The sequence below is a fragment of the Euprymna scolopes genome, chromosome 46 (genome assembly GCF_053919585.1).
Source record: "Euprymna scolopes isolate OS-2025 chromosome 46, ASM5391958v1, whole genome shotgun sequence".
Taxonomy (NCBI): Eukaryota; Metazoa; Mollusca; class Cephalopoda; order Sepiida; family Sepiolidae; genus Euprymna; species Euprymna scolopes.
The window spans coordinates 117559079-117631167 of NC_136527.1; the positions used below are offsets into that span (position 1 = coordinate 117559079).

The window sequence follows — 72089 nt, forward strand, 5'->3', positions numbered from 1 at the left end:
CTCTCTCTATATATATATATATATATATATATATATATATATATATAGAGAGAGAGAGAGAGAGAGAGAGAGAGAGAGAGAGAAATAAAACGGAACAAACCAAGTTATGACTAAAATATATTTTATAAAGCCCCCCCTCTTTGGGTTGAGCACTATCGTAAGTAATCTCACTCGCTACTTAATTTGGCTGAAAAAATGCGAAGCTCGCGGTTTGTTTACAAACAAACGCTTGAGCACTTTACGAGTGGCGGACGGATGTTTATTTAAATAGACATTCGGACAGATTAGTTGCGGGCACCGCTTCCATGGTCAGGGGGTAGAACTGCCGACTGGCATCACGACGGTTCTAGGTTCGATCCTCGGCTTGGGATAGGTGTTAGTTTAGCGGCACTGATGAGTTGTGATACAACGAAACAGGACTGTATGTCGATGACTAAAATATTTTATATATATATATATATATATATATATTTGTATATATATTCATATGTATAGAGTCTTTTTAGCTTAGTTTATTTTCGTATATACAAATATGATATTATTTTCATAAATATGTATGCTCAACTTAGAATTAATAAATTTACTAATTATTAAATAGAATATTTTGGTAGAAGATTCATGAATTAATTAAAATTGTTGGTGCGAATAGTTAGGTTTAATGACTTTGTTTGATAAAATTAAATATGGCGTAATTGAAACTATAAAGGTATCTGCAGCTTCTCTTCACATTTTCCAATTGTTACCATGTCAAATCACATTTCAATTCCTTTTGACGAATTTATTTTTGCTATTTCTTCTGATGAGTTAAGGGCATAATAGATTCACTGATTGATTTAGTGATTGATTTTGCGCTACAAAACAGATACTGTCAATAATTGTATAAGTCAACTGAATTAAAGGAATAAATTATAAGATGGTGAACATCATGAATTTTGGAATATAATTTTGTGTCATATATTTTCTATATTGCGTTGTAATTACATTGAGCTTTCTAAAAAAGAATTGATATATAATAAGAAAATATGTTTCTACAGAAATATTTATATAAATAAACCAAGTGGTAAAATGAAACAAGTGGTAAAATGAAACAAACGGTAAAATGAACCAAGTGGTAAAATGAACCAAGTGGTAAAATGAAACAAGTGGTAAAATGAACCAAGTGGTAAAATGAACCAAGTGGTAAGATGAAACAAGTGGACAGATGAAACAAGTGGTAAAATGAACCAAGTGGTAAAATGAACCAAGTGGTAAAATGAACCAAGTGGTAAGATGAACAAAGCGGTAAAATGAACCAAGCGGTAAAATGAACCAAGCGGTAAAATGAACCAAGTGGTAAGATGAACCAAGTGGTAAGATGAACCAAGTGGTAAAATGAACCAAGTGGTAAAATGAACCAAGTGGTAAAATGAACCGAGTGGTAAAATGAACCAAGCGGTAAAATGAACCCAGTGGTAAAAAGAACCCAGTGGTAAAATGAACCGAGTGTTAAAATGAAACAAATGGTAAAATGAAACAAGTGGTAAAATGAACCGAGTGGTAAAATGAACCAAGTGGTAAAATGAACCCAGTGGTAAAATGAACTAAGTGGTAAAATGACACAAGCCGTAAAATGTACCAAGTGGTAAAATGAACCAAGTGGTAAAATGAACCCAGTGGTAAAAAGAACCAAGTGGTAAAATGAACCAAGTGGTAAAATGAACCAAGTGGTAAAATGAACAAAGTGGAAAAATGAAACAAATGGTAAAACTAAACAAGCGGTAAAATAAACCAGGTGGTAAAATGAAACAAATGGTAAAATGAAACAAGTGGCAAAATGAACCAGGTGGTAAAATAAACCAAATGGTAAAATGAAACAAATGGAAAATTAAACAAATGGAAAATGTAACAAATGGTAAAATGAACCAAGTGGTAAAATGATCCAAGTGATAAAATGAACCAAGTGGTAAAATGAACCAAGCGGTAAAATGAACCAAGTTGTAAAATGAACCAAGTGGTAAAATGAACGAAGTGGAAAAATGAAACAAATGGTAAAATGAATCAAGTGGTAAAATGAACCAAGTGGTAAAATGAACCAAGTGGTAAAATGAACCCAGTGGTAAAATGAACTAAGTGGTAAAATGACACAAGCCGTAAAATGAACCAAGTGGTAAAATGAACCAAGTGGTAAAATGAACCCAGTGGTAAAAAGAACCAAGTGGTAACATGAACCAAGTGGTCAAATGAACCAAGTGGTAAAATGAAACAAGCGGTAAAATGAACCAAGTGGTAAAATGAACCAAGTGGTTAAATGAACCAAGTGGTAAAATAAACCCAGTCGTGAAATGAAACAAGTTGTAAAATAAAACAAGTGGAAAAATAAACCAAGTGGTAAGATGAAACAAATGGTAAAATGAAACAAGCGGTAAAATGAAACAAGTGGTAAAATGAACCGAGTGGTAAAATGAAACAAGTGGTAAAATGAAACAAGCGGTAAAATGAAACAAGCGGTAAAATGAAACAAGTGGAAAAATAAACCAAGTGGTAAGATGAAACAAGTGGTAAAATGAAACAAGCGGTAAAATGAAACAAGCGGTAAAATGAAACAAACGGTAAAATGAAACAAGCGGTAAAATGAAACAAGTGGTAAAATAAACCAAGTGGTAAAATAAACCAAGTGGTAAAATGAAACAAGTGGTAAAATGAAACAAGTGGTAAAATGAAACAAGTGGCAAAATGAACCAGGTGGTACAATAAACCAAATGGTAAAATGAAACAAATGGAAAATTAAACAAATGGAAAATGTAACAAACGGTAAAATGAACCAAGTGGTAAAATGATCCAAGTGATAAAATGAACCAAGTGGTAAAATGAACCAAGCGGTAAAATGAACCCAGTGGTAAAAAGAACCCAGTGGTAAAATGAACCGAGTGTTAAAATGAAACAAATGGTAAAATGAAACAAGTGGTAAAATGAACCGAGTGGTAAAATGAACCAAGTGGTAAAATGAACCCAGTGGTAAAATGAACTAAGTGGTAAAATGACACAAGCCGTAAAATGTACCAAGTGGTAAAATGAACCAAGTGGTAAAATGAACCCAGTGGTAAAAAGAACCAAGTGGTAAAATGAACCAAGTGGTAAAATGAACCAAGTGGTAAAATGAACAAAGTGGAAAAATGAAACAAATGGTAAAACTAAACAAGCGGTAAAATAAACCAGGTGGTAAAATGAAACAAATGGTAAAATGAAACAAGTGGCAAAATGAACCAGGTGGTAAAATAAACCAAATGGTAAAATGAAACAAATGGAAAATTAAACAAATGGAAAATGTAACAAATGGTAAAATGAACCAAGTGGTAAAATGATCCAAGTGATAAAATGAACCAAGTGGTAAAATGAACCAAGCGGTAAAATGAACCAAGTTGTAAAATGAACCAAGTGGTAAAATGAACGAAGTGGAAAAATGAAACAAATGGTAAAATGAATCAAGTGGTAAAATGAACCAAGTGGTAAAATGAACCAAGTGGTAAAATGAACCCAGTGGTAAAATGAACTAAGTGGTAAAATGACACAAGCCGTAAAATGAACCAAGTGGTAAAATGAACCAAGTGGTAAAATGAACCCAGTGGTAAAAAGAACCAAGTGGTAACATGAACCAATTGGTCAAATGAACCAAGTGGTAAAATGAAACAAGCGGTAAAATGAACCAAGTGGTAAAATGAACCAAGTGGTTAAATGAACCAAGTGGTAAAATAAACCCAGTGGTGAAATGAAACAAGTTGTAAAATAAAACAAGTGGAAAAATAAACCAAGTGGTAAGATGAAACAAATGATAAAATGAAACAAGCGGTAAAATGAAACAAGTGGTAAAATGAACCGAGTGGTAAAATGAAACAAGTGGTAAAATGAAACAAGCGGTAAAATGAAACAAGCGGTAAAATGAAACAAGTGGAAAAATAAACCAAGTGGTAAGATGAAACAAGTGGTAAAATGAAACAAGCGGTAAAATGAAACAAGTGGTAAAATGAAACAAACGGTAAAATGAAACAAGCGGTAAAATGAAACAAGTGGTAAAATAAACCAAGTGGTAAAATAAACCAAGTGGTAAAATAAACCAAGTGGTAAAATTAAACAAGTGGTAAAATGAAACAAGTGGTAAAATGAAACAAGTGGCAAAATGAACCAGGTGGTACAATAAACCAAATGGTAAAATGAAACAAATGGAAAATTAAACAAATGGAAAATGTAACAAACGGTAAAATGAACCAAGTGGTAAAATGATCCAAGTGATAAAATGAACCAAGTGGTAAAATGAACCAAGCGGTAAAATGAAACAAGTTGTAAAAGGAACCAAGTGGTAAAATGAACAAAGTGGAAAAATGAAACAAATGGTAAAATGAATCAAGTGGTAAAATGAACCAAGTGGTAAAATGAACCAAGTGGTAAAATGAACCCAGTGGTAAAATGAACTAAGTGGTAAAATGACACAAGCCGTAAAATGTACCAAGTGGTAAAATGAACCAAGTGGTAAAATGAACCCAGTGGTAAAAAGAACCAAGTGGTAACATGAACCAAGTGGTAAAATGAACCAAGTGGTAAAATGAACCAAGTGGTAAAATGAACCAAGTGGTCAAATGAACCAAGTGGTAAAATGAAACAAGCGGTAAAATGAACCAAGTGGTAAAATGAACCAAGTGGTTAAATGAACCAAGTGGTAAAATAAACCAAGTGGTGAAATGAAACAAGTGGTAAAATGAAACAAGTGGTAAAATGAAACAAGCGGTAAAATGAAACAAGCGGTAAAATGAAACAAGTGGTAAAATGAAACAAGTGGTAAAATGAAACAAGCGGTAAAATGAACCAAGTGGTAAGATGAAACAAGTGGACAGATGAAACAAGTGGTAAAATGAACCAAGTGGTAAAATGAACCAAGTGGTAAAATGAACCAAGTGGTAAGATGAACAAAGCGGTAAAATGAACCAAGCGGTAAAATGAACCAAGCGGTAAAATGAACCAAGTGGTAAGATGAACCAAGTGGTAAGATGAACCAAGTGGTAAGATGAACCAAGTGGTAAAATGAACCAAGTGGTAAAATGAACCAAGTGGTAAAATGAACCGAGTGGTAAAATGAACCAAGCGGTAAAATGAACCCAGTGGTAAAAAGAACCCAGTGGTAAAATGAACCGAGTGTTAAAATGAAACAAATGGTAAAATGAAACAAGTGGTAAAATGAACCGAGTGGTAAAATGAACCAAGTGGTAAAATGAACCCAGTGGTAAAATGAACTAAGTGGTAAAATGACACAAGCCGTAAAATGTACCAAGTGGTAAAATGAACCAAGTGGTAAAATGAACCCAGTGGTAAAAAGAACCAAGTGGTAAAATGAACCAAGTGGTAAAATGAACCAAGTGGTAAAATGAACAAAGTGGAAAAATGAAACAAATGGTAAAACTAAACAAGCGGTAAAATAAACCAGGTGGTAAAATGAAACAAGTGGCAAAATGAACCAGGTGGTAAAATAAACCAAATGGTAAAATGAAACAAATGGAAAATTAAACAAATGGAAAATGTAACAAATGGTAAAATGAACCAAGTGGTAAAATGATCCAAGTGATAAAATGAACCAAGTGGTAAAATGAACCAAGCGGTAAAATGAACCAAGTTGTAAAATGAACCAAGTGGTAAAATGAACGAAGTGGAAAAATGAAACAAATGGTAAAATGAATCAAGTGGTAAAATTAACCAAGTGGTAAAATGAACCAAGTGGTAAAATGAACCCAGTGGTAAAATGAACTAAGTGGTAAAATGACACAAGCCGTAAAATGAACCAAGTGGTAAAATGAACCAAGTGGTAAAATGAACCCAGTGGTAAAAAGAACCAAGTGGTAACATGAACCAAGTGGTCAAATGAACCAAGTGGTAAAATGAAACAAGCGGTAAAATGAACCAAGTGGTAAAATGAACCAAGTGGTTAAATGAACCAAGTGGTAAAATAAACCCAGTGGTGAAATGAAACAAGTTGTAAAATAAAACAAGTGGAAAAATAAACCAAGTGGTAAGATGAAACAAATGATAAAATGAAACAAGCGGTAAAATGAAACAAGTGGTAAAATGAACCGAGTGGTAAAATGAAACAAGTGGTAAAATGAAACAAGCGGTAAAATGAAACAAGCGGTAAAATGAAACAAGTGGAAAAATAAACCAAGTGGTAAGATGAAACAAGTGGTAAAATGAAACAAGCGGTAAAATGAAACAAGTGGTAAAATGAAACAAACGGTAAAATGAAACAAGCGGTAAAATGAAACAAGTGGTAAAATAAACCAAGTGGTAAAATAAGCCAAGTGGTAAAATAAACCAAGTGGTAAAATGAAACAAGTGGTAAAATGAAACAAGTGGTAAAATGAAACAAGTGGCAAAATGAACCAGGTGGTACAATAAACCAAATGGTAAAATGAAACAAATGGAAAATTAAACAAATGGAAAATGTAACAAACGGTAAAATGAACCAAGTGGTAAAATGATCCAAGTGATAAAATGAACCAAGTGGTAAAATGAACCAAGCGGTAAAATGAAACAAGTTGTAAAATGAACCAAGTGGTAAAATGAACAAAGTGGAAAAATGAAACAAATGGTAAAATGAATCAAGTGGTAAAATGAACCAAGTGGTAAAATGAACCAAGTGGTAAAATGAACCCAGTGGTAAAATGAACTAAGTGGTAAAATGACACAAGCCGTAAAATGAACCAAGTGGTAAAATGAACCAAGTGGTAAAATGAACCCAGTGGTAAAAAGAACCAAGTGGTAACATGAACCAAGTGGTAAAATGAACCAAGTGGTAAAATGAAACAAGCGGTAAAATGAACCAAGTGGTAAAATGAACCAAGTGGTTAAATGAACCAAGTGGTAAAATAAACCCAGTGGTGAAATGAAACAAGTTGTAAAATAAAACAAGTGGAAAAATAAACCAAGTGGTAAGATGAAACAAATGATAAAATGAAACAAGCGGTAAAATGAAACAAGTGGTAAAATGAACCGAGTGGTAAAATGAAACAAGTGGTAAAATGAAACAAGCGGTAAAATGAAACAAGCGGTAAAATGAAACAAGCGGTAAAATGAAAAAGTGGAAAAATAAACCAAGTGGTAAGATGAAACAAGTGGTAAAATGAAACAAGCGGTAAAATGAAACAAGTGGTAAAATGAAACAAACGGTAAAATGAAACAAGCGGTAAAATGAAACAAGTGGTAAAATAAACCAAGTGGTAAAATAAACCAAGTGGTAAAATAAACCAAGTGGTAAAATGAAACAAGTGGTAAAATGAAACAAGTGGTAAAATGAAACAAGTGGCAAAATGAACCAGGTGGTACAATAAACCAAATGGTAAAATGAAACAAATGGAAAATTAAACAAATGGAAAATGTAACAAACGGTAAAATGAACCAAGTGGTAAAATGATCCAAGTGATAAAATGAACCAAGTGGTAAAATGAACCAAGCGGTAAAATGAAACAAGTTGTAAAATGAACCAAGTGGTAAAATGAACAAAGTGGAAAAATGAAACAAATGGTAAAATGAATCAAGTGGTAAAATGAACCAAGTGGTAAAATGAACCAAGTGGTAAAATGAACCCAGTGGTAAAATGAACTAAGTGGTAAAATGACACAAGCCGTAAAATGTACCAAGTGGTAAAATGAACCAAGTGGTAAAATGAACCCAGTGGTAAAAAGAACCAAGTGGTAACATGAACCAAGTGGTAAAATGAACCAAGTGGTAAAATGAACCAAGTGGTAAAATGAACCAAGTGGTCAAATGAACCAAGTGGTAAAATGAAACAAGCGGTAAAATGAACCAAGTGGTAAAATGAACCAAGTGGTTAAATGAACCAAGTGGTAAAATAAACCAAGTGGTGAAATGAAACAAGTGGTAAAATAAAACAAGTGGAAAAATAAACCAAGTGGTAAGATGAAACAAGTGGTAAAATGAAACAAGCGGTAAAATGAAACAAGTGGTAAAATGAACCGAGTGGTAAAATGAAACAAGTGGTAAAATGAAACAAGCGGTAAAATGAAACAAGCGGTAAAATGAAACAAGTGGAAAAATAAACCAAGTGGTAAGATGAAACATGTGGTAAAATGAAACAAGCGGTAAAATGAAACAAGTGGTAAAATGAACCGAGTGGTAAAATGAAACAAGTGGTAAAATGAAACAAGTGGTAAAATGAAACAAGCGGTAAAATGAAACAAGTGGTAAAATGAAACAAGTGGTAAAATGAAACAAGCGGTAAAATGAAACAAGTGGTAAAATGAAACAAGTGGTAAAATGAAACCAGTGGTAAAATGAAACAAGTGGTAAAATGAAACAAGCGGTAAAATGAACAAAGCGGTAAAATGAAACAAGCGGTAAAATGAAACAAGTGGTAAAATGAAACAAGCAGTAAAATGAAACAACCGGTAAAATGAAACAAGTTGTAAAATGAAACAAGTGGTAAAATGAAACAAGCGGTAAAATTAAACAAGCGGTAAAATGAAACAAGCAGTAAAATGAAACAAGCGGTAAAATAAACCAAGCGGTAAAATGAAACAAGCGGTAAAATGAAACAAGCGGTAAAATGAAACAAGCGGTAAAATGAAACAAGTGGTAAAATGAAACAAGCGGTAAAATAAACCAAGTGGAAAAATGAAACAAGTGGTAAGATGAAACAAGTCGTAAAATGAATGATATATAGCATACTTGTAACTCTGTCATGGTGACACAACATTGGTTTTGCCAGGATATGGTTAATAAACTTCCATAGCCAAATCAGTCCCCGGATATAAACGAAATTGAAAGCTTTGGGTCACATTACAATGGACTTTCGCATAAAAGGAAGACATATTCTAAGTCTGGACTTTCAGAATAATTGTTTGAGGCAAGAAACTCCTTAATAAAATGGTCCTTGCATTAACAGTGAATCTAAACTAAGTTTTATTTTTATTTTTTTGTTCTATAAATTTTGTTTATTGAAATAAAACATTTCTATGGGTGTCGACCATGCCTGTGCATACACACGCACACACACACACACACATATATATTACTTTTAATTAGGCACCGCCAAAAATGGCCGAAAAAGAAGTTGTTGTTTTTTAAAACGAAATTACATTTATTAAAATCCATGATTTCTGAGTAATTTTTTTTTCCAGAAAGATAAAACCCTGAATTTTATCATATAACGCTGAATAATGTAAAACTTTTTCTACTATTTTTAATTAAATTTTAAATGTTAAAATTTCCCCAAAAGTTAACAATTGACATTTTTTGTCTTGCACAAAAAGCGTATATAAATATTTAAAAAAAAGGTTTTTGAAAGAATTAAGTTGTTTATTTTTAGTCTAACTAAGATTTAGGGTGATTTTCTATGAATATATGCAAAAATATTATAATATAAGTACCTGGATTTCAAATAATTCCACTTATTCATATAGGCAACCAGTTACTTCGCGTCCATATAAAGTCCATATCGAGAATATTTACGTTTGTGTTTAATAAAAAGTAAACTATGGAAGACCAAACAGGCCAAATAAAACTTATTTTTCAGTGACGAAAATTTCAATGTATTATTAACGCTGAGGCTGGCCAGTATCAGATGGGTGACCATTTGTATGAGTTTGGTTTTTAATGTGTATGTGTGGAGGTTAAGCTCACAAAAATGGGGGGTGGGGGGTAAAGCAGAATAAAAATTAAAATTGACCCAGTCTAGAAAGATTTCTCCTTCATTGAACGAGGAAGAACTGTAGGGTTTTTTGATTACATAAGCAACCCCAAGGCTGGCCAGTACCAGATGGGTGACCATTTTGATGAGTTTGGTTTTTATGTGTATGTATGTGGGGGGTCAGGCTCCCCCAAATGGGGGGGGGAATTCAAAGCATAATAAAAATTAAACTAAACTACATAATTTTGTCTCGCAATGAAAAGAGAAACGTCTCGTTTCTATGTGAGTGTTGACCAACATAAATTGTACTGATTCACGCTTGCACCGGTTTTGGCAGTCATGGAAATCCAACAAAATTATTTCAGCGAGTATGGTCCACCGTATTCGAAAGGCGGCAAACGTTAGCAAATGGGATCGAAAAACTGATGATATTTTTTAAAACAAAAGGCACAATATTTATCGATTTTTTTTGTATCGATTCTCCAAAGAATTCCCTGTTTAATAATGGTCATGCATTATTCGGCTCGCTAAAAAAAAATTATTAATTTATTTCTCAAAGATTTTAAAAAGGCTTTTTTCGTATAAATATTTTTAAAAAAAAATTTTTTTTTTTTGCTTAGCTTAAATTAATTATTTTACTTAACATATTCACCGAATTTCACACTCCAAAAGTCAAAAGCGGAATAATTAAACACAATCAAAGTTCTGATATTCAGAAGTCAAAATAAGGTATGTAAACAAGTTTTTTTTTTTGTTGTTTTTTTTTAATCTATAATCCTGTCCCTTACAACAACGGAATATGTTTTGTTTAGTTTCAGATGATTATTTTAAGCATATTTGTTCCCACTTCAAAACAAGGGGGGGTTGTAAGCAATATATATATATATATATATATATATATATCGTTTATGAAAAATAACTACACTGTTATAAAGTTCATTCTTCTCTTAATAATCGCTGAAAATTTCGTATTGATTAGATAATTACCTGATTTTTGGTAGATTTTTAAAAAGACGGTCCGTGAAAAAGTACTTACCTGCCCCCTCCCCCAGTTTTGGCGGTGCTTAATTTTGTCAAAGAAGGGCTGAACATTTTATTAAAAGGACTGAATTCAAAACAAGGACTGTTTTCCGTTTTTTATACGTTCTTTCTTTCAAGTAAGGATTGACGCCTTTTTTTTTGTATTTTTTTATATGTATTTTAAATGTTTCTTAAGGGTTTTTTTTAACCCCAGTCTTGGGAAATAAAGGCAATCGATATTTTTTTTGTTTTAATAAACTTGAATCATTTTAAACTTATTCGGGTCTGTATTTCTTTTGCTCATTTCAACTAGTTATTCTTTTCCGAGAAATTTGCCATAAATGTTTTTTCCCCTTTTTTTCTTTCCTTTTTGTTGCCATGAAAAACGGATTTTGGTGACGAACCCAAAATTTCCTCAGTTCATTGCCTCATCCACAAACGTTAGCAAAATTGCCTTTTGTCTTTTATTACATTCTATGTTATGGCCGATGAAATAGTTCCTTAATGTATTTTGTTCATCTTGCTGATTTGGCTTCTGACTCGCAGTCGAATTCCGGGTAGAATTTGTGGTAGAGCAGCCATAGTTGTGTCAGAAATTTCGTGAAAATGGTGAATAATTCCACCCCATCTTTCCAAGCTTATAACTCCTCGAAAAATGCAATTCAAGCCCTAATTTTTTTTTCAATTAAAGGAGCAAGAACCAAGGTTTCATTAAAAAAAAAAACGTGTTTTTTTTTTTAAATGTTTTAAACTTCGGACTTTACAGGTAAATTTCGAAAAAATAGTACATTTTTTTTGTTTTAAATTTGAATATATTATGTATTGACCTTTTCTCTTCATTTTGTGAGTAAATAATTATTTACTTTTCGGTGTCTAAATTAATTATTATTAGACATTTCAAAATGGGAGGCGTGAATTATTCGACCCTCTGTCTTTCCAAGCTTATAACTCCTCGAAAAATGTAATTCAAGCCCTAATTTTCTTTTGCAATTAAAGGAGCAAGGACCAAGGTTCCATTAAAAAAAGAAAAAGAAAAAACAAATAACGTGGTTTAAAAAAAAAGGTTTTAAACTTCAAACTTTACAGGTAAAATTCTAAAACAACACTATATTTTTTTTTTAAATTTGAATATATTATTTATTGACCTTTTCTCTTCAATTTGTGAGTAAATTAATTATTTACTTTTCGGTGACTAAATTAATTAGTTACTTTTTAATAGACACTTAAAAATGGGGGGAGGGTGTGAATTTTAAAAAAAAACGTTTGTCTAAAATATTATATTCGATTTATTGGAAAGAACATAAAATTTCACATTGACCCTGAAAATATCGTAAAAAAAGAATCAATAGAAAAATTTTGATATATTTTTAAATTTAAAAAATTGAAAAATATTGAGTTCGGAAAATTCATTACTGTTTTAAAAAAAAAATATTTCTATTACTTTTAAAACAACTGTAATAGTTTATTTTGGAAGTATAATCTATAAAGAAAATAAATAACCCACTTTTAACAGAGAAATTACGAGATTTTTATATTGTATTCGCACTTCGTGTTAGGGGTGTCAAAAATTCCTACAAAAATTCTGATACTGGGGTCTTGCAACACGTGTGACATCGTTTTTTTTGTGTGTGTTTTTTTTATTTATTTATTTTTTTTTTTTTAGTAGGTAACTCTGTCCTCATCGCCAATCTGATGATCGGTGTAGTAAGTAATCGATACTTGCTAAATATCGATTATTACTGTCGTGAGGTCGGGAGATGGATAGCGATTAAGGAGAGAGAGAAAAACGAACATCCGAAATCATGTTTGGTAAATATACAGTCTGATCATCCCCGGGTGTAACCAGGGGCCGTAACTCCTGTGACACCAGAGGTTATCTCCCTTTATCGTTTAAGACATTACAAAATTTGTTACGGAAATCACCCAAATAAAAGAATATCAAGAGCTTCCATCGAAAAAAAAAATTAGAAGATAACTATAGTAACTTTAGCCATGTGAGCATTTGTAAAATAGATTTTTTTCTATTTTAAAACTAAAAATATGGTCCTCGATATGACCTTATACTATATCCAATGGTGAGGCATTAGCTTGCGGGGTTTGGAGAGTGTGGAGCCACTGGAGCCACCCTTTAATTGCTATTGCTCCCAGGTCCACTCTGATCCGGAGTGGTAGTACCTGTTAGGGTTCCAACTATGGGTGGAATAGAAACTGACTTCCAAAAAAACAAGCATACTCTATTAAAAAAATTGTTCTCAAAATCACTGGATTCGGCATTAAATAACCTGAAAAGGGTTGATATGCCGTAAAACAAAAACAAACAAACAAAAAACTAAAAAATATAATAAAGCTAAATTATTTATTATAAAGCCAAGTTTTTACAGTCAAGCGACAAACACCTTTTCATTTAATAATTAACTGTCAAATAAATATTTAAAATAAGAAGAAAAAGACAAAATTTTAGCCAACTGAATAAAGTCAAATCCAATTTTTAACGACAAACTGCTTTTTAAAAAAAAAGCCAAATGCGCAACATTTGGCCACAAAAACGCCAATCTGACATTCCGATTAAAATCAACTTCAAAAATAAGAATTTTGTTATTTTTTGTTTGTTTTCCTTTAAAATAATAAAAATATTATGAATAAAAATAATAATGTTACCCGTAATATTCGCATAAAATATCGCATCAATCTAAAAATGTCTTATTGAAATTTTCTCTTTTTTAATTTTCTGCGAACTAGTTCACTCAGAGCCATTTTGAAAACATCGTCACATCAATGACTGATTTTCGACAAACGAACAACTTATAAGTTTCTTTCTTCTCAGTAAGTATTTTATTGTTATTTGTTTTTTCTTTAAAATATATTCGATGATTTGTTAAATTATATTTTCATATCAAACTTGTTTTCTTAAGATTAATTTATGTTATTGAAGTTTTTTTGGGTTTTTTTTTGGCACTTATGGAGGACAGGAGCCAAAGTCGTTATTTTCGTTTACACCAAAGCCGATAACTCCGATTTCATAAAAAAATGTTTAATAAAACATTTTTTGAATGACACTGTAAAGAAATAGTGGGTTCGTATTACTGTACACACAGATTCGAAAAAGTTGTCAAAAAACAAATATATAACAAATAAATGTTATCAAAGGCAAGATAAGTTACTTTTCTACCAAACTGGATATAATTTTCGTGTTTTTATTCAATTTAACATGTTTATTCAACTCGAAAAGCATACAGTGTTTACCGATATATTGGAGAATTCAAAATGGCGGCCGACTGTCTCTTTAACACGGTAAGTTCGGAAAAAGGTGTAATAAATAATAAACTAGACAAAATACTATTTAAAAACTATCGAATATATGTCAAGTTATGTCACGGTAACATATATTGAGCAAATTTCTGACAGTATTTTGTCTAGTTTATTATTTATTACACCTTTTTTCCGAACTTACCGTGTTAAAGAGAGAGTCGGGCGCCATTTTGAATTTTCCAATATATCGGTAAACACTATATGCTTTTCGAGCTGAATAAACATGTTAAATTGAATAAAAACACGAAAATTATATCCAGTTTGGTAGAAAAGTAACTTATCTTGCCTTTGATAACATTTATTTGTTATATATTTGTTTTTTGACAACTTTTTCGAATCTATGTGTACAGTAATACAAACCCGAAATAGTTTTTTTCTTAGGGTGAATTTTCGTTAAAATGTTCGAAAAAAAAAAATCCAATTTTACTTTAATTCAAAAATGTTTTAAAAATCAATCATTGAAATAAAATAATTATTAAAAATTTTCGTTAATTAAATGTTTTTTCAAATTATATTTGGATACATTTTTATACAGTAAATGTTTCGGTTTTATGCAATTATTTTTTTTTATTTCACTGAGAAGTGTGCGTATGTAAATGAGGTTCAAATTGAGGGAAAAACGCACCTTTGGTTTGAAACAAAAAAAAAATAATTTACAATTAATACAATCATTATGTATTTTTAATAGTTGATGAAATTATTCAAAATAAAATGTAAACGTATTGCATAATAATTAAGGAAATTATTCAAAATGTAAAATTATTGCATAATAGGTGAGAAAATTATTCAAAATAAAATGTAAAAGTATTGCATAATAATTAGGGAAATTATTCAGAATAAAATGTAAAAGTATTGCATAATAATTAAGGAAATTATTCAAAATAAAATGTAAACGTATTGCATAATAATTAAGGAAATTATTCAAAATAAAATGTAAACGTATTGCATAATAATTAAGGAAATTATTCAAAATAAAATGTAAAAGTATTGCATGATAATTAAGGAAATTATTCAAAATAAAATGTAAAAGTATTACATAATAATTAAGGAAATTATTCAAAATAAAATGTAAAAGTATTGCATAATAATTAAGGAAATTATTCAAAATAAAATGTAAAATTATTGCATAATAGTTGAGAAAATTTTTCCAAATAAAATGTAAAGGTATTGCATAATAATTAAGGAAATTATTCAAAATAAAATGTAAAGGTATTGCATAATAATTAAGGAAATTATTCAAAATAAAATGTAAAGGTATTGCATAATAATTAAGGAAATTATTCAAAATAAAATGTAAAGGTATCGCATAATAATTAAGGAAATTATTCAAAATAAAATGTAAAGGTATTGCATAATAATTAAGGAAATTATTCAAAATAAAATGTAAATTTATTGCATAATAGTTGAGAAAATTATTCAAAATAAAATTTAAAAGTATTGCATGATAATTAAGGAAATTATTCAAAATAAAATGTAAAAGTATTGATTAATAGTTGAGAAAATTATTCAAAATAAAATGTAAAAGTATTGCATAATAATTAAGGAAATTATTCAAAATAAAATGTAAAAGTATTGCATAATAGTTGAGGAAATTATTCAAAATAAAATGTAAAAGTATTGCATAATAGTTGAGGAAATTTTGCAAAATAAGCAGTTTTTTCAACCACACTTTTTTGTCACCGTTCATGCATATTTTATGATTTCCATTTGTGTTTTGTGCCAGCTATCATAAAGCTCATTCTGATATTTTCCCATGCGCTCACATGCTGTTCCAGAACTATCTGTCTCTCTATGACATTAGCTTCAGGAAATCTGGACCAAACACCAAAGGACACCACTCCAAAACTCACCACAGTTTTTATACCATAGATGAACGGCTTGTCAGAAAAAACTTTAAAGAATATCAAATTTATATGACATCATAAAAGCATTCAGAAGCGATTCAACTCTCCAGAAACAGCTTGTAAGTATCAAGCCCTTCTATAATAAAACTAAGAACTGTGCACATGAAATTCCATGTAAATATGGAAAATTGTACAAAGATGAATGAATGTCGCCCAACAAAAATTGAAAGAACATTAGAAAGCCATAATACATGGAGAGATACATCGGGTGTAGCTGGAGGGAAAAGGGAAACGACTTACAATTATGAGATGAAGTAAAAATTATAGACAGACAAGATAAATGGAGAGTGAGACAACTCGAAGAAGCAGTACATATGCTTGGAGGCAATCCATTATAAAGTAGACCTGGTATGGAATTTAACACGATATGAAACCGTTAATTACAAAAAGATAATATATACAGTAACAAATTTAAAATATATATAGTAATAATAATTAGTAAAAAATAGTGATATTCACAACTAAAAATAAAAATAGGTTTAAGGCTATCAAAATCCATATTAGAATTGTCTGCTAGAACCTAACCCTAACCCATGGCCCAGTGGTGAGAGTACTTGAAACAAACAATTGTAAAAGGTGGAATGCTTAATTCTCAGTGTGGGCGACCAAAGGATACAACCACAAATTACTTAGGACTTCGATCCAGTCATAGCTGACAGGGCAAGAGCATACTACCCCTGTAAAGTAAATAAATGGGTTCCATTCGAAATTCTATCAATAATCCTGAGTTCAACAGAATCCATATAAAAAATGTTACCAAAAAAACAGAAACGCTATATTTTACGGTTTTAAATGACACAAATTGACTATATATATATAGTTATATATATATATATATATATATATATATATATATATATATATATATATATATATATAACTACTTCATTTACTCACATAAATTTTATATACGAAAGTCGCCATATATATTTTATAAATAACTATATATATAAGATAATTGATTTTGTTGTTGTTCCTTCTTATGAAACAGATTTTTAATTTAATTATAATTTGATTTTTAAATTTTAAATTATCAATCACATTACTTAATATATATATATATATATATATATATATATATATATATATAGTTATTTATAAAATATATATGGCGACTTTCGTATATAAAATTTATGTGAGTAAATGAAGTAGTTATATATATATATATACATATACATATATATATATATAGTCAAATTGACTATATATATATATATATATATATATATATATATATATATATATATATACATATATAACTACTTCATTTACTCACATAAATTTAATATACGAAAGTCGACATATATATTTTATAAATTACTATATATATATACATATATATATTAAGTAATGTGATTGATAATTTAAAATTTAAAAATCAAATTATAATTGAATTAAAAATCCGTTTCATAAGAAGGAACAACAACAAAATCAAGATAATTGATTTTGTTGTTGTTCCTTCTTATGAAACGGATTTTTAATTTAATTATAATTTGATTTTTAAATTTTAAATTATCAATCACATTACTTAATATTGAATTAGCTCTAGGATATTTACCTATCGAGCTTATTATATATCTAAATTACAACGAGCACTTTCTCTTTCCTATATTTTAATTAAACTAGTAATTTCACTGTTACATTGAAATACACTCAGCTCTTTAGACTATTGTTCTAATCTCCTTTAAATATATATGTATATATATATATATATATATATATATATATATATATATATAGAGAGAGAGAGAGAGAGAGAGGGAATTAGACCTAGAGTCTAAAGAGCAACGTTTATTTAAATGCATTAATACTTTAAAATAACATAGTAATGTAGATATATAATAAACTCAATAAATATATTTATCCTATTAAGTGTAAAGATTGATAATTGTAAATTAAGAATCAGTTTCAAAAGGAAAAACAAACAAAATCGAATTGAGTGTACGATTGTTTCAGAAACCATATTCATTTTATTAAATTAAGTCTCATATATAATAATATACAAATCTCATAACTTAATATAAATTATAAAACAACAAAATGTACGATTGTTTCAGAAACCATATTCATTTTATTAAATTAAGTCTCATATATAATAATATACAAATCTCATAACTTAATATAAATTATAAAACAACAAAATGTACGATTGTTTCAGAAACCATATTCATTTTATTAAATTAAGTCTCATATATAATAATATACAAATCTCATAACTTAATATAAATTATAAAACAACAAAATGTACGATTGTTTCAGAAACCATATTCATTTTATTAAATTAAGTCTCATATCTAATAATATACAAATCTCATATATAACTTAATATAAATTATAAAACAACAAAATGTACGATTGTTTCAGAAACCATATTCATTTTATTAAATTAAGTCTCATATCTAATAATATACAAATCTCATAACTTAATATAAATTACAAAACAACAAAATGTACGATTGTTTCAGAAACCATATTCATTTTATTAAATTAAGTCTCATATCTAATAATATACAAATCTCATAACTTAATATAAATTATAAAACAACAAAATGTACGATTGTTTCAGAAACCATATTCATTTTATTAAATTAAGTCTCATATATAATAATATACAAATCTCATAACTTAATATAAATTATAAAACAACAAAATGTACGATTGTTTCAGAAACCATATTCATTTTATTAAATTAAGTCTCATATATAATAATATACAAATCTCATATATAACTTAATATAAATTATAAAACAACAAAATGTACGATTGTTTCAGAAACCATATTCATTTTATTAAATTAAGTCTCATATATAATAATATACAAATCTCATATATAACTTAATATAAATTATAAAACAACAAAATGTACGATTGTTTCAGAAACCATATTCATTTTATTAAATTAAGTCTCATATATAATAATATACAAATCTCATATATAACTTAATATAAATTATAAAACAACAAAATGTACGATTGTTTCAGAAACAATATTCATTTTATTAAATTAAGTCTCATATATAATAATATACAAATCTCATAACTTAATATAAATTATAAAACAACAAAATGTACGATTGTTTTAGAAACCATATTCATTTTATTAAATTAAGTCTCATATCTAATAATATACAAATCTCATAACTTAATATAAATTATAAAACAACAAAATGTACGATTGTTTCAGAAACCATATTCATTTTATTAAATTAAGTCTCATATATAATAATATACAAATCTCATATATAACTTAATATAAATTATAAAACAACAAAATGTACGATTGTTTCAGAAACCATATTCATTTTATTAAATTAAGTCTCATATCTAATAATATACAAATCTCATAACTTAATATAAATTATAAAACAACAAAATGTACGATTGTTTCAGAAACCATATTCATTTTATTAAATTAAGTCTCATATATAATAATATACAAATCTCATAACTTAATATAAATTATAAAACAACAAAATGTACGATTGTTTTAGAAACCATATTCATTTTATTAAATTAAGTCTCATATCTAATAATATACAAATCTCATATATAATGTAATATAAATTATAAAACAACAAAATAAAAAAGAAGCAGAAATATCTAAACTTTACAAAAAAAACAGTACCAGGTACCCCAAGATTGTCTTTAAAAGGTCACAAAGACGACTTATATATAAATCTTTTAATAAGACTCATTTGCCCCCTCAAAATCAGATATAGACTTAGTAATTAAAAATATTCTCGATAGAACTATCCCTAAAATTAAATCTATAACAAAATACACACTATGGCAATCTTCTAGCCAGGCCATTGAATGGTTTTCTAACATTCACAACAAAAGGAATGTTAAATTTCTTTCTTTCGACATAGAATCATATTAACAATCTATATCACCAATCCTTTTAAGTAAGTCCCTTTTAATGGCAGAGAAAATAACAGCTATAACTCCAGACGAAACCAAACTAATACTATTGGCTAGAAAGTTTATAATAACCTTTGACAACAAATTTTGGACGAGAAATTCATCTCAACATTTTAATGGTTCGACTGACTCAGATTAGTTCACTAATCTACTGGACCTTTCCTCTTGGGTGAAGTTCATAAAATATTCCATAAACAATTCCGATTAAAAGGGAGGGGCTTTACAGAGACTATACACTACTAACTCAACAAATAAAAATTACGAAAAAGCAATTAAATCCCTACATAAACTTTTTTAAAATGATGGACTTACTATAAAAATCGCCCCTAATAGAAAATAGTTAATTTCTTTGATTAAACCTTACAAACTCTACTTTTGAACCTTATCACAAACTCAACCAATATGTCCATAATGAATCAAACCACCTTAAGTCAGTATTAAAATAAATAGTCCATAATATCTCTTTAAGAATATCCAAATTATCTTCTAACAAATCTATATTTAATAAAAACACAAAATACTACAATTATGCCCTTAAAAACTCCAGATATAAAACACAAATAAAATACCAAAATAAAATGGAGTGGCAAAAATTCAGAAGTTGTCTTGAAAAATATTACATACAAAACTACAATAATTATAATAACCTATAATATGGTCATGTCAATCCACAAAAAATTACAAAATATCCGCCCACAATACGAAACCAAACTGAACCACATACATAAACCATTAATTCCAATAAACCCGAACACTATGTCAGATAACGTAAAAAAGGACATTGCGAAGGCCCACAGCCCACTCGGGAACGCTGATCATGCAGTGATAATGGTTGAAATCGCCCTAAACTCTAGTCCCAAAACTGAAGAGCCAGTGCTCAAAACAACGAGATATTATAATAAGGCTGACTGGGAAGCCATCAGGGAACTAATTAGAGATGCTCCATGGAAAAATATTTTCTCTCTCCCTGCTGAACAGTGTGCAAACGAGACCACTGACTGGTTCAAAACTGCAATCGAAGCGCATGTTCCCATGCGGAAATTTTATAGTAAGCCCCACTCTCCCCAATGGTTTACGTCGACTTGTGCAACTGCCATTACTCAAAAGCAGCATGCATACCGTAGGTTTAACCGACATAAGTCCAGTTCAAACAGACTGAAGTATATAGAAGCTAGAAATAACGTTAAGAAAGAAATAGCGACAGCTAAGAGAGAATTTACGGAAACCACTAAAAAGCGCATCGAAGCACAAAAACTAGGAACTCGAGACTTCTGGAAAATCTACAACAGTGTAGTAAATAATGGGCAATCAACAATTCCCCCACTAACCAACAATCACGAGGTTGTCTCCTCAGCAACCGACAAGGCTAACATGCTTGCCAGTCGGTTTGCCTCAAACTCCACACTGGACCCTTCCAACCACCCCCTACCTGACTTTCCTATGCGGACAGACGCCACACTAGACGATCTGAAAACCACCCCTGCTCAGGTGCATGCTATCATAAAAAACCTTGACACCTCAAAAGCATGTGGACCCGATCTTATCCCAGCTGTGCTATTAAAAAAGTGCTCAGCCGAAGTAGCTCCAGTTCTCTCCAAACTCTACAACAAATGTCTTAATGAAGCTTGCTTTCCGGGCTGTTGGAAAACTGCTTCTGTTGTACCAGTATTCAAGAATTCTGGCGAAAGGACAGACCCATCAAATTATCGCCCCATTAGCCTCCTCCCACTTTTTGCCAAAATATTTGAGACCATAATTAACCATGCTCTAGTCCATCATCTTACAGATGCTAAACTACTGACTGACAAACAATATGGATTTAGACAAGCCCGTTCCACAGCAGACATCCTCACCGTGATCTCTGAACGTATATACCAATCACTGGACAAAGCGGGGGAAGGCAGAGCGGTAGCTCTAGATATATCTAAGGCTTTTGACAGGGTATGACATGAGGGTCTCCTCAGGAAGATTAGATCTTACGGTATCACTGGTAGAATACTTAACATAATTAAATCCTTCTTAGATAAGAGAAAAATCCAGGTAGTCCTCGACGGTCGCACATCTAAACAATATGATATAAATGCGGGAGTGCCCCAGGGTTCTATCCTTGGACCTCTATTGTTCCTGATATTCATAAATGACCTCCCCGACAACATTGCCTCTGAGATGGGTATATATGCTGATGACACTACACTCTATGGCAGACACGACAGGAAGACGAATGAACACATTTCTAAAGAAATGGCAGAAACACTAGAGGAAGACCTCCAATCTGTAGTGGAATGGGGACAAAAGTGGTTGGTCGCATTCAATGCTGCCAAGACTAAACTGGTTTCATTCAATAATTACAAGAAACCCTCTCTACCACCAATAGCAATGGCCAACGACTCTTTATCTGAGAGTCCATCTTTCAAACTCCTTGGCCTAACGTTCACAGGAAACATGAGTTGGAACAATTACATTGAAGGCATTGCCAGGGCCGCTGCAAGAAAGGTAGGCTCTCTCTACCGTGCTAGAAAACTACTAACACCCGAAAGTATCCTGTACCTCTATAAGGCCACCATTCGCCCATGTATGGAGTATTGCTGCCACATCTGGGCTGGTGCATCTGCTACTAGTCTCTCGCTCCTTGACAAGGTTCAAAAGAGAGTCGCAAATCTGATAGGCCCTGAACTGGCATCTAAGCTTAAGCCTCTGTCCCATCGACGAAATGTTGCATCCCTCTGCCTGTTCTACAAGTATTTTAGTGGTGAATGCTCTGATGAACTGCAATCACTTGTGCCCCCACGACGCGAGCACCCTCGACAAACCCGACAGGCTACTAGATCCCACCCCCACACTGTAGAGGTCCCTAGATGTAAAAGATCTTTTTACTCCAATAGTTTCTTCCCCAGAACCGCAAGACTCTGGAATTCCATTCCAGGTCCCTGCTTCCCCAACAGTACTGACGTGCAGAAGTTCAAGTGTAACGTGAACCGACACCTTGCTTCCCAAATCCCTACATAGTACCCCAGTAGTTGTTGCCCCTGATAGTAGCCCCCTACACCAAAGTGGCAATTTGCCTTGTTTGGGGTGAAAATGTAATAAAAAAAAAAAAAAAAAAAGAGATATGCTATGGTTTAACCCTCCATACTCTAAGAATATTAAACATACACAGAGAATTTTTCAAAATATTAGAAAATAACTTCACAGCCCCATAAATACAGTAAAATATATGACAAAAACACTATCAAAATATCTTATTCAATAATGCCAAATTTAAACAGACAAATAATAAAAAATTAAGAAAATACAAAATACAAATATACAAACTATGACAAGTTGTAACTGCAGAAACAAAAACAAATGTCCTTTACAGATCAATTGTAAAAGTAAAAGTGTAATTTAGAGCAGCACAGTAACAAAAATCCCAAATGTAAATTTTAATAGCAACCATATTAATCCTTTGACACAGACGAACACCAACACATAATTAATGAATAACACCCATTAACCCATCAAACAATTTAGTACAACTAAACATCTTGCATAATAATACCACTCTAAATGAAACTGAAAGCAACTATTACAACTCTATTAAACAAAATGCTATATACTTTGGATCTACTTCAGACAACATTAACAAAATATGTTTGGCATCTCAAGGATATGAATATTGCTTTTAACATAAAATGGAAAATACGAGGCTCTTTATAAAACATATAAACCCGGTGACAAATTCTGCACGCTTTGTAGATTTGAATCTCTGGCAATATTAAAAGTCAATGACAATGTCAACATGTTTAGGCCGAAAAGATGAAATATTATCAGGATATATGCATAGACGATAGATGAAATATTACAGACTCATACCCACATAAGGAAATATTATTATATTGTCGATATAATTATTCAGAATATTATTATTAAAAATATTAAAAGTATTATTATTTTGTTTGTTTTGCTAGTATTTTTACTATTATTATTACTATTCTTATGTTCTTAGTTTTATTTCCATCACCACTATTATCATTATTTTTATATATATTATAAATATTAATGCATTTTATATTATCAGAACTATTACCATCACAAAAAATAAATATTTTATCACTAAAATAATTACAATTTTAAAGTTATCACCTTTAGATCATTAAAAGCTTTTCATTGATTTTTATTTTTCAAGTTATCTCTCTTAGATTTTAGAATTATCATCCATTAATAAGAGAGTGAAATATCTCATCGACCCAGCGTTTTTAAATTTAAAATAAATTCTAAATAATCACTAATAATAATAGTTAATAGTTGTGTTTTTAATAATAATTAATAATCACTTCAGCCATACATGGCGAAAATACAGCACCATGCCTGCATATCTACTGACAAACTTTAAAACAAATTTCGTAATTGTTAAATTTGCAGGTTGAAACAAGTAACGTAGAAAGCAATACAAATGACAACTCAACAAACGAAGGTAGATCAAATAAGAAGTGTATTAGGAAAAGGTATATTTACAGGATATTTACATAATGGTGTCAAATAAGAGAGTCTTTGCTGGAGAAACATATCTGCTCTCGGCGGCCTTCGGTGGCTTCTGGTGAACACACTCAGACTAACCGAGTCTTCCTACTTATGTGTAATTACTATCAACATATGCAAATGAATGTATGCCACCACAACACTCTCCTCCCAAGATTTGAAGTCGCACAGATTTCAATATCTTTTTCTCTTGGGATTTAACATTAATGGTTCATTAACCTTTCTTTTTCTACCTGATCTTCGGGGTTCAGGTGTATATTGAGGCGGTTCCAAATTAAAGGATTCGTATATGATGTCCATGGTTTCCTCCTCTTCGACTGCTGTTATATAATCACCATCTTGAATGTGGCGTTTTTTTATTTGGTTCAGGTGCCTTTTATGTATATTTTGTGGACCTTTAATCATGTATATACAATCACCAATGCGTTTATCCACTACTCCACATTCCCAGTAAGAAGTGTTATTCCTGTAGCACTTGAAATATACTCGATCTCCCGAGTTATATTTCTTTCTTATCATGTGTGTAGTGTTTCGGACAATTGCCTGTCTTGGCAATAGTTTATCAAACGCTGATTTCACCTTTCTGGCAAACATTAAATCAGCTGGTGATATGTTTGACGGGGTATTAGGGTGCGGTGTTATCCTATATACTTGCAAAAATTGTTGCAAAGCTTTTTCCGTTGGTATCCCAATGGATTTTTTCAATGCTCGTTTTAATGTGTCCACGAACCTCTCCGTGAGACCGTTCGATCTTGGATGATACGGCGGAGTAGTGATATGCTTTACTTGGAACGTGTCACAAAATTCCTTAAAGTCTGTGGATGTGGATTGAGTTCCATTGTCAGTGACCAGTGTGTCTGGTACACCAAATCGTGCAAATAACTCGTGTAGGAATCCTATTGAGTTGTTCGTTGTTGGATTCCTGCAACGCATTACCTCAGGCCATTTTCTATAACTATCTACTACAATTAAGTAATTTTCTCCTACTGGATCAGCGAAGTCCATGTGGATTCTCGACCATGGGTGGTCGGTTTTTGGCCAAGGTTTGTGTACTATAGGTAGGGATTTTGCCGCTAACTGGCATCCTTCACATCTATTTATTGTTGTAGCTATGTCGATGTCCATGTTACACCAGTATACGTAGCTTCTTATTAGAGACTTCATCCGATTTATCCCCGGATGTCCTGTGTGGAAGTCTCTCAAAATCCTCTTCTGCAATGTTTTAGGTATTACTACTCTCTCGCTATATAATAACACATCGTTACATATGGAAAATATTTCCTGAACCTTTTTGTTATTTATAATTTTTTCTTTTAGATCATTTATATATTCATCTTTATCGGCTTCTCTTTTAATATCCGACAATGTTACCGGTAGTTCTTTAATGATGTTTGCTACCATATTTTTCACTTCGACGTTTGTTCGAATTGCTGCAATCACTGATTCTTCCAAATTATGTTTCTGTGGTATCAGTCTTGAAAGTCCATCCGCATGGCAAATCTTTTTCGATGCTAGAGGTTGTAGCTGGAAATCGTAATTCAGTAGGATCGTACTCCAGCGCAGCAATCTATTTGCAGTGTATACAGGCAATCCTTTTTTTGCATCCGTAGATTGTGACTAATGGTTTATGGTCGGTTTCAAGAATAAAATGTTTACCATATGAATATCGGTCGAATTTAGTCACTGCAAAGATTATACTCAACACTTCTTTTTCAATCTGTGAATACGCCTTCCCTGCTGGAAGCAGTGTTTTCGAAGCCCAAGCTATTGGCTTTCTAGATTCATTAGCCATGATATGTTGAATGCATGCTCCTATGCCATAGGAACTAGCGTCACTAGTGACGACTATATTTAATTTTGTGTCATAGTGAGTTGGAAATAATTCAGATGTTAGTGCGCTCTTTATTTTGTCAAAAGCGGTTTGACATTCTTGCGTCCAGTCCCAAGGTGTGCCCTTTTTTAGCAGCTCATTTAAGGGAGCTCGCAAATTATGCATCCCTTCATTAAAAGATTGGTAATAATTTGCGAGTCCTAAGAAACTCTGCAAGGTTGTTACGTTATTAGGTGCTGGCATGTTTTTTATTGCCGCAGATCTTTCTGGGTCTGGACGTCGCCCATGTTTATTTATAATATGTCCAAGATACTAAATTTCGCTCATACAAAAGTCGCATTTATTTTCTTTTACTTTAAACTCGAATTCTTGTATTCGAGTGAATACCTGTTTTAAATGCTCTTTATGTTCTTCTAGGGATTTGCTCCTGATAACAATGTCGTCCAGGTATGCACATGCGCACTCAATACCACTTAGCATGGTGTCCATCGCTTGTTGAAAAATGGCAGGCGCTACTTTGAGGCTTGCATTCACTAACATCCGTGGGCTTAGAACTAATTTAGCTGATGTTGAAGCATTTCTCCTAACAAATACCCTGAATAACTTAGTACTAAGCGAGACTAACCTACACTCCTCCATCCCCTCTAACTACTTTAACATGCCTGGCTATCTCCCACTCTGCCATAAGGACTCTGACAGACATATGCACGGACTTGGAGTCTACATTCGTGATACCCTCCCCCTGACTAGAGAAACAAACCTAGAAACGGACGATCAAGCCTTTATGTTCTTTAGACTAAACATACAACACAACATAAGCTACCTTTATTTTCTCTAGCGCTCTCCCTCGACCCAGGACTGCACCATAATAAACAAAGTCTCTGACAGTATAGACACAGCACTCTCCCTCGACACTAGCGCCCAAGTCCATGTATTTGGTGACTTTAATGTAATACTTACCAACACAACAAACGCCCTCGTGTTTGTGCCTTGTATAGGCATGCGCGACAACAAAACTTGGGTTTTTATAAGCGGAAGTCTCGAGGTTGTCAGGAATCTACAGGCATATGCGCAAGAGAAGGGATTGAGATAGTGGTATTAAGGCAGGTCGAGTGAGAAGGTTGGGGTTGTTGTTGTCATTGGACGTTACAGTGACGCATGCGTTAGCAGGTGATTAAGAGGCGGTTTATTTTTGTGTGTCAAGTTGCGCACCTCGGTGAAGGTCATAAAAATCGTTCACCTCGGTGAAGGTGAAGGTCATAAGCTATTTCGGCTATTTCATTTTGTCTCTTTTCCTGGACAACTATGGCTGGGGCAAAGTTTGATTTAAAACTGATACCCGAATTCGACGGATCCACTTCTGTTGTCGACTGGGTCGAAAGGGTTGAGCTGACCTGCAACCTCTGTGAAGTAAAGGGGGTGCATACCGTGATTCCCCTAAGATTGGCTGGAGGCGCCCTAAGTGTATATCAGCAACTGAGTGCTGTGGAGAAGGCTGATATTACCTGTATAAAAAATGCTTTATACAAGGCATTTGCCATGGATCCCTGTACGGCCTACGAAACATTTGCCACTAGGAAGCACATGCCAGGAGAAACCGTGGACGTCTTCTTCACGGAGCTGAAGAAACTTGCAGTTCTATTTGGCAATGGAGTGTCAGAGCAAACACTGGCGTATGCGTTTGTGGCCGGCCTTCCCACCCATGTTAAGCAACTGTTGAGAGCTTCCACCAGCATATCTGTAACGCCCATGGAACATTTGTTAGAACGCGCTCGAGCCATTATCAGAGATGAGGAGGACCTGAGGGAACCGGTTGTAATGATGGCGCAGGCAGCCAAGACTAATGCTGAAAAGAGTCCCAGTTTGAGACCCACGACCAATGGGAGATGTTTCTGCTGTGGCCAGCAAGGCCACATCGCAAGAAATTGTACTAACAAGGGGCGGGGGCGCCCGCACTGTTTCCAATGTGGTAGCTATGGACATTTATCCCAAAATTGTGCGGGAAATGCATCAGGGGGCAGGACGTCAGCGCCGCCCTGTTTCCCGGACAAGATTTAATTGAGGCGCAACCGACAATAAATGTGTACGTGGACCAAGTGCTTTGTTCAGCTCTTCTCGACTCCGGGTGCTCACACACCATCATGAGTGCCAATTTGTGTCGAAACTGGACAAAGCAGAACATCAAAGTAACCACAATAGGTGGCAATACGCAAGCTTGCTGTGGAGCCAGAACTGTCAAAGTCCACACAGACTCTGGTGTGGCCGCAAACATTTATGTGCTGGTGATGTGAGGGGATTTGCTGGGATTCGATGTACTATTGGGATATGATGCTATTAAGGCACTGGGGGGAGTGGTTATCAGAAGAGATTGGACTGTGCGATTTTTGGAAACCCCAGTGTGTGCTGCAGTTCACATTGATCGGCCTGATTTTAAGGTGGACTACGACCCTCACCAAAAAGCATGGACTGCATCGTGGAAGTGGACAGAAGGAAGGGCGCCAACCGAACTCAAGAATAGCATTGCAGAGTACTCGATACCGACGAGGCCCGTAATGATTACGAGAAGGAACTTGAGGCATGGATCCAGGATGGATGGCTGATCCCCTACCCCAACAAGCTGGGACCACCCAAGGGTCTGATTCCCTTAATGGCTGTAGTCCAGCAGAACAAATCGAAAGTTCGTCCGGTGCTTGACTATCGTGAACTCAATAGATACATTGAGACGTACACTGCCGATGCTGACGTGTGCGCCAGCAAGCTGAGAGAATGGCACCAGAAGGGCTCCAATGTGTCTATAGTAGACTTGCGGAAGGCTTATTTGCAGGTGCGAGTGGATGAGACATTGTGGCCATTCCAGACAGTGTGGTTCCGGGGTCAGAGATACTGCCTTACTCGGCTTGGCTTTGGGCTGAATGTGGCACTGCAAATCATGAAGACCATCGTAAATGCAGTGTTGTCCCAGGAAAAGACTACTGAGGACGCAACATCGGCCTATATTGATGATGTGTATGTCAATGAAGACGTACAATCTGCGTCGCACGTCAGAGAAAAGTTAGCTCAATTCGGGTTGGAGTGCAAGGATCCCAAACGTCTGAGGGATGGAGCACGGGTATTAGGATTGGACGTTTGCGGGAAAGACGGTACCTTACGATGGAGACGTGGCAGTGAGATTCCAACCGTCCCTGATGTTATTACGCAGCGGACATCAAACGCAGGGCAAGTTTAGTAACTACAGGTTGGGATGATGTATCTGATGATGCTCTTCTAACTCTGATGACGACAGAAACCCTAGAGAGAGTTAACAAGGAGGATCCTGCCCGTGGAGAATGGTGTGTCGATGGGGACACTGTGAATGTGTGGGTTGACGCTAGTTCTTTGGCATTGGGAGTGTTATTGGAGCAACGTGGAAATGTAATTGAAGACGCATGCTGGCTGCGACCCATGAATGATACTCAACACATCAACCTGGCGGAACTGGATGCTGTTGTGAAGGGTTTAAATCTGGCACTGCAATGGCAGTCGAAGAAGTTACACTTGTACACGGATTCTCTCTGCGTCTACCACTGGGTGTCCGACACTCTCTCGGGATGAACAAGAGTCCGTACTAAGGCAGCCAGTGAGATGTTAATCCGGCGGAGGCTAAACACCCTGAAGAGTCTGGTATCAGAGTATGACCTGTCGGTGAGTGTAACGCTCGTGGCATCACACTGTAATCGTGAAGACCAACTAACCCGTGTGCCTCACAAAGGGTATGAAGCTGTGAAGACAGCCGTGGAGTTCATTGCTCGATCTTGCGCAGTTGGCGCGATTAGCTCATGCCAAATACAAAGAATTCATGTGCAGAGTGGACATCCAAGTATCAAAAGAACGTTGTATTTTGCGAGGCGTGTAGACCCGGCAGTGACAAGGGCGGATGTCAGGCAGATCATCAGGCACTGTGAGGCATGCCAGTCTATCGATCCTGCACCTGAGCAATAGCAGAAGGGGCGATTGGAAGTTGAGCATGTGTGGCAACGATTAGCGATGGATATTACCCATTACAGTGGTAAGCCCTTTCTAACCCTTATCGACTGTGGACCCACTCGTTTTGCGGTGTGGCGGCAAATGACCAGGCAGGACTCAGCGAATGTTGTCCGCCAACTGTCATCTATCTTTTCTGAGCGAGGTGCGCCGGAAGAGATATTGATGGACAATGATGCTGCTTTTTGTAGCCACCAAGTTCGGCAGTTGTTGAATGAGTGGGGTGTCCGACTACGACTGCAATGTGCCCATGTGCCATCAGGGAATGGCATTGCTGAGAGGAGCCATCGCAGCATCAAGAGAATTGCTGCCAGAAAACAATGCACCATTACGGAGGCCACGTATTGGTATAACGTCACACCAAAGGATGGGAAGACACTAACAACAGCACCGGGCAATGCCATACACAAATACCATGTTAGGATAAAGGGCATTGACACTGTCCAACCAATCGACGAGGAGAGTCATAACAAATACAAGGTAGGGGATCCAGTTTGGGTTAGACCCCCTGGAAACCGGTGCACCACCAAGTTCAAGCGAGGACGAATATCTGGAGTGGTCAGCCAGCAGTCGGTCCTTGTTGATGGAACCCCACGCCATGTGCGCGATCTTCGCCTGGCTAGTGAAGTACATCCCACAACTACAGAGAGTGACGAATCATCAGATGATGAGCTGCTGATGAGTGAGGTCACCGAGCAAGAGAGTGGTAGTTTTAGTTCGTTTGATCAGGCAGGATCAGAACCAGAACCAGAACCTCACACAGAACCAGAACCAGAACCTGAATCCGAGAGTGTAAATACCACCCTTCGCAGAAGCCAACGAACTAAGAGGCCACTCCCGGAGTACACTCTGTGTGATCATCAGATCAGGGGGGAGTGTAGTACTTACCAACACAACAAACACCCTCGTGTTTGTGCCTTGTATAGGCATGCGCGACAACAAAACTTGGGTTTTTATAAGCGGAAGTCTTGAGGTTGTCAGGAATCTACAGGCATATGCGCAAGAGAAGGGATTGAGATAGTGGTATAAAGGCAGGTCGAGTGAGAAGGTTGGGGTTGTTGTTGTCATTGGACGTTACAGTGACGCATGCGTTAGCAGGTGATAAAGAGGCGGTTTATTTTTGTGTGTCAAGTCGCGCACCTCGGTGAAGGTCATAAAAATCGTTCACCTCGGTGAAGGTGAAGGTCATATTGAATGTTCACCACAAAAACTGGCCAGGATTCTCTACTCACACAGATGCAACGGGCAGCACAACACATAGTTTTGCTATATCTCACTCCCTATCACAAATGGTTACGTTTCCAACCCGTTTCCCTGACCAGCAAGAACAACAAGCATCACTTCTAGATTTGTTTCTGACTACAGTTCCCGAGGATTGTACAACAAATGCTGACGGCGCACTCGGGAACGCTGAACATAAAGTGATAATGGTAGAAATCGCACTAAATTCTAGACCCAAAACTGAAGAGCCAGTGCTCAAAACGAGATATTATAAAAAGGCTGACTGGGAAGCAATCAGAGATCTTATCAGAGATGCCCCATGGGGAAATATTTTTTCTCTTCCTGCTGAACAGTGCGCAAATGAGACCACTGAATGGTTCAAAACAGCAATGGAAGCACATGTTCCCATGCGGAAATTTTATAGCAAGCCCCAGTCTCCCCAATGGTTTACTTCTACTTGTGCAACTGCCATTGCTCAAAGGCAGCATGCATACCACAGATTTAACCGACATAAGTCCAGTTCAAACAAACAGAAGTACATAGAAGCTAGAAATAACGTTAAGAAAGAAATAGCGACAGCCAAGAGAGAATTTACTGAAACCACTAAAAAATGCATCAAAGCAAAAAAATTAGGAACTCGTGACTTCTGGAAAATCTACAACAGTGTAGTAAATAATGGGCAATCAACAATTCCCCCACTAACCAACAATCACGAGGTTGTTTGCTCAGCAACCGACAAAGCTAATATGCTCGCCAGCCAGTTTGCCTCGAACTCCACACTGGACCCTTCCAACCACCTCCTGCCTGACTTTCCTTTGCGGACAGACGCCACGCTAGACGATCTAAAAATCACCCCTGCTCAGGTACATGCTATCATAAAAATTCTTGACTCTTCAAAAGCATGTGGACCTGATCTCATCCCAGCTGTGCTATTAAAAAGTGCTCAGCCGAAGTAGCTCCAGTTCTCTCCAAACTCTACAACAAATGTCTTAATGAATCATGCTTTCCGGGCTGTTGGAAAACCGCTTCTGTGGTACCAATATTCAAGAATTCTGGTAAAAGAACTGACCCATCAAATTATCGCCCCATTAGCCTCCTCCCACTTTTTGCCAAAATATTTGAGACTATAATTAACCATGCTCTAGTCCGGCACCTTACAGATGCTAAACTTCTGACTGACAAACAATATGGATTTAGACAAGCCCGTTCCACGGCTGACATCCTCACTGTAATCTCTGAATGTATATACCATTCACTGGACAAAGCAGGGGAGGGCAGAGCGGTAGCTCTAGATATATCTAAGGCTTTTGACAGGGTATGGCACAAGGGTCTCCTCAGGAAAATTAAATCATACGGTATCACTGGTAGAATACTTAGCATAATTAAATCCTTAGATAAGAGAAAAATCCAGGTTGTCCTCGACGGTTGAACATCTAAACAGTATGATATAAATGCGGGAGTGCCCCAGGGGTCTATCCTTGGACCTCTATTGTTCCTGATATTTATTAATGACCTCCCCGGCAAAACTGCCTCTGAGATGGGTATATATGCTGATGACACTACACTCTATAACAGGCATGATAGGAAAACAAATGAACACATATCTAAAGAAATCGCAAAAACATTCCAATCTGTAGTGGAATGGGGGCATAAATGGATGGTCACATTCAATGCTGCCAAGACTAAACTGGTTTCCTTCAATAATTACAAGAAACCTTCTCTGTCACCAATAGCAATGGCCAGTGACTCCCTGTCTGAGAGTACATCTTTCAAACTGCTTGGCCTAACGTTCACAGGAAACATGAGCTGAAACAATTATATTGAAAACATTGCCAGGGCCGCTGCAAAAAAGGTAGGCTCTCTCTACCGTGCTAGAAATCTATTGACACGTGAAAGTGTCCAATATCTCTATAAGGCCACCATTCGCCCATGTATGGAGTATTGTTGTCACATCTGGGCTGGTGCGTCTACTACTAGTCTCTCGCACCTAGACAAGGTTAAAAAAAGAGTCGCCAATCTGATAGGCCCTGAACTGGCATCTAAGCTTAAGCCTCTGTCCCATCGATGAAATGTTGCATTCCTCTGCTTGTTCTACAAGTATTTTAATGGTGAATGCTCTGACGAACTGCAGACACTTGTGCCCCCAAGACATAGACACCCTCGACAAACCCGACAGGCAGCTAAATCCCACCGCCACACAGTAGAGATCCCTAGATGTAAAAGATCTTTCTACTCCAGTAGTTTCTTCTCCAGAACCGCTAGACTCTGGAATTCCATTCCAGGATCCTGCTTCCCTAACTGTACTGACATGCAGAAGTTCAAGTGCAATGTGAACCGACATCTTGCTGCCCAAATCCCTACATAGTGCCCCAGTAGTTGCTGACCCTGATAGCAGCCCCCTACACCAAAGTGGCAATTTGCCTTGTTTGGGGTGAAAATGAAATAAAAAAAAAATTTAAAAAAAAAACGGTTGAATTTGTGCATAGTATTTTTGAGCAATTCTCCTCGAGCGGTATTTTATTCTTGGAGAAGATATTACCACCATTAAACTTTGTGAATATTTCCTCTGGGCTTGGTAGAGGGTAATGGTAATCTTGTAATATGGAGTTTAGACCTGTTGAAAAGACTGCGCATACTCTGATTTCATCATTCTTTTTCTTTACATATACGGTGGGGGCTACCCAGTCACTATGTTCTATTTTTAATTGTATTACTGTCTGTTCGATTCTGTCTAATTCTTTATTAATCTTTTCCAACCCAGCGAATGGAACGTTTCACTTTGTTCTAAAAAGTGGGCTGGTGTTTTCTTTAAGTTCGAACGAGGCCTTAAATTTATTGCAACATCAGGGAATAATTTTGTTAAGTCCTCTTTCATATTTTCTGTTATTGAATGTATTAATTGGCTTATCCCAGAGTCCAAATTTCTCAATTAAACCTATTCCAAACAGGTTTTCGCTATTTTTCAGTATGAACATTTTTAATTTATTCCCCTTTAACTTGTTTTCTCATTAAAACTGTTTTACTATTTTTTAACATTTTTTTTTCAACCGACATTTCCAGAAAAACGGGATTTAAACTGCATTTAAACTTTAATAAATCCAAAACAATTCATGAATCGGACACCTAATCGCCTTAAAAAGGTAAAATCTCTATTTTAAACAAACGTTTTAAATTGGAAAAAAAAATTCAGACAAACATTAAAAAGGGGGGGGTAAAATATTTATACTTTTTTTCATCTAAAAATTAATAGAATTAATAACTTCTCCATCAAATTTTACCACCAGACACCGTCCAAGCTGATTTACTTGTTTTCATCATGGTTGGTTTACCCAACTTTTTCCATGTATTAAAGTTTATTATAGAAATATCGGATCCTGAATCCAGTTGTTGGCGGTTTAAATATTTCCGCTTTTATGTATTTTCGCCGATTTTTGTCTAATTTTTCATTTGATTTTGTTTGCTGTACTCTCTTTCTAATGAAATCTTTATATCGCTTTTGTGTCCGACTTTCTTGCAAATGTAGCATTTTTTCTTCTTATAAGGGAAATCCGATTCCCACTGTCTTTCTGCGCATCTCTTACAGTTATATCTAGGAAGAGACTTGTTATATTCTTTACTATACTTATAATCGTTCCGTTTTGACTGCTTTTATTTGTATAGTTCTTGGTTGGTGTGTATGGTTTTCTAACCTTCCTTACATATGCCACTCCGGATTCTTCTATCTTTTTTGAATCCATTTTTAGTGTAATGGCCCTTTCACAATCCTCTGCTAATTTCTGAAGTGTTAAATCTTGCTCAGATTCCAGCTTAGACAACACTCGTCTGCATATTTCTGCATTTTTCGTGGAGACTAACCCTTGTGCGAAGATTAGGCATTTGAAATCTTCTACTGTTAGTTCCGCTAGCTTAAAATTATCACAGTTTTTATTGACAACTGATGCGTATGTCAAATAATCTAGGTTGTTCATCTTCCTTAGATTTATACTCAATCATCTCTTATGAAAAAGAGATATATTCGGATTAAATAATACTTTTAGTAATTTTACAGCTTCCATGAAATCTAATTCCGTAGTTTTTTAAGGTAGTATATAATCTACGAACTTTCTGTGTTCTCTTACACCTAACTTCCTGAGTAAAAAGCTCACTTTCTGGCTATTTGGCCAACTTTTGCAGTCCAGTTGAAAGACATCCGCGTATCTCGTATAGTATGCTTCAAAAGTCTTTTCTTCCTCCGGCACATAATTAAATGTGTCCATGCTATTAAATATAGTTGTATGCGAGAAATTAGTACTGTCGACATTTTCTCGATTAGACTTTAATAGTTCTAGTGTTTTAGCAAAACGTTCATTTTGCCTTTCTCCATATTTAAATTGTAATTTCTTCTGCCTTTCTTCTTGTTCAAGTTGTAATTTCTTCTGCCTTTCTTCTTGTTCCATTTGCCATTTCAATAATTTCTCCTCTCTACGTGCATCTAGCTTGGATTGCGCCTTTTGTTGCGTCTGCAAAAATTGCATTAACATTCTAGATAAATCTTTAATTTTTTTTGTATCCTTCAGTAGCAGTAATAAAAAATTGTCACATGCAACACAATATCCGTTCATAGTTGATTGTTCATAGTTCCTGTTTTCAATAGTAATATCGCTGCTCGAATAATATTTTCTCACTTCGCTAGCGAGTCAAGCTCATCCAACCACAACATAAGAACTGAGGCTTTTGCTGAAACCACAAAATACGATTTACTTCTCCGTTTTAGGCATTTCCTAATAAATAACAGTCGAACTTAAGTACAACTCTTTCCATAGAAAAAAAAAGTTTTTCAACTCGAGTCACAATTGAAAAAAATAAAATGTATGGACTACATTAAAAAAATTTTTTGCGTGACGTTTTACTCTCCTATATCCGTTATCCAGTGACAACTTTAGTTTAAAAAGATCTTTCCTTGATTTTAGTTTTACTGTGGTATTTTTTTTTGAATACCGAAGAGAAAAATTTGGTTTACCAAAAAGTCTTTAGTTAGTATTTACAACAATTTAGGAAATCCACTGGGGAACTTTTTTTTCTTCGTATGTTACTTCCTTGTAATTTAGTAATACTAATCTGTTCTTTGTAATTTAGTAATACGAATCTGTTTGTCGTTTTACAAAAATTCACTTTTACAGTTTGTTATTTTTTTTACGATGGATTCCACGCGAAACGGCATAAATCGTCGCTTTTTTTGCCACGTTCAAGTTTTTTTTCTTTGAGACTGCAATTAAAGGTTTTGGTTTGTCTCTTTTTCCCGACTAGTATTATAGTAAATAAAATACTATTAATCGAGGTTACTTTTTTTTACCCTGAATGTAGTTTTTGTTCTTGGAATTTGGAAAACAACCGTTTCTTTCTTTTAGTGTTGTACTTTGCGAGGAAAATATTTTACACTTTTCCAATGTGTTAATGTAGACATTGGTTACCTCCCTTGCTTCAGTTACATGGTTACCTCCCTTGCTTGTGGTGATATAAATAGGAGTCGGCCATCTTGGTTTAGACAGTTCGTTCGTACAGTTTAGACAGACTACAAGTGTCTCAACAAATGGTAGCAGAGATATCCCTCTGTGTGCGACAAAACGAAAAAAAAAAAAAAAAAAATTTTTTTTTTGTACAGCTTGTCTGTAGCACTAGACAGATCGGATATCGGATATGGCAACTTCGAACAAACAACCTCCATTGTTGGAGGGGAAGGATGTTTACGAGAACTGGAAACAAGACGTTGAAATGTGGTCGTTGTTCACGGATCTTTCTGAGGAAAAAAAAGGGCCAGCAGTGTTTTTGACGCTGCCACCGAATATTAGAGAATGTGTCCGTGAATTGCCAACAAGTGACATCGGCGGACGAGATGGCTTGAAGATCTTAATAAAGAAACTGGATGACATATATTTAAAGGATGAACACACGCGCGCTTACATGACTTTTAAGGAATTTTACACTTATAAAAGATCGTCAGGTACCAGTATAAATGACTTTCTTGTTCGTTATGAGTTTTTGTACCAAAGATTAAAAAAATTCAACATTATTCTACCGGAAGGAGTGCAAGCTTTTCTTGTTTTGAACGCGGTTAACATATCGGAAGAGAACGAAAAATTAGCGCGGATAACGTGTTCTGTTTTGACGTATCAAAACATGAAGGAATCGATAAAGAAAGTATTTGGTGACATTTATCGTGATGAAAATGTATCGGCAGTGAAATCAGAGCCCGAAATCGTCAACTATAATTATTCTAAACCGGGTAACAACAAAAGGCGTTTTCGTCGAGGACAATCCACAATGAGGTGTGGATACTACATCTCATTGATGCCGCTACCAGGTATTCAGCGGCAACATTGATCAAAACAAAGAAGAAGGAGGAGATCATCAAAAACATCTTTATGATGTGGATTACCTATTTCGGATCTCCTGTTCGTTTTCTGAGTGATAATGGGGGTGAATTCAACAACGAACACTATAGACAGATGAATGAAAAACTCAACATAGAGACCTGTACTACTGCCGCAGAAAGTCCATTCAGCAACGGTACTGTAGAACGTCATAATTTGATAGTTGTTGAGGCAATGAAAAAAACAATTGACGATGAGAAGTGTGAACCTGAAATTGCCTTGGCATGGGCTATTTGTGCAAAAAATGCCCTCCTCAATTACTCTGGACACAGTCCAAATGAACTTGTATTCGGTTTCAATGTAAATACACCCTCAATTCTGACAGACCAGTTACCTGCTATGGAGTCCTCTACTACAAGTGACATGGTGAGAAAAAATTTAAATGCTCTCCATAGTGCAAGGAGAAACTTTTTGGAAGCTGAGTCCAGTGAGAGAATTAGGAGAGCTCTCAGGTCTAATGTCAGAACTTATGCTGATGAAGATTATGCTACCGGAGACCAAATCTATTATCGGAGGCAGGGTTTTAAAGGATGGCATGGTCCAGCAAAAGTGTTAGGCAGAGAAGGCCAGTTTGTCTTAATCAGACATGGCGGAGCATTTTATAGGATGCATCCGTGCCAATTGATGAAAGTGAATAAAAACAACGAAAAAAGAACAAAAAAAGCTGAAATGCTGGGAAACACTACAGAAGGGAAGAATGAATACCTTTCAGTTGAGGAGGAGGAGTTGCAGAATCAAGTGGTAGAAAGTGAAGATATAGACAGAGAAGAAGTTGTTGATAGTTCTACCAGTTTAAGAGATAAGACTGAAAAACCTGGCCGAAATAAGACCATAACTTATAAAATAAATGGAAGTGGGGAGTGGAAGAAAGGAAAGGTTATGTCAGTACAGCCTAAATCAACTGGCAAATATAGTCATTGGATCAATATAGAACCTGAGGATGAAAACGAGGATCAAGTTTGTATCAACTGGAATCATATTGATCATTGGAGAGAAGTGCCCCAATATACTGAACAGGAAAATGTAGTCCTGCTCACCGCTGAACAAGAGCAGTGGAAAGCTGTAATGGATGCCAAGCATAAAGAAATAAAAAAACATGAACACCTATGAAGTATTTGAATGTGTGCCATACACAGGTCAAAAAACAATATCCACAAGATGGGTGATTACTGAAAAATTCAAGGATAATCAGAAAACAATGAAAGCTCGCCTTGTAGCACGAGGCTATGAAGAAAATAGTAATCTGAAAACGGACTCCCCAACATGTAGCCATGAAGCTATGCGAATGGTCATGCTAACCGCATCAATAAAGAATTGGATGCTGCAGACCATAGATTTTACCTCAGCCTTTTTGCAAGGTGGTATTTTAGAGAGAGATGTGTACCTGAGGCCACCATCTGATGTTTGTCCTAAATCTCAAGTGTGGAAATTAAAAAGATGCATCTATGGATTGAATAATGCTCCACGGGCATGGTACAAGAGAGTTACTCAGGCTTTGATTGAATTAAAAGGAGTAGCAAGTGCTTATGATAATGCATTGTTTTTGTGGCATGATATTAAAGGAAATTTGACTGAAATTCTTGCTATGCACGTGGATGATTTTGTTTTCTGTGGAAACACAGAGTTTGAAAGGGATGTGATTGCAACATTGAAAGAAAAATTTAAGGTGGGATCTCATGAAAGTGGAACATTCAAATATGTTGGACTGAATGTTAATCAACAGGAAAATGGGATCACTGTAGAACAAGATCTATATGTATCTTCCATATCTCCAATAGAAATAAGCAAAGGGAGGATACTGAGGAAAAATGATGAACTGAATGAAGAAGAAAAGCATGAGTTGAAGAGACTTGCAGGTCAGATGATGTGGGTTTCAACTCAAACACGCCCTGATATAGCTTTTGATGTGTGTAAAATGAGCAACACTGGAAAGCATCCCAAAGTAAAAGCCTTATTTGAGGCGAATAAAGCCTTATCAAAATTGAAATCCAAGAAGGGTTCTATAACATTTCCAAAATTGGGAAAGCCCTCAGATTTACACATTTTGTGTTATACTGATGCCTCTTATGCCAGTCTGGAAGATGGATCTTCACAGGGTGGTTTTGTTGTCTTTATTGGAGGAAGTACTGACAAAATGGCCCCCATGTGTTGGGCGTCAAAGAAATTGGACAGAGTGACAAAAAGCCCATTGGCCTCAGAGACTCTTGCTCTGAATGAGGGAGCTGATGCTGGTGTTTTGACTGCGGTTATGATACAAGAGGTATTTCAGTTATCTAAATTGCCAGACGTTCTCTGCAAGACAGATAATGCATCACTTGTGGAGACATTGAATTCCAACAATCTGGTAAGCGATCGACGATTGAGAATAGATGTAGCAAGGCTGAAGGAAATGAAGAGTAGAAGAGAGATACAGATAGAATGGATCAAGGGTTGTGATCAGGTCTCTGATTGTTTGACCAAGGCAGGAGCTTCGTCTGAGCTTCTAAGGGACTTGTTAAATCAGAAATAAATTATTCACTTGAGGACAGCAGCAATGTTAATGTAGACATTGGTTACCTCCCTTGCTTCAGTTACATGGTTACCTCCCTTGCTTGTGGTGATATAAATAGGAGTCGGCCATCTTGGTTTAGACAGTTCGTTTGTACAGTTTAGACAGACTACAAGTGTCTCAACACAATGTTCGCTGAATTATTCATTTTTTCCGCTTGAGTCGAACTTCTCTTTAGCGTAAAATCCGTTTTTTTTCCGACTATTTGGTTCGTCAAAACTTATATTCCTTAGAAAAGTCAACCATTGCGTTGTACTTTTTTTTTTAGTGAGTTCTTTCCATTTCTTCGTCAAACTGTTATATTTGACGTTCATCCTCGTCGTCACTGTTAAGTTTGCAGGTTGAAACAAGTAACGTAGAAAGCAATACAAACGACGACTCAACAAATGAAGGTAGATCAAATAAGAAGTGTATTAGGAAAAGGTATATTTACAGGATATTTACATAATGGTGTCAAATAAGAGAGTCTTTGCTGGAGAAACATATCTGCTCTTGGCGGCCTTCGGTGGCTTCTGGTGAACACACACTCAGACTAACTGAGTCTTCCTATTTATGTGTAATTACTATCCCAATATGCAAATGAATGTGTGCCACCGCAACAATAATAATAGTAATGAAACTGAATTTTCTTTTTTCTATTTTTAATAATTTTTTTATTTTAATTATCAACATAGAATTTATAACTTCTTTCTTATGTTTCAAATATTTTCAGGACTATCAACCTTACTTGCTACAAAAATGCTATTTGTTTGGTGTCTTAACCTTCTCCCCCTTCTTTTGTGCCGATGAGGAGATTATATTCTAAAATAAAGTCTTTGTTAATTATTGTAAATATATATATATATACATATATATATATATATATATATATATATATATATATATATATATATATATATATATTAATAAAAAATTATTGTCAATTATTTTTGTCAATTTTAATAAAATAAATATCGTTTCTGAAACGATTGTACACTCAATTTTATTTTGTTTGTTTTTCCATTATGAAATTATCAATCTTTATATGAAAAACAATAAATTTATTAAATACCGCACTACTATGAGGTGTAATAAATAAATAATAAATAAAGTATATTATGATTTTAAAATCCGAAAAATGTTTGTGAAAAGTTTACAAAAAGAAAAAACACTATGAAACAATTTGTTTAATTGTAAATTGTTATTATTAAAAATCTATCAGAAACAACACTTGAGCTTTCATCTAACCGTTTGTGAATTGCAGAAGTTCCAACAGAATTGTTTGTTAAATTTTCTTTTTTTCATCTGCAATATATTGAAGTTGTACGCTCTCTCTAATTTTTATTTTTTTTAACTGATTTTTATCGAATGGTTATTAATTTACAAGATTATCCAAAATAAATTTTTTAAAATCTAAGAATAATGTTTTTAAGGGGTGCTCCATTTCTAATTCAACGTTCTAACAAATCAATGCTCCATTTTGGAAGCATCGACCTTTTTGGCCAAATTTATATATATATATTAATAAAAATTAACTCAAATATGTAAAAAAGAAATCGTTTGTATATATATATATATATATGAGTTAATTTTTATTTATATATATATGAATAAAAATTAACTCATTAATGTAAAAAAGAAATCGTTTGCATAAAACTTTTTATATTTCTTACAAATAAAAATGTTTCACATGTTCATTGATTTAACTTCTACAGACATTTTGTTTTTCTTACAAATAAAATCATTTATACCTGATTTTTCTTGCAGATTATATTAATAAAAGTTCACTCAAATTTGTTTAAAACTGATTCATAAAATTTTCAATCTTTATACTCAATATATATATGTATTAATATACATATATATGTGTGTATATTAATACATTATATATATATATATATATATATATATATTAATAAAAACATTAAGTTAAAAAGGAAAACGTTTGTGTAAAACATTTTTATATTACAAATAAAATTGTTTCACATATTCGTTGCTTTAACTTCTACAGACATTTTATTTTTGTTAAGAATTACTCTGATGAAATAAAATCATTTATTCATGATTTTCTTTCCAGATTTCAAGTGCAGAAATTAGATTGTCCGTCCACCGATTTTGATGAATACGACGAAACATCACTGTAGATGCTGTAATTTGTGCATAAATATTTTGTGGCTAGAATTAGATAAACTCCAGCTACACCTCTCCTAGGTTGTTAAATAGCAGTGTGCTCAAGTAGAAATTTCAGAACTGAAACTGGAAACAAAGCCAAAGTAAGAAGAGAGCACATACAGGATCTGCTATTCCTAAATGGTCACTCATCTGCTAATGCACAGGTTTATTGTTGCTTAACTTCGGTGATCTAACAATATATATGTGTGTATATGATATATACAATATAGAATATATTGTACAAATAAACATTAAATAGTTTGGATTCTTTTGATATGTGCCTTCTATTCAGGGAAAAAGCGCAAATTTTTCCAAGTAAATATAAATCAAAAATCGATGCCAGGATAGAAAAGTAACAAATGAACACCGTTTGAATTTTATAAAATATAACATTCAAAAATTCTAATGGAAATAAAAAATTGATTTTCATAAAACTTTCAAAGAATTCGAATATACAATTATATGCACAGGATGAAACACACTCAAATAAAAGTATTAGAATTAATAATTAATTACTAAATACTAATAATTAATGATACTTAAGCGAACAGGAAAGATTTTTAACAATTTACTCAGTTAAAGTTTCTAGTTTTGGCATTTTGAATTAGTTAAAAACTTATTATTCCCTTCATGATCAAGCACATCTAAGAGCTAAGTTGGCAGAACATCAGGCTGAGATAAAAGCCTTATAACTGCACAAATAAAAAATAAAACAAAAAAACTTCGAAGCAAAAAGGATAAATAAACTGGTATTACGTCATTCCTTCAAAAACAGCACACAGAAGGAAGGATAAAGACCCCAAACATAAAGATCAAGCGAGGAATATTCCAGGGAGACAGCCTCTCAGCTCCTTTTCTGCCTCACAATGGATCCACTATGTAAGCTACTTAAGCGATCCAATGTTGGATAAAATTTCAGCATGGGCAGAAAGAAGGAAGAAAATAAGAGTAAATCATCTATTCTTTATAGACGACTTGAAACTCTATGAAGAATCCGAGAAACAACTTGTCTCTCTGATAGGCATTGTCAAAAATTATACAGAGGACATCTGCATAGAATTGGGATTCGACAAATGCGCTAAATGCACCATAAAGAAAGGAAGACAGGATCAAAACATCTTAATCTTGACAATGGCTCTATTGAAGACCTTGAAGAGGATGCTGTCTATAAATACCTGGGAGTAGAGGATAATGAGACACTTGAACATGGAAAGATGAGAGAAAAAGTGCAGGGAGAATACTTCAAGCGACTTACAAAAATTCTCTCATCAGAACTATCAGCAAAAAACAAAATTACTGCCATCAATCAATTGGCAATACCCGTTGTCTCTTATGGATTTGGCATAATCAATTGGCCACAACTGCATCAATAGCCTTGATGTAAAAACTCAGAAAATGCTGACCCTTCATGACGTCATTTACAAACATCAGTGAATGGACAGGCTGTACTTACCATGGAGAGAAGATGATTTAGGCCTCACTGAAATAAACCACACATACCGAGCTTTAGTGGTAAGCATAAGCCAATATATTAAATGTTCTTCTGACCCCAAAATAAAAATGGTGAATGAAGATCACACCAAATGTTTGCCCCAGCAGACGTCACTTACAAAGCTCGGTGAAAATTTCAGTGGTAACACACTGGACAACATAATAGAAGAATATGACAACCCAGCAACCCTAATCGCCCGAAAGAAGAGAAAGGAGTATAAAAAAGGGAAGTGAAGACAAGACTAGAAGGATGCCAACAACAAAAGAGAGCAGGCAGGTTCATGGAAGAACTGAACCAGAGCTACATTGACAAGGAGGCCTCACTACAATGGCTTAAAAGTGAAGAACGATTAATTATAGCTGCGCAAAACCAAGGCTTACTCACAAATGGATTTAAGAAAATGGCTGGTCTACAAAACCCTGACCAATGCAGATTCTGTCACTCAGCTTTGAAAGCCCAAGCCACCTAATGTCTGAATGCAAGATCCTTCTAGCCGATGGTCATTACACTGCCCATCACAACAAAATATGTACATACTTATACTGGAAGATCTGTGGAGAGATGCAACTAGATAGGTCATCGAACATCTGGGAACATGAACCACCACCGATAACATCAAATGGAAAAGTGACAGTGTTCTACGACAAAAACGTATAGATACATAAAAGACAAGGCCATCAAGCCAGATATAGTAATATGGAACAAGCAGGAAAGGACTGTTCTTATTATCGACGTCACAGAACGGGAAAAAGATAACAAAATATCAGGACCTAAAAATGATCTAAAAACGACATGGTCTTTGAAAGAAATAAACATTATACCAGTTGTGACAGGAGCAACTGGCCTTATAAAAAAGAACCTTCAAAAATACTTAGAGGCAATCCCTGGAAAACCAAGCTGTAAGGAAATACAGATAGCAGCCATAAAGGGAACAGTGTCTATTCTTAAAAGAGCCCTCCGATATAAATTTAAACTCTAACAGAATCAAGTGTTAGCTTCAAACTTACAAAAGTAAAATAAAAGAACGAAAAGCATTATTCATGTCAAGTGTGTGGTACAGCATTTTCCCAGAAAATTAATGTAAAAACACATGTTCACGCACTGGTGAAAAGCCTCTATCCTGTGAAGTTTGCAGTTCAACATTTTCCTCGAACAGCAATTTAAAAAGACATGTTTTAAAACACACTGACTGCAAATCGAAAGCATATTTGTGTCACTCCATGAAATAATGCAACAGCTCCCCAGAGATCACTCCCAACAGTCTCAATACAATTTAAATTTGGGCAAAAATGCCAACAGTATGTGCCACTTGAACATGTGACTTACTATTCCCAAAAATGAGGACACCAACATGGCTAACCAATATCGACCAATCTGCTGTCTTAAAACAAACTACAAGCTCTTAACAGGGATAATCGCTGAGGCAACATACTGCCATCTTACTGCTTCAAATGACCAAACGGTGAACATCATTGAAAAAAGAAAACAATGTTGTTGAAAAACAAATAAAACAAATAAAAATTGTTCAGTCCTTTGAGGTTTTTATTAATTTTTATTGTTTGTTTTGAAAATTACTCTGTCTCCGTCCCAATGCATGGCGGACACCAATCTAACGAGTCAAATTATGCAAAAGTGCCTTTATATCATTTTTTTATTATGATAGTGCATAGCAGTGTCAGAAATTTCGTGAAAATAGTGAATAATTCCACCCCATCTTTCCAAGCTTATAACTCCTCGAAAAATGTAATTCAAGCCCTAATTTTTTTTTCAATTAAAGGAGTAAGGACCAAGGTTTTATGCCAGAAAATTACGCACCATTTCAGTCACTCAAATTAAGAGATCTTTTTATGTGCCTAAAAGAAGAATCACATACTTGACAAGAATAACTAGTAAATTCAAACTGTTGATCTTTTTATTTTGTTAAAAGAAGCACATACTTGACAGGAATAACTAGTAAATTCAAACTAGGCACGCCTAAACTGGGGAGGGGGGCAGGTAAGTACTTTTTGACGGACCGTCTTTTTAAAAATCTACCAAAAATCAGGTAATTATCGAATCAATACGGAATTTTCAGCGATTATTAAGAGAAGAATGAACTTTATAACAGTGTACTTATTTTTCATAAACGATATTTATATATATATATTTTTTTGCTTACAACCCCCCCTTGTTTTGAAGTGGGAACAAATATGCTTAAAATAATCATCTGAAACTAGACAAAACATATTCCACTGTTGTAAGGGACAGGATTATAGATTAAAAAAAAACACTTGTTTACATACCTTATTTTGACGTCTTAATATCAGAACTTTGATTGTGTTTAATTATTCCGCTTTTGACTTTTGGAGTGTGAAATTCGGTGAATATGTTAAGTAAAATAATTAATTTAAGCTAAGCAAAAAAAAAATTTTTTTTAGAATATTTATGCGAAAAAAGCCATTTTAAAATCTTTGATAAATAAATTAATAAATTTTTTTAGCCGAATAATGCATGATCCTTATTAAACGGAATTCTTTGAAGAATCGATACAAAAAAAAATCGATACATATTGTGCCCTTTGTGTTAAAAAATATCATCAGTTTTTCGATCCCATTTGATAACGTTTGCCGCCTTTCGACTACGGTGGACCATACGCGCTGAAATAATTTTGTTGAATCTCCATGACTGCCAAAACCGGTGCAAGCGTGGATCAGTACAATTTATGTTGGTCAACACTCACATAGAAACGAGACGTTTCTCTTTTCATTGCGAGACAAAATTATGGATGGTAAATAAAAATTTATTATTTTTATTATTACACGTGTTTATTTTTATTTTACCGAAACTATAGCGGACATTTGTTCGTCCGTCGGCCATAAACGAAACTTTACAGTGAAAAATTAATTTTAAACTAGAAACAGTACTTTTTTTATACTGCGAAAAATATGCACCGTAAAAAAATGGTTAAACCTTAGGTGAAAGTGCAGAATAGTTGAACCCCCCCCCATGTTAAGAATGGCATTCTAAATAAAGTTATTATTTTAGTATGGCCCGTACACTTGCAGTGTCAAAATTACACAAAAGGAAGCTTAGAATAAATTCTTGTCAAATTGCCGATGTTGCCCAACGGAGCATTTGTTTTTCTAAAGTTGATTTTAATTGGTTTTCGGATTTTATGACTGAATATCACACTTAAAATTATGAATTATGCGTGAATCTCTTGAAAAACCTGTCAGAAAGAAGCCCCCCCCATTTTCGGGAGCCTGATCCCCCCACACGCGTACACATTAAAAAGCAAACTCATCAAAATGGTCACCCATCTGGTACTGGCCAGCCTCAGCGTTAATAATACATTGAAATTTTCGTCACTGAAAAATAAGTTTTTTCGGCCTGTTTGGTCTTCCATAGTTTGCTTTTTATTAAACACAAACGTAAATATTGTCGATCTGGACTCGATGCGAAGTAACTGGTTGCCTATATGAATAAATGGAATTATTTGAAATCCAGGTACTTATATTATAATATTTTTGCATATATTCATAGAAAATCACCCTAAATCTTAGTTAGACTAAAAATAAACAACTTAATTCTTTCAAAAACCTTTTTTTAAAAATATTTATATATGTTTTTTGTGCAAGACAAAAAATGTCAATTGTTAACTTTTGGGGAAATTTTAATATTTAAAATTTAATTAAAAATAGTAGAAAAAGTTTTACATTATTCTGTTTTCTATATGATAAAATTCAGGGTTTTATCTTTCTGGAAAAAAAGTTACTCAGAAATCATGGTTTTTAATAAATGTGATTTCGTTTTAAAAAAACAATAACAACTTCATCTTTCGGTCATTTTTGGCGGTGCCCACATAATAGGTAATTCAAACTGTTGATCAAAACAAGTGTAAAAAAATAATCACAGAAAAACTCAAAAAGTTTGGGGAAAATCGTGTAAAAAGTAAAATATATCGACAGTTTCTACCGTCGTTCAACAAAAACTGAAATGTACAATATGAGGCAGGGCTCTTCTAGCTTGTGGAGAAATGCGTGACTTACCTGGATAGACCACGTGCGGGTCGGTCACCAAAAATAAATAAAAAGAAAGAAAAGAAATGGTCAAGACTCTTATTTATAGAGTAGTGATCACGTGAGTTAGAAGAATATGCAAATAGAGGTGAACGATTTTGCGATATAAAAAGCCTGTGTTGTTAAGAGGGGGGGCAGACTGTTGGCAGAAGTCAGTGCTGTCAGACGTGCTTTAGAGTTTTGTTATTATATGCTGTGTTCGATTGTTGGGAGAGAGAAAAGAGAAGAGGAGGAACCAAGAAGACATTCTGCAGATACTTGACTTTGTGTTGGTTTTAAGCTATTTCGGCGCTTGGTGTGCGGTTACTAACAATGGACAGATTCGACATTCGCTTAATACCCGAGTTCGACGGATCTACCACTGGACCGGCTGTCGTTGAATGGATTGAAAAGGCAGAGAAAATCTGTAAACTGTGCAAAATTAAAGAACCAGCCACAGTTATCCCTTTGAGGCTAACCGGAGGGGCCTATGCAGTCTACCAACAACTCGGGGATGAACCAGACTGGGATGAAATCAAGCAGAGCCTGTATACAGCGTTTGGTACAGATCCATTTGTTGCGTGGCAACAGTTCACGAGCCGGACACTTCAACCCAAGGAAACAGTCGACGTGTACCTAGCCGACCTGCGAAAATTATCTGTACCGTTTGGTGGGGTCAACGATAAAATATTAAGCTGTGCTTTTTTGGTAGGCCTACCCGAGGAGGTCAGTAAACTGTTGCGGGCATCATCAAGAATCGATGAATTGTCAACTGATGAGTTATTGGCCCGAGCTCGAAACATCTGTAAGGAACAGGAACCAATTGCAGCAGCAGCTCGTTTTCGACATGGAGGCAATGTGGACTCTCTTCCAGATAGTAATAAGCATGCCACCCCAGTGTGCTATAAATGTGGGGAGGCCAATCATTTTGCTAAAGAGTGCCGGAGTGATAGGAGAGGTGTATATCCACAATCAAAGAGACCAGTGCAATGCTATCGCTGCAATAAGTTTGGGCACATATCTCGCAACTGTTCGGGAAACGAAGTTGGGGGCAAGGTACTATCGCTACCCTTGCCCCCTGCCAACCAATAAACACAGGATTGCCTGTCATTAGCGTTAAACTTGATGATGTGCAGTGTTCAGCACTTATAGACACGGGGTGTTCCCGGTCTATAGTTAGTGCCCATTGCTGTCCGGTGTGGCGGAGGAACCCAGTTGGCGTTATGACCATCAATGGCTTATCACGGGTATGTTGTGGTGAAGGGACAGTCACAATCTGCACTGAGAAGGGTGACACAGCTAAAGTTGACGTTCTGGTGATGCAGGAGAAACCCCTTGGCTACGACATGTTGCTTGGAATTGATGCAATACAAGCACTAGGAGGCGTTACAATCACAGCAGCTAGAGGTATCAGGCTTGGAGAAGGGAAAGACGTCTGTGCAGCCATGTCGATTGAAGAAAAGGACTTCTGTGCTACATTTGATGACAACGAAAGGGTGTGGACTGCAAAGTGGAAATGGGCCATGGGCCAGGAACCAGATCGGCTGTGCAACACGATTCCAGAGTATGCAGTTTCTACCAAGAATAGGGCCGCATATGAAGAAGAACTTCAGATGTGGATTGACAACGGTTGGTTAATACCATACCCACAGGAACGTCTGGGACCACCCAAGGGATTAATTCCGCTCATGGCTGTTGAACAACCTACCAAAGAAAAAATTCGTCCCGTAATGGATTACCGAGAGTTGAATCGGCATGTTGATGCGTTTACCGGAAACGCAGATGTGTGCGCTGCTAAACTGAGAGAGTGGCGTCAAAAAGGGAGTAATGTAGCACTTCTGGATCTAAAGAGGGCCTACCTGCAGATACGTGTCCATGAGTCATTATGGCCGTTTCAGACAGTACTACTCAAGGGAAAACTATATTGTTTGACACGTTTGGGTTTTGGCCTAAACGTAGCACCCTTGATTATGACAACCATTATTAAAACTGTTTTGATGCAGGATGAGACCACAGCAAAAGCTGCTTCAGCCTACATAGATGACATCTATGTTAATGAGGACATAATGTCTGCGGATGCAGTTCGAATAAAACTGAAAGCGTTTGGGTTAAGAAGCAAAGACCCTAAGCGCCTAAAGGATGGAGTGCCCGTGCTAGGCCTCGAGGTCTGGGAGGAGGGCAATACGTTGCGATGGAAACGAGGGAGCCCACTTCCAAAGTTACCCAATGTATTAACAAGACGTACTGTGTTTTCTATCTGTGGTAAATTGGTAGGACATCTACCTGTCTGTGGATGGCTCCGATCGGCAACAGGAGTGGTGAAAAGACGAGTGACTACAGTAACAAAAGGATGGGACGATGTTGCGGATGATGATTCTCTCCAACAAATGATGGCTGAAATGTTGTCCAGAGTGCATGGGAATGACCCTGCCCGGGGTGAGTGGCAAGTGTCTGGAAACGAACTAAATGCATGGGTTGACGCAAGTTCGTTGGCTACAGGTGTCGTGTTGGAGCAACTAGGTGTTGTTGTGGAAGATGCATGCTGGCTTCGTCCGAAAAATGATGCCCAACATATAAATTTGGCAGAACTTGATGCCACGTTAAAAGGTCTTAATCTCGCATTGCAATGGCAGACTAATGTTGTGCATCTCCACACTGACTCATTGTGTGTTTACCATTGGTTAACCGACACCTTGACTGGAAAGGCTCGAGTTAAGACTAGAGCTGCAAGTGAAATGCTAGTACGAAGGAGACTAGCAATAATTAAGCGTCTAGTTGACGAATACAGCTTGCAGGTAGACATTACGTTAGTCTCGTCGATGCAGAATTTGGCTGATAGCTTGACTCGAGTACCAAAGAGGTGGATCGATGCAATGAGGCAGGGATCCGATCTTCAACAACAAACATGCGTGACTGTAACGGATCAATTAACACCTGACCAGATCCGTATGATACACCAGCAGATTGGACATCCTGGAATTCAGAGGACTGCATATTTTGTCCGAAGAGTATGCCCTGCAACTACAAAAGCATCAGTGAAAGCAGCCATACGTTCGTGTGAAGAGTGTCAGAGAATTGATCCGGCACCATCCCAATGGCAAAAAGGGAAGCTCGAGGTGGAGGGCAACTGGCAGCGAGTAGGGATGGACATAACACATTATGGGGGCAAACATTTTTTGACCATGACGGATTGTGGCCCGACGCGTTTCACAATATGGCGCCTGTTGACACGACAGGATGCAGCCAGCATTATACAACAGTTGAGAGCCGTCTTTTTTGAACGTGGTGCCCCGATTGAAATTCTGACTGATAATGCCGCCACATTTCGATGTCAAGAATTTCAGAAATTCGTGCACGAATGGGGGATTAAAATGCATTATCGGTGTGCATATTATCCCGAGGGTAATGGTATAGCAGAACGGTGTCACCGCACCATCAAAAGAATTGCAGCCAGGACGCAGTGCTCTATTCCAGAAGCTGTGTACTGGTATAATATAACACCCAAGGACAATGCAACACCAGCAACTGCACCAGCCAATGGGATTTACCAATATGAACAGCGTGTGAAAGGAGTTGATGCCATACCATCAGTGGTGAGTGTTGTCAATACACCATATCAGGTGGGAGACCTTGTTTGGATAAAACCCCCAAATGCTGGGTGCACTACGAAATTTTTCCGGGGAAAAATAGATGAAATCATAAGTCCTCAGACCATGTTGATTGGTGGCATACCACGTCACGTAAAAGATATCCGCCCTTGTTATACCTCTTCTGATTCTGAGGACGATGAGGAGGATCACACACCGTTCAGAGATGATCCTGATCACTTACTGCCCCTTCAGGTGAGCATAGAAACACCACCAACAGAACCAGATGAGGGAATGATGGGACATACTGATGACAATAGTGAGGAGAGCGATGGACACAAGGAAGTAATGCCTCATCGAAATACTCGACAGAGACGAATACTGCCCACCCCCCGTGATTGCGAAACCCAGCGAGAAGGGATGATGGAGCATACCGAGGAGATGACGCCTCCGATTCTTCGGAGAAGTACCCGACAAAGACGGATACTGCCCCCCTGCCCTGATTGTGAGACACCGCCTATGGAACCACGAGACGGGATAATGGAACAGACTGGTAGTAATGATGGTGGTAATGAAGAAAACAGCAATGAGGAAGTGCTTCTTCGAAGGAGTACCCGCCAACGACAATTGCCCGCATGTCCTGTTTGTGATCATGAGATCAGGGGGGAGTGTGGAGAAATGCGTGACTTACCTGGATAGACCACGTGCGGGTCGGTCACCAAAAATAAATAAAAAGAAAGAAAAGAAATGGTCAAGACTCTTATTTATAGAATAGTGATCACGTGAGTTAGAAGAATATGCAAATAGAGGTGAACGATTTTGCGATATAAAAAGCCTGTGTTGTTAAGAGGGGGGCAGACTGTTGGCAGAAGTCAGTGCTGTCAGACGTGCTTTAGAGTTTTGTTATTATATGCTGTGTTCGATTGTTGGGAGAGAGAAAAGAGAAGAGGAGGAACCAAGAAGACATTCTGCAGATACTTGACTTTGTGTTGGTTTTATAGCTAACGCTGTTTATTTCATGAAAAAGTGAAATCATACAATTTTAGGCACGACTTAACCCAGACGACCAATGTATTGTTGTTATATCCATGGGTTGATCTGTAAATCTGCAAGTGGTTTGACAAGACACTTAACGATGCATGATAAAGTACGTCTACAAACACCACCAAATACTGGTGAGTTCCCTGACATATTTATGAATGATTATGCAAGAGTACAGCTGGACTGAAAAGCCATCTACGTGCACAGACGTCGACTTGAATAAATAGCACTTTTTATGCATGTATGTATGTATGCATATGTATGTATGTATATATGCATATATGTATGTATGTATATATGTATGTATGCATGTATATATGTATGTATGTATATATGTATGTATGTATGTAAACCGCCAAAGGGCGAATGAACTCTTTTTCTGGGTCAATGGCCAACTAGCACCATGTAAATTTGTTAGTGTGTATATGTGTATTGGGGTAGAGAGGGCTCCCGTAAGCCATGGTGAAGGCAACCTTTCTAGGAGAAGCAAATCTCTGATTTTAAAAAAACATAAAGCGGAAGACCAGTACCCGCATTAAGCTGGTCTGCAGTTTAATTTGTTGCTGGCTATCTTGCTCTTGCTTGTTGCTGGATCTCAACATTTTGAACCGAGAGAGAGACTTAGCTGTCGTACAAAGCTAAGACTCTGTAACATCATATTTGTATAGATACTCCCTCAGACATTTGGGCTCCTGGATTTTAAATGTCTGAGGGAGTGGGACTCGTCTGACAAGACGTTGCAATCATCATGTATGTATGTATATATGTATGTATGCATATATGTATGTATGCATATTTGTATGTATGTATGCACATATGCATATATGTATGTATGTATGCATGTATGCAGGTGTGTATGTTACATGAGTCAATGTTGAATTTTTGATGTTCGGTTATTACCATGTTGGCTTCTTAGATGTTCTTTTCAGGCAGATTTCAACCTAACTTAAGACGGAGAAAATAAATACTAGCACCATAAAGTCCAGTTTAGAAATCAAATTTAGATTCCAAATCGTCATGGCGACAGGAAACACTAGATAATTGATTCATCGTTCAATCCGATGAATTGACATAAGAATACAATTTCTCTGATTTCTCATAGTTATGTCTTTAGAGGTCATGTTGTTGAATAGTGGCGTCAAACATCTATTTATAAGTCGAACGTCTATTTCTTATATCCAAATTTGACTTACATGTAAAAGAAGTATCAAATTGTTTAAAAGAATATGGTTTCTCTCCTGTATGTGTTCACATATGTGGCAACGAATGTGACTTCTGTGTAAAAGTAGAACCACATATTTCACAAGAATGTGGTTTGTCTCCCATATGTGTAAACATATGTCGCAACAAAGATGACTTCTGTGTAAAAGAAGAACTCATAAATCACAAGAATGTGGTTCGTCTCTTTTTTTATTTAACCTCAGTAAGTTTTAAGATATCAAGGGGTAAATCCCTCCTGGAGCCAACACTTGATTCTGTTATGATTTAAATTTATATCCGAGGGCTCTTTTAAGAATAGATGCTGTTCCCTTTATGGCTGATATTTGTATCGCGTTACAGCTTGGTCTTCCAGGAATTGCTTCTAAGTATTTCTGAAGGTTCTTTTTTATTAAACCAGTTGCTCCTATCACAACCGGTATAATGTTTATTTCTTTCAGAGACCATGTGGTTTTTAGATCATTTTTTAGATCCTGATATTTTGTTATCTTTTCCCGTTCAGCTCTATTAAGACCAAAATCATTTGGGACTGTGACATCAATAATGAGCGCAGTTGTTTCAGGCTTGTTCCATATTACAATATCTGGTTTGATAGCTTTGTCTTTTATGCATCTGCCCACCTGTATGACTTTGTCATAGAACACAATCACTTTTCCGTTTCATCTCTTGTATGTGTAAACATATGTCGCAACAAATGTGACTTTTGTGCAAAAGAAGAACCACATACTTCACAAGAATATGGTTTCTCTCCTGTATGTGTTAACACATGTCGCAACAAATGTGACGTGCGTGTAAAAGAAGAACCACATACTTCACAAGAATGTGGTTTCTCTCCTGTATGTGTTAACATATGTTGCAACAAATTTGACTTACATGTAAAAGAAGAACCACATACTTCACAAGAATGTGGTTTGTCTCCTGTATGTGTTCGAATATGATTTAACAAAGTTGATTTGTGTGTGAAAGAAGAACCACATAATTCACAAGAATGTGGTTTTTCCCCTGTATGCGTTTTTATATGATTCAACAAATGTGACTTCCTTGTAAAAGAATAACCACATACTTCACAAGAATATGGTTTCTCTCCGGTATGTGTTAACATATGTCCCAACAAATTTGACTTCCGTGAAAAAGAAGAACCACATACTTCACAAGGATGTGGTTTTTCTCCTGTATGTGTAAACATATGTCGCAACAAAGTTGACTTCTGTGTAAAAGAAGAGCCACATACTTCACAAGAATGTGGTTTATCTCCTGTATGTGCTAATTTATGTCGCAACAAGTTTGACTTACATGTAAAAGAAGAAACACATACTTCACAAGAATGTGGTTTGTCTTCTGTGTGTGTTTTCATGTGTTGCAATAAATGTGACTTCTTTGTAAAACAGGAATTACATATTTTACAAGAATGTAGTTTTTCTTCCATATCACTTTGCATATAGTAAAACAAACTTAAAACACAATGTAATAAAACTATTAGCCTATAGTACGTGTTCAAATTGTTACATGATAAGGGTTGTCCCCTTTTCATGTAAGTATAAAAATGGAGAATTTAGTTTAAAATGAAAATGAAATAGCAATAGACAAATTCGAACCGCGTAATTTGGTTTAGAAATAGATTACGTGTGAGAATTTAAAAACTGTAAAACATACATTTGTTTAGAATATAGATATTTCAAGGAAAGAATGTTAACTATCAAGTTTGTTATGAAATTTTAAATTGAAAGAATGCAGCTTATAAGATAATGTTTAACATATTGGAAAAATAAGTTACTGAGAAATAGGAAACTTTTTGGACACGCATGTCCAAAACACGTGAAAGAAGGCACATGTTTTAACATGTGTATGATGTCACAGAAAATAGAAAGTTCTAGGAATAGAGAAAAAACTTCAGAGTTAAACAGTCAGTGAAAAAACTCAGAGAGAGTCAGACGTCTAGAAGCGAGACGTCACTTCAAGAAAAAAATGTGACACTTTGAATTCTTGGTGATGGAAACACGGCCGTGTGATGAAATAAACCATCAAGTGTTTTTTGTAAAGTTCGACTTGTGTCTTATGATTCTTACAGAAAGGTAAAGTGGAATTGTATTATATATTTGTGTTATATGTCTTTACATACACGTCTCAACATCATCAGGTCCGAACTGTCTGAACAATATCCCTTCACTCCAAGAGCTCATTCTTCTTCCATTCAACACAATTAAAGAATGAACATTTAAAATATATAAGAATCTCTCCTAACATGAACAATCTATCAAAGTCTCTTTCAACATCCCTCTCTAAGTCTCTCTTACAACAACTTCTCTCTCTCTCTCTCTCTCTCGGAGTCTTTCAACATCCCTCACTGTAATAAGACTCCTTCTAAGCATCTCTAAGACTCTTTTAATGAAACCCGCTATATGTAACAAAATGTTCCACAATAAAAATGACTTTTCACTCATAAAAAAACCTACATTTATTAAATATTTGTTTTTCTTTTCACTTTGTTTCTTTTTTACTTAACCGTTAGTCTTTGATACACCAAATTTTTACAGAAGTATTTTTGTTTCGCTTTAGACTTTAAGTTTTCTTTTATTATAAACGAGTTTTTGCAAAATTATTTTTCAAGCCTTTTTCGATTTTTAGTTTATTTGGAACATAAAAAAACACTTAAACATTCACATTTTCACCTGTGTTAGTATGATATTTTTTCATTTTATCAACTCTAATTTGTACTGATTTTAGTCTTAGTCGATGTTTATTCTGTTAAGATATTAAATAAATATTGTATATTTTAAACATTAAAGATGTAGGATATTTTGAATTGTTTAATTTTCCATGCATTTTTTTATTTTCAATTTTCCATTATGTTATGAGTTTCTTTTATACTCAACGAAAAATGAAGATCCATTCTAATCAAATAATTGATTTCTGTCGATTGCTGCAATCTCTGAAAGTATAAAATAATTTTCATGTGATAATATTCCATTTTAAACGTATTTTATTAAAATGAAAACAATTATGTTATTGTTGAAAAGCAAAATATAATTAATACTTTTTCATGTAAAACAAATATAAAATAGATTTCATGTGATAATATTTAACTTTGAAACGTATACTATTTAAAAAGTCCACAAATTTGTTTTGTTGAAAAAGAAAATATAATCAGTAGTTTATGTAATCCTTATAAAAAAGTCAAATTCGTTAGTGTTGAAAATCCAATTACAATTAGTACTTCTCCATGTATTACTTATTAAAAAGTTAAGAAATTCGTTATTGGTTGTAAACAAACCATAATTAGTATTTCTTTATGTAATATTTGTTTGTAAACAAAATATAATTAGTATTTCTTTATGTAATACTTGTTTATAAACAAACAATACTTAGTTCTTCTTTACGTAATATTTGTTTGTAAACAAAATATAATTAGTATTTCTGTATGTAATATTTGTTTGTTAACAAAATATAATTAGTATTTCTTTACGTAATATTTGTTTGTTAACAAAATATAATTAGTATTTCTTTATGTAATATTTGTTTTTTTAACAAAATATAATTAGTATTTTTTCATGTAATATTTGTTTGTTAACAAAATATAATTAGTATTTCTTTACGTAATATTTGTTTGTAAACAAAACATAATTAGTACATTTCATGCAATATTTGTTTGTTAACAAAACATAATTAGTATTTCTTTATGTAATATTTGTTTTTTTAACAAAATATAATTAGTATTTCTTCATTTAATATTTGTTTGTAAACAAAATATAATTAGTATTTCTTCATGTAATATTTGTTTTTTAACAAAATATAATTAGTATTTCTTCATGTAATATTTGTTTTTTTAACAAAATATAATTAGTATTTCTTTATGTAATATTTGTTTTTTAACAAAATATAATTAGTATTTCTTCATGTAATATTTGTTTTTTTAACAAAATATAATTAGTATTTCTTTATGTAATATTTGTTTTTTAACAAAATATAATTAGTATTTCTTCATGTAATATTTGTTTTTTAACAAAATATAATTAGTATTTCTTTATGTAATATTTGTTTTTTAACAAAATATAATTAGTATTTCTTTATGTAATATTTGTTTTTTAACAAAATATAATTAGTATTTCTTCATGTAATATTTGTTTTTAAACAAAATATAATTAGTATTTCTTTATGTAATATTTGTTTGTTAACAAAATATAATTAGTATTTCTTCATGTAATATTTGTTTTTTAACAAAATATAATTCGTATTTTTTTATGTAATATTTGTTTGTAAACAAAATATAATTAGTATTTCTTTATGTAATATTTGTTTTTTTAACAAAATATAATTAGTATTTCTTCATGTAATATTTGTTTTTTAACAAAATATAATTAGTATTTCTTCATGTAATATTTGTTTTTTTAACAAAATATAATTAGTATTTCTTCATGTAATATTTGTTTTTTAACAAAATATAATTAGTATTTCTTCATGTAATATTTGTTTTTTTAACAAAATATAATTAGTATTTCTTCATGTAATATTTGTTTTTTAACAAAATATAATTAGTATTTCTTCATGTAATATTTGTTTTTTTAACAAAATATAATTAGTATTTCTTCATGTAATATTTGTTTTTTAACAAAATATAATTAGTATTTCTTCATGTAATATTTGTTTTTTAACAAAATATAATTAATATTTCTTCATGTAATATTTGTTTTTTAACAAAATATAATTAGTATTTCTTTATGTAATATTTGTTTTTTAACAAAATATAATTAGTATTTCTTTATGTAATATTTGTTTGTAAACAAAATATAATTAGTATTTCTTCATGTAATATTTGTTTTTTTAACAAAATATAATTAGTATTTCTTTATGTAATATTTGTTTTTTAACAAAATATAATTAGTATTTCTTTACGTAATATTTGTTTGTTAACAAAATATAATTAGTATTTCTTTATGTAATACTTGTTTATAAACAAACAATACTTAGTTCTTCTTTACGTAATATTTGTTTGTAAACAAAATATAATTAGTATTTCTGTATGTAATATTTGTTTGTTAACAAAATATAATTAGTATTTCTTTACGTAATATTTGTTTGTTAACAAAATATAATTAGTATTTCTTTATGTAATATTTGTTTTTTTAACAAAATATAATTAGTATTTTTTCATGTAATATTTGTTTGTTAACAAAATATAATTAGTATTTCTTTACGTAATATTTGTTTGTAAACAAAACATGATTAGTACATTTCATGCAATATTTGTTTGTTAACAAAACATAATTAGTATTTCTTTATGTAATATTTGTTTTTTTAACAAAATATAATTAGTATTTCTTCATTTAATATTTGTTTGTAAACAAAATATAATTAGTATTTCTTCATGTAATATTTGTTTTTTAACAAAATATAATTAGTATTTCTTCATGTAATATTTGTTTTTTTAACAAAATATAATTAGTATTTCTTTATGTAATATTTGTTTTTTAACAAAATATAATTAGTATTTCTTCATGTAATATTTGTTTTTTTAACAAAATATAATTAATATTTCTTTATGTAATATTTGTTTTTTAACAAAATATAATTAGTATTTCTTCATGTAATATTTGTTTTTTAACAAAATATAATTAGTATTTCTTTATGTAATATTTGTTTTTTAACAAAATATAATTAGTATTTCTTTATGTAATATTTGTTTTTTAACAAAATATAATTAGTATTTCTTCATGTAATATTTGTTTTTAAACAAAATATAATTAGTATTTCTTTATGTAATATTTGTTTGTTAACAAAATATAATTAGTATTTCTTCATGTAATATTTGTTTTTTAACAAAATATAATTCGTATTTTTTTATGTAATATTTGTTTGTAAACAAAATATAATTAGTATTTCTTTATGTAATATTTGTTTTTTTAACAAAATATAATTAGTATTTCTTCATGTAATATTTGTTTTTTAACAAAATATAATCAGTATTTCTTCATGTAATATTTGTTTTTTTAACAAAATATAATTAGTATTTCTTCATGTAATATTTGTTTTTTAACAAAATATAATTAGTATTTCTTCATGTAATATTTGTTTTTTTAACAAAATATAATTAGTATTTCTTCATGTAATATTTGTTTTTTAACAAAATATAATTAGTATTTCTTCATGTAATATTTGTTTTTTTAACAAAATATAATTAGTATTTCTTCATGTAATATTTGTTTTTTAACAAAATATAATTAGTATTTCTTCATGTAATATTTGTTTTTTAACAAAATATAATTAATATTTCTTCATGTAATATTTGTTTTTTAACAAAATATAATTAGTATTTCTTTATGTAATATTTGTTTTTTAACAAAATATAATTAGTATTTCTTTATGTAATATTTGTTTGTAAACAAAATATAATTAGTATTTCTTCATGTAATATTTGTTTTTTTAACAAAATATAATTAGTATTTCTTTATGTAATATTTGTTTTTTAACAAAATATAATTAGTATTTTTTCATGTAATATTTGTTTGTTAACAAAATATAATTAGTATTTCTTCATGTAATATTTGTTTTTTAACAAAATATAATTAGTATTTCTTTATGTAATATTTGTTTTTTTAACAAAATATAATTAGTATTTCTTCATGTAATATTTGTTTGTTAACAAAATACAATTAGTATTTCTTCATGTAATATTTGTTTTTTAACAAAATATAATTAGTATTTTTTCATGTAATATTTGTTTGTTAACAAAATATAATTAGTATTTCTTCATGTAATATTTGTTTTTTAACAAAATATAATTAGTATTTCTTTATGTAATATTTGTTTTTTTAACAAAATATAATTAGTATTTCTTCATGTAATATTTGTTTGTTAACAAAATATAATTAGTATTTCTTCATGTAATATTTGTTTTTTAACAAAATATAATTAGTATTTCTTCATGTAATATTTGTTTTTTTAACAAAATATAATTAGTATTTCTTTATGTAATATTTGTTTTTTAACAAAATATAATTAGTATTTCTTCATGTAATATTTGTTTTTTTAACAAAATATAATTAGTATTTCTTTATGTAATATTTGTATGTAAACAAAATATAATTAGTATTTCTTCATGTAATATTTGTTTTTTAACAAAATATAATTAGTATTTCTTTATGTAATATTTGTTTTTTAACAAAATATAATTAGTATTTCTTTATGTAATATTTGTTTTTTAACAAAATATAATTAGTATTTCTTCATGTAATATTTGTTTTTTAACAAAATATAATTAGTATTTTTTTATGTAATATTTGTTTGTAAACAAAATATAATTAGTATTTCTTTATGTAATATTTGTTTTTTAACAAAATATAATTAGTATTTCTTCATGTAATATTACTTTTTTAACAAAATATAATTAGTATTTCTTAATGTAATATTTGTTTGTTAACAAAATATAATTAGTATTTCTTTACGTAATATTTGTTTTTTAACAAAATATAATTAGTATTTCTTCATGTAATATTTGTTTGTTAACAAAATATAATTAGTATTTCTTTATGTAATATTTGTTTTTTAACAAAATATAATTAGTATTTCTTTATGTAATATTTGTTTTTTAACAAAATATAATTAGTATTTCTTCATATAATATTTATTTTTTAACAAAATATAATTAGTATTTCTTCATGTAATATTTGTTTTTTTAACAAAATATAATTAGTATTTCTTTATGTAATATTTGTTTTTTAACAAAATATAATTAGTATTTCTTTATGTAATATTTGTTTTTTAACAAAATATAATAAGTATTTCTTTATGTAATATTTGTTTTTTAAAAAAATATAATAAATATTTCTTTATGTAATATTTGTTTGGTAACAAAATATAATTAGTATTTCTTTATGTAATATTTGTTTTTTAACAAAATATAATAAGTATTTCTTTATGTAATATTTGTTTGTTAACAAAATATAATAAATATTTCTTTATGTAATATTTGTTTGTTAACAAAATATAATTAGTATTTCTTCATGTAATATTTGTTTGTTAACAAATTTAATTAGTATTTCTTCATGTAATATTTGTTTGTTAACAAAATATAATTAGTATTTCTTCATGTAATATTTGTTTTTTTAACAAAATATAATTAGTATTTCTTTATATAATATTTGTTTTTTTAACAAAATATAATTAGTATTTCTTCATGTAATATTTGTTTGTTAACAAAATATAATTAGTATTTCTTCATGTAATATTTGTTTGTTAACAAATTTAATTAGTATTTCTTCATGTAATATTTGTATGTAAACAAAATATAATTAGTATTTCTTCATGTAATATTTGTTTTTTTAACAAAATATAATTAGTATTTCTTTATATAATATTTGTTTGTTAACAAAATATAATTAGTATTTCTTTATGTAATATTTGTTTTTTAACAAAATATAATTAGTATTTCTTCATGTAATATTTGTTTTTTTAACAAAATATAATTAGTATTTCTTTATGTAATATTTGTTTTTTAACAAAATATAATTAGTATTTCTTTATATAATATTTGTTTTTTTAACAAAATATAATTAGTATTTCTTTATGTAATATTTGTTTTTTAACAAAATATAATTAGTATTTCTTCATATAATATTTGTTTGTTAACAAAATATAATTAGTATTTCTTCATGTAAAATATAATTAGTATTTCTTTATATAATATTTGTTTGTTAACAAAATATAATTAGTATTTCTTTCTGTAATATTTTTTTTTAACAAAATATAATTAGTATTTCTTCATGTAATATTTTTTTTTTAACAAAATATAATTAGTATTTCTTCATGTAATATTTGGTTTTTTAACAAAATATAATTAGTATTTCTTTATGTAATATTTGTTTGTAAACAAAATATAATTAGTATTTCTTTATGTAATATTTGTTTTTTAACAAAATATAATTAGTATTTCTTCATGTAATATTTTTTTTTTAACAAAATATAATTAATATTTTTTCATATAATATTTGTTTTTTTAACAAAATATAATTAGTATTTCTTTATGTAATATTGTTTTTTTTAACAAAATATAATTAGTATTTCTTCATGTAATATTTGTTTTTTTAAAAAAATGTAATTAGTATTTCTTCATGTAATATTTGTTTTTTTAACAAAATATAATTAGTATTTCTTTATGTAATATTTGTTTGTAAACAAAATATAATTAGTATTTCTTCATGTAATATTTGTTTGTTAAAAAAATATAATTAGTATTTCTTCATGTAATATTTGTTTTTTAACAAAATATAATTAGTATTTCTTCATGTAATATTTGTATGTAAACAAAATATAATTAGTATTTCTTTATGAAATATTTGTTTGTTAACGAAATATAATTAGTATTTCTTCATGTAATATTTGTTTTTTTAACAAAATATAATTAGTATTTCTTCATGTAATATTTGTTTGTAAACAAAATATAATTAGTATTTCTTCATGTAATATTTGTTTGTTAACAAAATATAATTAGTATTTCTTCATGTAATATTTGTTTGTTAACAAAATATAATTAGTATTTCTTCATGTAATATTTGTTTTTTTAACAAAATATAATTAGTATTTCTTCATGTAATATTTGTTTGTTAACAAAATATAATTAGTATTTCTTCATGTAATATTTGTTTTTTTAACAAAATATAATTAGTATTTCTTCATGTAATATTTGTTTGTTAACAAAATATAATTAGTATTTCTTCATGTAATATTTGTTTGTTAACAAAATATAATTAGTATTTCTTCATGTAATATTTGTTTGTTAACAAAATATAATTAGTATTTCTTCATGTAATATTTGTTTGTTAACAAATTTAATTAGTATTTCTTCATGTAATATTTGTTTTTTTAACAAAATATAATTAGTATTTCTTCATGTAATATTTGTTTGTTAACAAAATATAATTAGTATTTCTTCATGTAATATTTGTTTTTTTAACAAAATATAATTAGTATTTCTTCATGTAATATTTGTTTGTTAACAAAATATAATTAGTATTTCTTCATGTAATATTTGTTTTTTAACAAAATATAATTAGTATTTCTTAATGTAATATTTGTATGTAAACAAAATATAATTAGTATTTCTTCATGTAATATTTGTTTTTTTAACAAAATATAATTAGTATTTCTTTATGTAATATTAGTTTGTAAACACAATATAATTAGTATTTCTTCATGTAATATTTGTTTGTTAACAATACATAATTAGTATTTCTTTATGTAATATTTGTTTGTAAACAAAATATAATTAGTATTTCTTTATGTAATATTTGTTTGTAAACAAAATATAATTAGTATTTCTTCATGTAATATTTGTTTGTTAACAAAATATAATTAGTATTTCTTTATGTAATATTTGTTTGTAAACAAAATATAATTAGTATTTCTTTATGTAATATTTGTTTGTTAACAAAATATAATTAGTATTTCTTCATGTAATATTTGTTTTTTTTAAAAAATATAATTAGTATTTCTTTATGTAATATTTGTTTTTTTAACAAAATATAATTAGTATTTCTTCATGTAATATTTGTATGTAAACAAAATATAATTAGTATTTCTTCATGTAATATTTGTTTTTTTAACAAAATATAATTAGTATTTCTTTATGTAATATTAGTTTGTAAACACAATATAATTAGTATTTCTTCATGTAATATTTGTTTTTTTAACAAAATATAATTAGTATTTCTTCATGTAATATTTGTTTGTTAACAAATTTAATTAGTATTTCTTCATGTAATATTTGTTTGTAAACAAAATATAATTAGTATTTCTTCATGTAATATTTGTTTGTTAACAAATTTAATTAGTATTTCTTCATGTAATATTTGTTTGTAAACAAAATATAATTAGTATTTCTTCATGTAATATTTGTTTTTTTAACAAAATATAATTAGTATTTCTTCATGTAATATTTGTTTGTAAACAAAATATAATTAGTATTTCATCATGTAATATTTGTTTGTAAACAAAATATAATTAGTATTTCTTCATGTAATATTTGTTTGTAAACAAAATATAATTAGTATTTCTTCATGTAATATTTGTTTGTTAACAAATTTAATTAGTATTTCTTCATGTAATATTTGTTTGTAAACAAAATATCATTAGTATTTCTTCATGTAATATTTGGTTTTTTAACAAAATATAATTAGTATTTCTTCATGTAATATTTGTTTTTTAACAAATATAATTAGTATTTCTTTATGTAATATTTGTTTTTTTAACAAAATATAATTAGTATTTCTTCATGTAATATTTGTTTTTTAACAAAATATAATTAGTATTTCTTTATGTAATATTTGTTTTTTTAACAAAATATAATTAGTATTTTTTCATGTAATATTTGTTTTTTTAACAAAATATAATTAGTATTTCTTTATGTAATATTTGTTTTTTAACAAAATATAATTAGTATTTCTTCATATAATATTTATTTTTTAACAAAATATAATTAGTATTTCTTCATGTAATATTTGTTTTTTTAACAAAATATAATTAGTATTTCTTTATGTAATATTTGTTTTTTAACAAAATATAATTAGTATTTCTTTATGTAATATTTGTTTTTTAACAAAATATAATAAGTATTTCTTTATGTAATATTGTTTTTTTAACAAAATATAATAAATATTTCTTTATGTAATATTTGTTTTTTAACAAAATATAATTAGTATTTCTTCATGTAATATTTGTTTTTTTAACAAAATATAATTAGTATTTCTTTATGTAATATTTTTTTTTAACAAAATATAATTAGTATTTCTTTATGTAATATTTATTTTTTAACAAAATATAATTAGTATTTCTTCATGTAATATTTGTTTTTTTAACAAAATATAATTAGTATTTCTTTATGTAATATTTGTTTTTTTAACAAAATATAATTAGTATTTCTTTATGTAATATTTGTTTGTTAACAAAATATAATTAGTATTTCTTCATGTAATATTTGTTTTTTTAACAAAATATAATTAGTATTTCTTTATGTAATATTTGTTTGTTAACAAAATATAATTAGTATTTCTTTATGTAATATTTGTTTTTTTAACAAAATATAATTAGTATTTCTTCATGTAATATTTGTTTTTTAACAAAATATAATTAGTATTTCTTCATGTAATATTTGTTTTTTAACAAAATATAATTAGTATTTCTTCATGTAATATTTGTTTGTTAACAAAATATAATTAGTATTTCTTCATGTAATATTTGTTTTTTAACAAAATATAATTAGTATTTCTTCATGTAATATTTGTTTTTTAACAAAATATAATTAGTATTTCTTCATGTAATATTTGTTTGTAAACAAAAAATAATTAGTATTTCTTCATGTAATATTTGTTTTTTAACAAAATATAATTAGTATTTCTTCATGTAATATTTGTTTGTAAACAAAATATAATTAATATTTTTTCATGTAATATTTGTTTGTAAACAAAACATAATTCGTACATTTCATGTAATATTTGTTTGTTAACAAAATATAATTAATATTTTTTCATGTAATATTTGTTTTTTAACAAAATATAATTAGTATTCTTCATGTAATATTTGTTTTTTAACAAAATATCATGAGTATTTCTTTACGTAATATTTGTTTGTAAACAAAACATAATTAGTACATTTGATGTAATATTTGTTTGTTAACATAATATAATTAATATTTTTTCATGTAATATTTGTTTGTTAACAAAACATGATTAGTATTTCTTCATGTAATATTTGTTTTGTAACAAAATATAATTAGTATTTCTTCATGTAATATTTTTTTTTTAACAAAATATAATTAGTATTTCTTTTTGTAATATTTGTTTTTTTAACAAAATATAATTAGTATTTCTTTATGTAATATTTGTTTTTTAACAAAATATAATTAGTATTTTTTCATGTAATATTTGTTTGTAAACAAAATATAATTAGTATTTCTTCATGTAATATTTGTTTTTTAACAAAATATAATTAGTATTTTTTCATGTAATATTTGTTTGTTAACAAAACATGATATGTTTTTCTTCATGTAATATTTGTTTTTTAACAAAATATAATGAGTATTTCTTTACGTAATATTTGTTTGTAAACAAAACATAATTAGTACATTTCATGTAATATTTGTTTGTTAACATAATATAATTAATATTTTTTCATGTAATATTTGTTTGTTAACAAAACATGATTAGTATTTCTTCATGTAATATTTGTTTTGTAACAAAATATAATTAGTATTTCTTCATGTAATATTTTTTTTTTAACAAAATATAATTAGTATTTCTTTTTGTAATATTTGTTTTTTTAACAAAATATAATTAGTATTTCTTCATGTAATATTTGTTTTTTAACAAAATATAATTAGTATTTCTTCATGTAATATTTGTTTGTAAACAAAATATAATTAGTATTTCTTTATGTAATATTTGTTTGTAAACAAAATATAATTAGTATTTCTTTATGTAATATTTGTTTTTTAACAAAATATAATTAGTATTTCTTCATGTAATATTTGTTTTTTTAACAAAATATAATTAGTATTTCTTTATGTAATATTTGTTTTTTTAACAAAATATAATTAGTATTTCTTTATGTAATATTTGTTTGTTAACAAAATATAATTAGTATTTCTTCATGTAATATTTGTTTTTTTAACAAAATATAATTAGTATTTCTTTATGGATTATTTGTTTGTTAACAAAATATAATTAGTATTTCTTTATGTAATATTTGTTTTTTTAACAAAATATAATTAGTATTTCTTCATGTAATATTTGTTTTTTAACAAAATATAATTAGTATTTCTTCATGTAATATTTGTTTTTTAACAAAATATAATTAGTATTTCTTCATGTAATATTTGTTTGTTAACAAAATATAATTAGTATTTCTTCATGTAATATTTGTTTTTTAACAAAATATAATTAGTATTTCTTCATGTAATATTTGTTTTTTAACAAAATATAATTAGTATTTTTTCATGTAATATTTGTTTGTTAACAAAATATAATTAGTATTTTTTCATGTAATATTTGTTTGTTAACAAAACATGATATGTATTTCTTCATGTAATATTTGTTTTTTAACAAAATATAATGAGTATTTCTTTACGTAATATTTGTTTGTAAACAAAACATAATTAGTACATTTCATGTAATATTTGTTTGTTAACAAAATATAATTAATATTTTTTCATGTAATATTTGTTTGTTAACAAAATATAATTAATATTTTTCATGTAATATTTGTTTGTTAACAAAATATAATTAGTATTTCTTTATGTAATATTTGTTTGTAAACAAAATATAATTAGTATTTCTTCATGTAATATTTGTTTGTAAACAAAATATAATTAGTATTTCTTCATGTAATATTTGTTTTTTAACAAAATATAATTAGTATTTCTTCATTTAATATTTGTTTGTAAACAAAATATAATTAGTATTTCTTTATGTAATATTTGTTTGTAAACAAAATATAATTAGTATTTCTTTATGTAATATTTGTTTTTTAACAAAATATAATTAGTATTTCTTCATGTAATATTTGTTTTTTTAACAAAATATAATTAGTATTTCTTTATGTAATATTTGTTTTTTTAACAAAATATAATTAGTATTTCTTTATGTAATATTTGTTTGTTAACAAAATATAATTAGTATTTCTTCATGTAATATTTGTTTTTTTAACAAAATATAATTAGTATTTCTTTATGGATTATTTGTTTGTTAACAAAATATAATTAGTATTTCTTTATGTAATATTTGTTTTTTTAACAAAATATAATTAGTATTTCTTCATGTAATATTTGTTTTTTAACAAAATATAATTAGTATTTCTTCATGTAATATTTGTTTTTTAACAAAATATAATTAGTATTTCTTCATGTAATATTTGTTTGTTAACAAAATATAATTAGTATTTCTTCATGTAATATTTGTTTTTTAACAATATAATTAGTATTTCTTCATGTAATATTTGTTTTTTAACAAAATATAATTAGTATTTCTTCATGTAATATTTGTTTGCTAACAAAATATAATTATTGTTTTTCATGTAATATTTGTTTTTTTAACAAAATATAATTAGTATTTCTTCATGTAATATTTGTTTGTAAACAAAATATAATTAGTATTTCTTCATGTAATATTTGTTTTTTTAACAAAATATAATTAGTATTTCTTCATGTAATATTTGTTTTTTTAACAAAATATAATTAGTATTTCTTCATGTAATATTTGTTTTTTTAACAAAATATAATTAGTATTTCTTTATGTAATATTTGTTTTTTTAACAAAATATAATTAGTATTTCTTTATGTAATATTTGTTTGTTAACAAAATATAATTAGTATTTCTTCATGTAATATTTGTTTTTTTAACAAAATATAATTAGTATTTCTTTATGTAATATTTTTTTTTAACAAAATATAATTAGTATTTCTTTATGTAATATTTATTTTTTAACAAAATATAATTAGTATTTCTTTATGTAATATTTGTTTGTTAACAAAATATAATTAGTATTTCTTCATGTAATATTTGTTTGTTAACAAAATATAATTAGTATTTCTTTATGTAATATTTTTTTTAACAAAATATAATTAGTATTTCTTTATATAATTTTTTTTAACAAAATATAATTAGTATTTCTTCATGTAATATTTGTTTGTAAACAAAATATAATTAGTATTTCTTTATGTAATATTTGTTTTTTAACAAAATATAATTAGTATTTCTTTATGTAATATTTTTTTTAACAAAATATAATTAGTATTTCTTTATATAATATTTGTTTTTTAACAAAATATAATTAGTATTTCTTTATGTAATATTTGTTTGTTAACAAAATATAATTAGTATTTCTTCATGTAATATTTGTTTTTTTAACAAAATATAATTAGTATTTCTTTATGTAATATTTGTTTTTTTAACAAAATATAATTAGTATTTCTTTATGTAATATTTGTTTTTTTAACAAAATATAATTAGTATTTCTTCATGTAATATTTGTTTTTTTAACAAAATATAATTAGTATTTCTTTATATAATTTTTTTTTAACAAAATATAATTAGTATTTCTTCATGTAATATTTGTTTGTAAACAAAATATAATTAGTATTTCTTTATGTAATATTTGTTTTTTAACAAAATATAATTAGTATTTCTTTATGTAATATTTTTTTTAACAAAATATAATTAGTATTTCTTCATGTAATATTTGTTTTTTAACAAAATATAATTAGTATTTCTTCATGTAATATTTGTTTGTAAACAAAAAATAATTAGTATTTCTTCATGTAATATTTGTTTTTTAACAAAATATAATTAGTATTTCTTCATGTAATATTTGTTTGTAAACAAAATATAATTAATATTTTTTCATGTAATATTTGTTTGTAAACAAAACATAATTAGTACATTTCATGTAATATTTGTTTGTTAACAAAATATAATTAATATTTTTTCATGTAATATTTGTTTGTAAACAAAATATAATTAGTATTCTTCATGTAATATTTGTTTTTTAACAAAATATAATGAGTATTTCTTTACGTAATATTTGTTTGTAAACAAAACATAATTAGTACATTTGATGTAATATTTGTTTGTTAACATAATATAATTAATATTTTTTCATGTAATATTTGTTTGTTAACAAAACATGATTAGTATTTCTTCATGTAATATTTGTTTTGTAACAAAATTTAATTAGTATTTCTTCATGTAATATTTGTTTTTTAACAAAATATAATTAGTATTTCTTTATGTAATATTTGTTTTTTTAACAAAATATAATTAGTATTTCTTTATGTAATATTTGTTTTTTAACAAAATATAATTAGTATTTCTTCATGTAATATTTGTTTTTTAACAAAATATAATTAGTATTTTTTCATGTAATATTTGTTTGTAAACAAAATATAATTAGTATTTCTTCATGTAATATTTGTTTTTTAACAAAATATAATTAGTATTTTTTCATGTAATATTTGTTTGTTAACAAAACATGATATGTATTTCTTCATGTAATATTTGTTTTTTAACAAAATATAATGAGTATTTCTTTACGTAATATTTGTTTGTAAACAAAACATAATTAGTACATTTCATGTAATATTTGTTTGTTAACAAAATATAATTAATATTTTTTCATGTAATATTTGTTTGTTAACAAAATATAATTAATATTTTTTCATGTAATATTTGTTTGTTAACAAAATATAATTAGTATTTCTTTATGTAATATTTGTTTGTAAACAAAATATAATTAGTATTTCTTCATGTAATATTTGTTTGTAAACAAAATATAATTAGTATTTCTTCATGTAATATTTGTTTTTTAACAAAATATAATTAGTATTTCTTCATGTAATATTTGTTTGTAAACAAAATATAATTAGTATTTCTTTATGTAATATTTGTTTGTAAACAAAATATAATTAGTATTTCTTCATGTAATATTTGTAAACAAAATATAATTAGTATTTCTTTATGTAATATTTGTTTGTAAACAAAATATAATTAGTATTTCTTCATGTAATATTTGTAAACAAAATATAATTAGTATTTCTTTATGTAATATTTGTAAACAAAATATAATTAGTATTTCTTTATGTAATATTTGTTTGTAAACAAAATATAATTAGTATTTCTTTATGTAATATTTGTTTTTTAACAAAATATAATTAGTATTTCTTCATGTAATATTTGTTTGTTAACAAAATATAATTAGTATTTCTTTATGTAATATTTGTCTTTTAACAAAATATAATTAGTATTTCTTTATGTAATATTTGTTTTTTAACAAAATATAATTAGTATTTCTTTATGTAATATTTGTTTTTTCACAAAATATAATTAGTATTTCTTTATGTAATATTTGTTTTTTAACAAAATATAATTAGTATTTCTTCATGTAATATTTGTTTGTAAACAAAATATAATTAGTATTTCTTCATGTAATATTTGTTTGTAAACAAAATATAATTAGTATTTCTTCATATAATATTTGTTTGTAAACAAAATATAATTAGTATTTCTTTATGTAATATTTGTTTGTAAACAAAATATAATTAGTATTTCTTAATGTAATATTTGTTTTTTAACAAAATATAATTAGTATTTCTTTATGTAATATTTGTTTGTAAACAAAATATAATTAGTATTTCTTCATGAAATATTTGTTTGTAAACA

At 30.7% G+C, this 72089-nt stretch overlaps 1 long non-coding RNA gene across 2 annotated transcripts; it reads left to right on the forward strand.

Annotated features, from left to right (window-relative positions):
• The first annotated feature begins 13333 nt into the window (after positions 1-13333).
• On the forward strand, positions 13334-45544 carry LOC145270685 (uncharacterized). Of its 2 annotated transcripts, none has more exons than XR_013865513.1 (3): positions 13334-13507; positions 15717-15956; positions 42423-45544. It is a non-coding gene; the product is annotated as an uncharacterized LOC145270685 (long non-coding RNA). The 2 variants fall into 2 exon arrangements; XR_013865514.1 differs by having other exon boundaries at positions 15769-15956.
• The last annotated feature ends 26545 nt before the right edge of the window (positions 45545-72089 follow it).